Source organism: Erinaceus europaeus, chromosome 13, assembly GCF_950295315.1.
Source record: "Erinaceus europaeus chromosome 13, mEriEur2.1, whole genome shotgun sequence".
Lineage (NCBI taxonomy): Eukaryota > Metazoa > Chordata > Mammalia > Eulipotyphla > Erinaceidae > Erinaceus > Erinaceus europaeus.
In genome coordinates, this window is record NC_080174.1 from 63,859,251 (window position 1) to 63,930,873 (window position 71,623).

General features: G+C 44.1%; 2 protein-coding genes, 1 long non-coding RNA gene and 1 pseudogene across 3 annotated transcripts in view; 3 read left to right on the forward strand and 1 right to left on the reverse strand.

Annotated features, from left to right (window-relative positions):
- Positions 1-13,056: 13,056 nt before the first annotated feature.
- Positions 13,057-16,332, forward strand: LOC132542534 (uncharacterized). Its single transcript, XR_009553534.1, has 3 exons — positions 13,057-13,622; positions 15,862-15,932; positions 16,182-16,332. It is a non-coding gene; the product is annotated as an uncharacterized LOC132542534 (long non-coding RNA).
- Positions 16,333-16,836: 504 nt separating this feature from the next.
- Positions 16,837-46,677, forward strand: SLC2A1 (solute carrier family 2 member 1). Its single transcript, XM_016189574.2, has 10 exons — positions 16,837-17,062; positions 29,404-29,499; positions 42,064-42,224; positions 42,374-42,614; positions 43,100-43,262; positions 43,354-43,541; positions 43,791-43,895; positions 44,313-44,414; positions 45,017-45,220; positions 45,602-46,677. The coding sequence occupies exons 1-10, from the start codon at positions 17,045-17,047 to the stop codon at positions 45,800-45,802; spliced, it is 1,479 nt and encodes a 492-aa protein (XP_016045060.1). The 5' UTR covers positions 16,837-17,044; the 3' UTR covers positions 45,803-46,677.
- On the forward strand, positions 26,416-26,515 carry LOC132532592 (small nucleolar RNA U109; annotated as a pseudogene).
- A 23,864-nt stretch (positions 46,678-70,541) lies between the features above and the next one.
- ZNF691 (zinc finger protein 691) overlaps positions 70,542-71,623 on the reverse strand; it is a 7,685-nt gene continuing 6,603 nt past the window's right edge. Inside the window, exon 2 of the mRNA XM_007526097.3 lies at positions 70,542-71,623. This exon is cut by the window's right edge and continues 1,296 nt beyond it. The gene's annotated coding sequence lies outside the window, so the exon portion shown is untranslated.

Sequence of the window (71,623 nt, forward strand, 5' to 3'; positions counted from 1 at the left end):
TTTTTTTTAATTTAATTTATTATTGGGCAGAGACAGAAAGAAATTGAGAAGGGAAAAGAGAAGAGAGAGAGAGAGAGGTAGAGAGAGACCTGTAGCTCTACTTTACCACTTGTGAAGCTTCCCTCCTGCAGGTGGGGATGAGGAGCTTGAATCCAGGTCCTTGTGCACTGTGGTATGTGCACTTAACCAGGTACACTACCACCTGGCCCCGGGTCCTCGTATTCTTTTTTTTTTAATTTATTTCTTTATTGGGGAATTAATGTTTTACATTCAACAGTAAATACAATAGTTTGTACATGCATAACATTCCCCAGTTTCCCATTTAACAATACAACCCCCACTATGTCATTTATCATCCTTCATGGGTCCTCGTATTCTTAACCTTCACATACTAGCCCCAGCTGTCTCCCAAGAATCCTTTGAGGTAGATGATTATGGTGGTAGCAAAGACTCAGTGAAATCAAATACAGAGCAGGCTCTAAGCTTTTTTTTATATATGCTGCCCTTAAATCCTCACCACAACTAGGTGAGGTAGGTACTATTACATCACCAATCCATCTTACAGACTAGGAAACTGAGACCCAGAGAAGCTAACTCACTTGTCCCAGGTGACACTGGTAAGTGGGAAAGTCAGGATCTAATCCTGTAGAATCCAAACACCACAGTCTAACACTTCAGTCCTTTCATATGTGTGTATGTTTAGTTTAGTTTTGCTTTTTCTTCTCTCTCTTTTTTCTTTTCTTTCTTTTTTCTTTTCTTTCTTTCTATTTTTTTTAATGAGAGACACAGAAAGAAAAATATAAAGAGATCAGAGCACTGTGTAGCTCTGGCTTCTGGCGGTGCTGGGGATTAAACCTGGGACCTTGAAGTCTTTTGCAAAACCATTATGCTGTCTCCTCTGCCCTGTGCTTCAGTCCTTTCACAGATGAGGACTGGGGTGCAGGGAAATCATTTGACCCAATTCCCCATTTTCAGATGATATTGGGCATGTTCAGGGTGGTATGGCCGTAGATTCAATTCCCCGTTTTCACAGGTGCTATAGTCTCATTTATACCCAGAGTCCACACGCCCACATGACCCGTTTCAACCTCTCAAGTAATCATTAAGCCAAGCCCCATTCTTCTTCCACTCTAGGCTCCCTTCTTCTCCCTACCTCCCCCCCCCCAACCTGCTGTTTTCCCCTCCTGGCCTTGCCTATGCCTCTGACCTTACTTCCTGGCCATTCAGCTCCACCTCAAGTTCCATGGAAGTAATTAGATGGTTCCTCATTGAGGCCAGGCCCCCAGCTGGCAGACAACCATTGCTTGAGAGCTTCTGTTACCTACCTCCCCATCCACATTCCAATGGAGCAGGCAGAGACAGTGGAAGGGGTACCCCACACACACACACAGACTCCAGGCCTCAGTTTCTCTTTTTTTTTTATTTTTTTATTATCTTTATTTACTTATAGGATAGAGACAGCCAGAAATCGAGTGGGAAGGGGGAGATAGAGAGGAAGAGAGACAAAGAGACTGCTCCACCACCACTCATGAAGCTTTGCCCTGCAGGTAGGGACCAGGGACTTGAACCCACATCCCTGGGCACTGTAACAAGTGCACTTATCCAGGTGCGCCACCACCCAGCCCCTCAGGCCTCAGTTTCTCCATCTGCAAGACAGAAAGAGTAGTCCTGCTTTGAATGCCTTCAAAAACTAAGAGGAAATTCTGGTGTTCACAGGGTAAAAGTTATTTACTTATTTATGTATTTATTTATTTGAGACAGAGAGAAATTGAAAGGGAATAGGGAGATAAGGAGAGAAAGAAAGACACTGCAGCACTGCTTTACTGCTTGCAAAGCTTTTACCTTGCAGGTGGGGACTGGGGGTTTGAGCCCAGGTCCTTGCACATTATAATATATGTACTCAACTGAATGCACCACCACCTGGACCCTGGTGAAAGGTTTTTACATGGGGGTCAGGCAGTAGCGCCACAGGTTAAATGCATGTGGCACGAAGCACGAGGACAGGAGTAAGGATCCCGGTTCAAGCCCCCGACTTCCCACCTGCAAAGGAGTCACTTCACAGGCAGTGAAGCAGGTCTGCAGGTATCTATCTTTCTCTCCCCCTCTCTGTCTTCCCCTCCTCCATTTCTCTCTGTCCTATCCAACAATGACATCAATAACAACAACAATAATAATAACTACAACAATAAAACAACAAGGGCAATAAAAGGGGGGGAAAGCAAATAAAAAACTTAAAAAAGATTTTTACATTTATTTATGTATTTATTTATTTACTTATTTTTAAATACTTACTTATTGTATGGCCAGAGAGATTGAGAGGGGAGAGAGAGAGAGTCCTGCAGTACTGTTTTACAGCTTGTGAAGCTTCCCTCCCTCCCCTCACCCCCAGTAGATGGGGTCTAGAGATTTGAACCCGAGTCCTTGAAAACCATGATGTGTATGCTTTCCAGGGTGTACCACCGCCCCCACCCACCCCAATAAAATGTTTTTTTAATATTTATTCCCTTTTGTTGCCCTTGTTGTTTCATTGTTGTAGTTATTATTGATGTCGTTGTTGTTGGACCATCTGTGCTTAACCTGCTGCGCTACCACCCGACCTCCCAATAAAATGTTTTTAACGGCTGGTGGTCCTGCCTTGAGCACCTACTGCCTAGGTCCTAGAACTTTCTGCTCTCTCTCCTCCCTCCTAGATTCTAGATAAGCAGGAGTGATCCCTAATAAGCCTGAAACTCAGCTCTGCTACTCCGGCAGCTTGCCTAACTACTGGTGCACAACATCATAAGAAAGGATTGAGGGTTAGGGGCAAAGATAGTCTAATGGTTATGCAAGAAGACCCTCCTACCTGAGGTCCCAAGTTCAATCCCCTGCATCACCATAAGCCAGAACTGAGCAGTGCTCTGAAATATATATGATTTTTTAAAAGTAGGGATTGAATCAGCACCTTCCCATAGACCATTGTGAGATTTGAGTAAGCTACAACGCAAATTACATATAAAACGTATCTAGAAAAGGATGACAAGGGACCTAGTGGGGGGTGTATTGTTATATGGAAAACTGGGGAATGTTATGCATGTAGAAACTATTGTATTTACTGTCAAATGTAAAACATTAATTCCCCAATAAAAAAATTTTAATAAAAAGGTATCTAGAACCCTTTTCCCCTACCAGTAAAGGCCAGAATTAAGTGAAGAGCCCTGCCATTGCCTGTAGAAAGAGCAGATCAAAGTAGAAACACAGCTGTGAATTCAGGTGCCTTTTTGGAGAACTACAGGGGGAAACTTGATTCTCCAAGGAAGGTTCCACGCCCAGCCATCGCACCCACTGAGAATGACTCTAATTAATCCTTCAGCAGGGTGGCGGCAGTTTTTGTTTTTGTTTTAAACTGCACTGTCATTGCTGATATTCTTTAACTCATGGAAGTTGCAGAACTCTTTGACATGTTCTCTTCTTATCTGATCCTTTACAAAGCCTGTAGAACAAGTTTGCATGGGCTTTGGTTCCAAGACAACCTGCACACATGTCTAGCTCAGATACTTATTTGCTGCAAGATCTTGAGCAAGTTATTTCTCTCCCCTGGCCTTACTCTGCCTCATCTATAAAGGGGGCAGGACACTCCTAACATTGACAGGATCCTACAAAAGTTCCAAGCATGAGGCATAAGGGGACAACATAATAATCCTTAAAGGTAGAATATACCTATGTTCCAGATGAAGAAATGAAGGCTCATAAGAGGTTAACTGCCTTCTCAACAGCTAGTAAGAAGCAGGAACCCCCCACCCCCGCTTCCACACCAGAAGGTGCAAATAATTTATGCATGTTTGAGCCATGTGGAAATGACTCAGCTCAGGACCAGGGATCCACTTCATAGTCCCTCTCTACACACCTCTCTTACAAATCTCGTTAGCCATAACTAGCCAGGCCCAGGACCTCCAGAGTGAGTAGGAGGGGACAGACCAGAGTTAAGATGGTTGTAACAGGTGAGGTTACCTGCCCTGTGCTTATACCTGGAGGCTCCGGACAGGAAGGCAAAAGACGTGTCTCAACTGACCGCACAGCACCGGGAAAGCACAGTGACCTCTCCTCCACAGCCGATTTTATAGCGCTGTGCTCCTTTTTACAACTTGGGTCAGTGGACAGATGCACTGCATTATTTTGCCATCCTTCCTGCTGATTTATTGAGGCACTTCTAAGTGAAAGACAGGAGCTCTTTATAAGCCTCTGGCTCTGGGAAACTTTTAATGTTCTTTCTTTTGAAGACAATGATGAGATACAACTGACAAAGACTAATAAGACAAATGATACCTAATATTGGCCAAAAGGATTGTGAGAAGGGCCTAGCCTTTTATAGCTGGTAAAAGAATATGTACTATGTTTCAAAAGGACAAGGGGGCACAAGCTTTTAAAGGTCTCTGTCCTTTGATTCCCCTACCCCATCCCTCTCCGTAAGGATTCGTATTGTTCTGGGTTAGTATAAAGTTGGTCTTCACAAAGTTATTTATGACTGCACCCAAAGCCACCTAAATATTCATTAGTAGGAGACTGGTTAAATCAGTGACAGGCCATCAGTGAGCTCATCAAAAGTCACACTGGGAAGAATATATATTCACAGGGAAAATGCTTTATACATTGAAACAGAGCAAGTTAATGCTAGAATAATTCACATAGATACAAGCAGACCTAGTAAGCTTTTCCATATGGGAATGGTCCTCCGGAAAGTTTCCCTCATAGGACTCAGCTGCCACATAAGAAAGATCAGGCCATCATTCTGGTGTCATCAGGGAAAGATAGCACCATATGAAGAAAATGAGTAAGCCACGTATCCCAATGAACACAATGAATGAATGACCTCAGCTGCCAGCCGGGGTACAGAACTACCCAATCCACAAATGATCAGAAATAATGCATCACTGCTACCTAAAATCACTGAGTCAGGGGTGGTTGTTCCATTTTGTTTTCATTTCCCAGAATGCATATTGACCATCAAGATGAAGCATCTATGTCTGAGGAACCAGCCCCCTTACATGCTGATAGAAGGCAGAGCCTTGAATGACCCCAATTGTTATGCATTTATCAACCACTGTGAAGCTTTTCTTTCTCTCTCTCTCCCTCTCTCTCTCTCCCTCACTCTCCCTCTCTCTCTCTTGCTTTCTCTCTCTCTTTTCTGCCACCAAGGCTATTGCTGGGGCTCAGTGCCGGCACTATGAATCCACTGCTCCTGGCAGCCATTTTTCCCTTTTTTCCCCCCTTTCTAATTATTATTAGATAGGACAGAGAAAAACTAGAGGAGGGGGAGATAGAGAAAGAGAAAATTTGACACCTGCAGATCTGCTTCAAAACTCATGAAATATCCTCCCTGCAGGTGGGGAGCAGGGGCTTGAACCAGGGTCCTTACACTTGGTAATATGTGAGCTTAACCAGCATATGTATACTACTGCCCAGCCTCTCATTGTGAAGATGTCATCCAGAAGATTGCATACTAGGTTGTGTGTGTGTGTGTGTGTGTGTGTGTGTGTGTGTGTGTGTGTGTGTGTTTAATAGTTTATTATTTATTGAATAGAGACAGAGAAAAGTCAAGAAAGAAGGGGAAGGAAGATGGGGGGAAAGGAGAGTGAGAGACAACTGCAGCACTGCTTCATTGCTCATGAAGCTTCCCTCCTGGAGGTGGGAGCCTGGGGCTTGAACCTGGATTCTGTGTACTACAACACATCAGCTCTACCAAGTGCACCACCACCTAGCCCATAGTTTTTAATAAGTATTTATTGATAGAGTGAACAAATATCTTAGTTAACATATATTAAACCCTTGTCAAGTAAAAAATATACTGATTTATTATTATTCAACTGATACATATTCATTAAAAATTCAGATGTTATAAAAGAGCAGATAACAATTATCATGAATTTTACTATCCATAATTGTACTGAATATTTAGCATATATATATAGAAAAGAAGATATACTGTCATATTTTTACATTTGCAAATTTAAACACTGTGATAAATGTCCTACTTTATAACCTGTTTTTTGTTCAAAAATATCTTTCCAAGTCAAGGAATGTATATATCTACTCAGCAGCACCTTCAATAAATGCACATTTGCCTATCACTTCTACCCACCACCCCCCACGACCACACAGAAGCCCTACTAACCTTGTTGAGCTCTATGTCCCCATCGTCTTACTTACATCTTACATCCTATTCAAATGTGGGACAAACATCTGGCTTAAACTGGGCATATCTGCTTCTTTTACCTAGAAACTGAGTAGAGATCAGGAAACGGTGGAGTAAGACTCTGAGGGATGGGGAAATTCTGACATTATGCATTGATCATATTTTGCTCATCCATGAAGAGGAATAATCCAGCAGAGATGAAGGATAGAAGCAATCTTAGTGGTCACTGATTCCTGAGTCTGAGTCTCTGAGTCCATGACGCAGCTGACAGCATCCTGCCATCAGGTGTCTGAAATACCTTTTATCCTTTAATCATATTCTATTATTGGCTGGACTTGGCTTAAATATATAGAGATTCACAATTGAAAAAAAAAATTAATGATCATTACTCTAAGGAAACAGAAAAGAAAGGATTCTCAGGTATAAGGCCAGGCCTCTGGGGACCAATAAAATGAACAATCCAAGATAGAAGAATGATATCCAGCAGTGTCAATAAACAGAGGCTTCACCACAATATCAAGTATACATGGGGAAGGGGGTTACTGCCTGACTATAGAGCCCTCTCCTTGGTGCCACTACTCCCCCCTTCCAGATTTGGTGACAAAAATCATATGCAGGACTTTGTACTTGGGGCATAAATGTTCATGGATGCTAAAAGGTTCATGTGTGTCTTTGGGTAAGGCAGTGCCACCACATTAGGTTTCAGTTTTCTTATTTGTCAAGGTTTGAACCACACAATTCAAAGCTTTGCATTTGAAGAAGACTTAGAGCACAAGCAAGGATGGCAAAGGGTGTGTGTGTGTGTGTGTGTGTGTGTGTGTTTTGGGGAGGTGGGTAAGAGAAATTAAGAAGACTTAGAGCACAAACAAGGATGGCAAAGGTTGTGTGTGTGTGTGTGTTGGGGAGGTGGGTAAGAGAAGTTATATGCAAATGTACATTTATCAAAATGTTGTTGAGTGGAGATATGCATTCATTGACTTGGATAGTCAAAAGAGGTTTTAAAACAGTGTGCTTATCATATTGTTTAAACATACATATCTGCTACAGAACTATATTTCTACACATATACACTATATGTCAATCACAATTGGCTATAGCAAGTAAAATTCGAGATAATTTTAATTTTTTCTTTTGTAATATATGGATTTTCTCTAGTGAATGCATATCAGTTGAGTAATAGAACAATGCAAAGACTTCTCAGGTCTCTCATCTATAAATCTAAGACACGGTCCCAGTCTCCCAGGAAGGAGATGTATATAGCAAACATGAGAAGTGGTACTGGACTGTCCAAACACCTTCATATCCTTTGTCTCCTGTGATTCTCCCAAAAGTCCCAAAAGGCAGGGTTCACTAGGCCAATTTAAGGAATGTGGAAATGGAAAATGCAGAGATATTAAGCAACCTGCCTGAGGTTACAGAACCAGTAAATGAAAGAAATGGAACTTAAATCCAATTCTGGGCCAACTTTCCCACTGGGAGAATGATCAAATACCCTCTGAGTTTTATTATCATAGTTGTAAAGATGAGGAAATTTTTAAAATTTGTTTATAAACTTATTTATTAACATGAAAGACAAAAAGAGGAACTAATCAGAGTATCTCTCTGGCACATATTATACCAGGGATTAAACTCAGGATCTCATGCCTTTGAGTCAGAAACTGTAGGCACTGAGCCACCTCTAGGAAGGGAGATGAGAATTTACAAAAGATGCCCAGTATAGTCAAATTCACAAAGACAGAAAGTAGAATGATGGTTGTCAGGAATTGTACGAAGGACTAGAGAATTATAGTTTAACTAGGAAGGAATTTCAGTTTGAGACAATAAGAATGTTCTGCAGATGGATGATAGTGGTGATTGCACAACTGCATGACTGTGTTTGATGACACTGAACTGTATATTTACAATAGTAAAAAAAAATAAATGAAACTTTTTGTCACTTTAAAAACATTTATTTCATAAGAGAAACTGAGAGAGACCAGGGTATTTCTGTGATACATGCAGTGTTAGAGATGGAACCACAACCTCATGCATGCAAGTCTTAAGCTCTCTCTACTAAACCACCTCCCCAAAGGTGACCACATTCTTTTTAACACGGAAACTGAGGTCTAACAGAATAAAGGAAGTACAGACCAGTTTGAGAATTCTGGAACAGACTGGATTCAGTCCTCAGATTTACCACTTACTTGTTTTCCCTAGGACAAATTACCCTGGAAACTTTCCTCAGCTTCTTTCTTTATAAAATGGAATAGCAAAAGTACACCTAAGATTTGTCTTGAGGGTTAAAGGGGAAAGTTATATACTGATCACTTAGCCTTGGCACATAGCAAACTGTCAATAAGTAGAGTGTCTTAGAATGAGATGCCTCAGATCACAGAGGAAAAAGTCCTTGAAGACACTGGAAGTGCCTTGAAGGCAACGTATTGCAATTCCATCATTGCAAAATTGGAGACTGCAGCTTAAAAAAGACAGTGACTTAATCAAAGTCACCGATCAAGCCTGTCACACAACTTTCAGTGGGACCAGTCCACCCTTTTCTGAGTCCATAGATCTCTGACTCCAGTTAAGTAGTAGCCATGTTTTCCCTGAGTTAAGAACTGTCATGCAATTGGAGTACTGACATCTAGTCTCAACAATGAAGAGAGAACTGCTCCCCACTCTGAAGTGGCTCTCACTGTTCTTCTTTACAATGACTCAGCCAGCTCTTATGTGAGGCATGTGCTGTGACTGTCAGACAAGTAGCATCCAGGGTGGGGGAACCCACTGGATAAGGAAAGTGGACACAGCTGCACACCAGCTACTCAGTAAAGAGGTGGGCTACTTACTTTCTTTTGGACCCAAATTGCTGTATAATGGTATCTGGAAATCAAGAGGTCCAGGTTTTATACCTTCAACTTACCAGCAAATTCTTCCTTCAATGTGACCTCAAGCAAGCTTTACCCTCTGTGTGTCTCAATTTCCTCAACACCCAGCAGATATGTAAATAAATCTGGCAATGCCCTTAGCATAAGGTGTGCACAATAGGAAAAAAAAAAAAGTTGCATCATCATGAAGGGCACTGTTTTCTCACTTCACAGGAGAAATAAGATTCTTAAGAACAAAGAGCACAATTAGGCTGTTTCTTACAATCTGTCTTTGAACTTTTCAGGGTCTCCTTGTTCTTCCCCTATGTCTTGGGGTATCAGGCTAATTCCTCAAACTTAATTTTTATGGAGGGCCTACTGTGTGCTGGCCCGAAGATAAGCCATTGAACTTCTCCCAGTCTCACAAGGTCAAGACTATACTGAGCCCCATTTTACAAAGAGGAAACAGGCTCACAGAAGAAACTCATCAAACAATGGCATCACCAGCAAGATGGAACTGATACATAAAGCTAGACTTTCACACTACATCCTAGCACTTGCCCTCTCTGTGGGTATAAGGAAGAAAACTCCTGAGGTATAGGGCTGGGTTGTGGCTTAACCTGTAGAGTACACACACCTTTAAGCCCCTGTCCCCATCTGTAGGCAGGAAGTTTCATGAGTAGTAGAACAGTATTGCTTGTGTCTCTCCTTCCCCTCTCTGTTTCTCATATCTATAAAAGGAAAAAAAGGGGGGGAGGACATTATATGTCATTCATCAGACTTTCATGTTCTCATGCTGTGAATTAATTAATGAATATGAGACCAGAGTATTGCTCACCTCTTGCATGTCTGGTGCTGAGAATGAAAACTGGGGACTCAAGCATACAAATCATGCAAGCAAAAAATGGATGATCTCCCCAGCCTCTCACTTAATATTCTCAATGAATCTTTTAAGATAGTATGAATATTATTCCCATTTTACAGTTGGGGAAATTTAGGCTCAGAAAGATTAAGTTATATGCCCAAAGACATACAGTTAGCAGTTTTATCTTGCAAACCTGTGCTCTACGCACTAAAAAACGTTCTTCTTTGCTTCATCCATTTACTGAATATTTAGACTCTTCCCTATGCTAAGGAACTTGCTGGAAGGCAGGAATGCCTGCACCCCTGATATGAAAGAGGTGATTACCTGGGAAAATAATAAGGTTCATATATTTGTAATTAAGTGAGTAGAGCCACATCCATACACTGGTTGTGCTGGTACAAGCCAGATACCTGAACATACACTATTGATCAGAACTTTTGTTTATTTTTATATGCATGCTGCTAGAACTCACACTTACTACATGAATGATCTTGATCAAATTAATTCACTTCCCTGGATCTGTTTGCTTTTTTAGAAAATGAAGAGGAAAATACTCATCTGATAGAAGATACAGATTATTGGTATTGAGTTAACTGTAACATGCTTCTATTCATTCATCCAACAAAGGCGCACTGAGTCCCAGTGAGTGATGGATACTACTTTGGTGATGGCAGTGCTACAGGAAACAGATAGCCAAATTCCCTTAGAATTATGTAAATGTTTTTAAAAGATGTGTTTTATTCTTTTTTTTTTTTTTTTTTTTTTACCTCTGGGGTTATTGCTGCGGCTTGGTGTCTGCACTATGAATCCACTGCTCCTGGAGGCCATCTTTTTCCCTTTTGTTGCCCTTATTGTTTATAATTGTTGTTATTATTGTTGTTGTTACTGCTATCATTGTTGGATAGGACAGAGAGAAATGGAGAGAGGAGGGGAAGGCAGAGAGCAGGAGAGAAAGACAGACACCTGCAAACCTGCTTCACCACTGTAAAGTAACTCCCCTGCAGGTGGGGATCTGGGGGCTCAAACCAGGATCCTTGAGCCCATCCTTGCACTTCGCACTATGTGCGCTTAACCTGCTGCACTACTGCCTGCCCCCCAAAAGATTTGTTTATATAGAGAGAAATAGAATCTCCTCCAGTAGGTGCTGACAAGGACTTCCTTCTGATAGCCTGGCAGAAGGATATCAAGTCAGTCAAGATCAAGAAAAGGATATTGTGAAGTTCAAATTCTGGTGCAGCTGATACCATTATACATTTTGGTCATCATAGACAAAGAAGGCAGAGAAACTGAAACAATCCCTGCGCCCAGGTTTGTCAGTAAAAGGACTGAAATGAACCAGGAATGCTGACTTAAACTGTATTAAAATTATTTAAGAGGAAGAGAGAGACCAGAACAGTACTCTGGCTCATGTGGTCTCAGGGAGCAAACCAGGGACCTCATGCTTGAAGGTTCAGAGCTCTATTGCTGTGCCACCAACCTGGTTGCTAAGGATTTATTTTTTAGAGAGAGTCTGACCAAAGCACTAATCAGCTCTGGCAAATAGTGATGCTTGAGATCAGCCTGGGCCTTTAGGTATGTAAGTAATGTGCCTTATTGTGCTGAGTTATATCTTCAGTTTGGATTTGTTGTTAAAAATAATATTTTGTAGTTGAGAAATAATGTGTATATGGAAAATTGCAAAAATTGGAAGTGCACAGTTTGAAGAATGTTCACAAACTGAACACACCTGTATGACTAGGACCTAGCTTATAAAACATCCCCAGCAGGTTCAAGACTAAGGTGTGGCAAGGGAGGCACTTGCCTCTCAAAATTAAAAGGGATGCCAAAAAGTTCAGTTCTCAAAAGTAATGTTTTTAATGCAATATTTCTTTTTTTATTATTGCTGTTGTTATTTTGCCACCAGAGTTATCTCTGGGACTCAGTGCTTGCACAACGGATGAATTCACTGCTCAGTCCCAGCAGCTATTCTCTCTCTCTGCTTCTTTCTTCCTTCCTTTCTCTTCTTTCCCTTTCTTTCTCTTTTCTTTCTTTCTTCCTTCCTTTCTTTCTTTCTTCCTTGCCACCACGGTTATCTCTGGGACTCATTGCCTGAATGATGAATCCACTGTTCTCAGTAGCCTTTTTTTTTTCCCTTTCTTTTATTTTGATAGGACAGAAAAATTTGAGGTGGAAGCGGGAGATAGAAAAGGAGAGAGACACCCACAGCTTTACCACTTTTGGAGCTTCTTCCCTTTAGATGGGGGCTGGGTAGTGAACCAGGGTCTGTGCACATGGTAATGTGTGCACTCAACTGAGCACCCAGTCCCTTAACACAATCTTGTCTTTAAAACTAGAATTAATGCAAAGGAAAAAAAATCATTTAAAATAAGACAGGATTAACAGAGTTGTGGTGAATCATGTTAAAATTGAAGGAAAAAGAAACAGAAATGTTGAACCTGCCTCACCAGTCTCAGTCTAGTCTCAGCCCTGGTGATCCTCCTTAATAGATCCCTCCAGGGGTAACTTATCTCGACTTCTCTTCTCAGAGGTCAGTTTTGCCTGTTTTTGAGCTTTGTGTACACATGATCATGCTCTGTTGCATATGACAACCTTCACTCAACATCCTGACTTAGCCACATTGTTGCATGCCACACCAAGACGTTTAAACAAGAGTATGATGTGTTCTGCTGGACATTTTAAAGAGTCCAGTGTAGTGACAGGTGGAAAAGTAAGTGAGCAATTCTAAACTGTGATGGAGAAACTCTGGTGGGGAGTTTTAGGAGGAACTGAATGGACATTGGAATAAGGTAGAGAGGTTATGCCAGGCATAACTGCCAGGCAGTGGTGCATCTGGTTAAATGCACACATTACAATGCCCTAAAATCCGCATTCAGCCAAGAGTGCTCACTTGCAGGGGGGTAGCTTCATGAGCTGTGAAGCAGTTCTGTGGGTGCCTCTTTTACCCTCTATCTCCCCCTTCTCTCTCAATTTCTATCTCTATCCAAAAAAATAATAATAAAATATCTTTTAAAAAATAAAGTTTTTATTTTTTTTTAAAAGGTAGAAAAAGAACTTACAGAAGCTGCCTGACCTCTGGGGGTGAAGGCAAAGTGAGGTGGGGAAGATATGTCTACATTTAAAACATAGCTGAATACCAGGTGCCTGTGGAACACCCAGACAGCTCTCCTGGAGGCAGCTGACAGAGGACTGAGGAGTGGTACATGAATGGATTGAGACGGGAAAGTAACATATTCTCTGGAATCAGATGGTTTGAACAGGTGTATAAAGCAGACTGGGAATGGTAAACATTCAAAACTGTCCCACTTGGCCCATCAGGCTTTCTTGGAGTCCAGCACCATGTGTACCAACCGCCTGGGATGAAATCAGTTGCAAAAACAGCCTTGGATTAAGAACTCTCTCATACTGGTCCCTATCAACCTTCCTGTGCCCCACCCCCCTCTTGCATCAGCTGCAGCTGACTCAGGGAAGCCTATTCTAGCTGCCAGGGACGCTTGCCTTTAATGGAAGAAAAAAAAAAAAGTCTTTTCCTGGGCTGCATTACTCATGTCTGACTTCAGAGCGCTGCACACAGCACCACTGGGAGCCTACACTGTATGTGCTTTCAGACACGCACCAGGTAGTGTCTGCCTGACCACCTGACACCTTCCCACCAGTCCCAGAGCTCTTTGCCTTCAAGTGACTAGGACTGCACTGCTTAGAATCAAACCCAGAAAACTGAGTTCTTTCCAGAGTCAGAGGCAGCCCTCAGGTAATAAAGCTATCAGTGTAAATACAGTCTTGGGGGGGGGGGGCACTTGCCTCACTCTGGTCCTGAAGGGTAAGGCTCCACAACCTCCTCCTAATACAGGACAGTATGAGGGGAGGCTCAGATTTCCTCAGGTTCTCTCTCGGCTCAAAACCTCTCCATGCTGTTGCCTCCCCCCTCCCCCACTGCTCTCTAAACACAGCCCAAACTTCTATACTGGCATTTGGGGGCCTTTGTGATTGCACCTCTTCAGCTCAAAATCTTCCTATCCCCTTACCCGCAGCTTCATCTTCCCTCTCCCAACCCCCTCCACCACAGCCAGGGGAGTTACTTAGGCTGGTTGTAGTTTAAGCTATACCTCACTTTCACAACCCCTCCCTCCCAGGGAATTGCTCTCCTGCTTTTACCTTCCTTCCAAGTTCAGAAGAAACTTCCTTGGATTTTCCCTGGTGTTCCCCCCACACTTGAACTTATACCGTTTCCCAGAACTCAACAACCAAAATAATAAACTAGCCCACCTGAAAATCTAATTTTTCATCCAATGTCAATAGGTTCTGATGGCACTGTCTCCAAACAGTAGCCTCTGGGGGTCATAAAACTTTTACAGAGGGAGAATATCCAGAGATGGAATGTCAGGCAGGTAGTGAGTGTCTGTTTAGACAAGTACAGTGGGGTGGGGCAAAGGTAAGACTGTTTTTCTGGTCACTCTGTCTTCAAGTACCACCCTGATCAAAGGATAGGAACTGATTGAATTTCCGACATCATGAAATAATACAGTCTACTTGGATAAACTTATATATACATATAGATCTATTTTTCCTCAGGCCAACCCAGAAGAGAAGCATACCTATTTTACAGATGTGGGTTTTGAGGGCAGGAGGTGCAGAGAGGTATTTTACTTATTTATGTTTGTCAAGTAAATAGCAGGAGTTGAAATCTAGTCCCAAGTAGTCTGAGTATGGTGTACAATTCTTGCTTCCCTTCTGAATCCCTTCTCTGTCTGCAGCCTTTGCTCATGTCCTTCCTGATGTCGAGAATGGACTTCCTTTTTATCCACCAGGCAAACTTACAACAGCCCTGCTCAGCATAACCTCCCTCTTCCCTGAAGCTCTCTCCCCTCCCTCTTCTTTCCCTGTGGTACAGGTCCTACTTCTCTATTCATGCTTATTCCAGAATTTTTGACTTGTTGTGCATCTCTCCTCCTGCATCTGCTCCAATGTGGAGTTTCCCTGACATTAGTAACAGGGTCACTCGCATACCTGTGTTGGGAAAGTAGCTAGAAAAGAAATAGCCTGGAAAAGGTGGAAATGCCTGGTGGTGCATAGCCACTGGGAAAGAGCAAGCATAGGAATAGGCTGGATGTACTAAGAAAGGGAGCTACAGATACTTTGTGCAGGCAAGTGGCAAAGCCCAGAAGGTGCTTGAGGGAAAACTGGAAGAATTGGCAGGAAGCAGACTAGTTGCCCATTTGTTCATTCCTTCTTGCCTTCGCCACTATCTAAGCTACAGAAGTTATCCTCAAAGTACTCAATCAGGGAAGAGGCAGATAAAACAAGCAGCACACTAAAAAAGGCCAAAGAGCTCAGGATATAACATATGGTATGCAAAAGATGTTCATGCTGAGGTTTCAGAGGTCCAAGGTCCATTCCCGCCATCACCATGAGCCAGAGTTGAGCAGTGCTCTGGTGGTAGTGGTGGTGGTAGTGTAGTAGTAGTAGTAGCAGCAGCAGCAGCAGTAGCAGTAGTAATTAAGTAAAATAAAATCACCAAAGGATAAAGAAGCTATTCTCTTTTGGGGAACTCAAGTCCAATTTCCATGGGTGCTTTGTGGGAAGCACTCTGGCATACTAAGGGAGAGGGAATGTTTGTGGCATAAGTATAAAAAGAAATAGTGTAAAGAGTGAGACTGAGTTTGCACACTGGTGGCCCAGGGCCTGCATGGCTAGACTGTGTTTTGGTCCTTCTATGGCAAGATTAAACTATGAGCAGGAGAGTGGGGGGAAACAATCAGAATGAGTGAGATCAAGAATGGGTGAGACTACATGTGGGGGAGGTTATGCAGACAAACAGCAGGAGGATAAAGAGAGAAGGGGGCCCAAGTTTTCCAAACTAAGCATCTTGGAGACCCTACTCTCCCTTCTTTGGTTCCACTCTCAGCCAGGGTACTCCCCCTGGACACAACGTGGGCAACTAAGCCTCCTCCTTTTCAACAGCAAGTAACCTTTCCCTGGTTCCTCCACAGGTTTATGGACCCTTGGTTGAACCAGAGCTTTGGAGAGTGGGTGTGGAGTCCTTCCCTTCATTGTGTCTCAAGTAAGTTATGGTTCTAGAAAAAATAAGGTGAAAGCTGAGGGAGGTGAAAGTACTCCGTGAACTTACCTGGAATTATTACTGTCCTGACAGCACCGTGAAGGTGGTGGTGGTTGTACTAAATGCACTGTACCCAAAAGAAAATTGAGGCTCATCAGCCAGCACCTTGCCTAGACTCATGCTGGGGTTAGTACACCATGGAGCTAGTTCCAACCCAAGATCTCTTGTGTTGTTACAATTCATATTTTTCAGCTACATATCACAACACACTCCCATGGAGTAGAGGAAAGAAGACTTCACTGAGGAAGTGATCTGAAAACAGAAAGAAGAATTTCCAAGCAGAAGAATGTGGAGAGGGGGGAAGGGAGAAAAATCTCCTGGAGACCTCCCATGTTGTCGAACAAATATTTAAATAACGTGTAACAGACACTCTTGCGGACCCTGCTCTTAATACTTTACAAGTATTGATCCATTCACTTCCTCTCCATAAGAAACCTATGAGGTGGTACTATTATTACCCCTAGCTTACCCAAGTTATCCAGGCGCGAGTGAGGACTGCAGAGTCCTCGCTTTGAAGCGCGATAAGCCTTAGCCCTATGCCTTTTCTACTTTGCCTGACAGCCCGGGTACCACCAGCTCCACCATTTTTCCAGAAGTCACTCAAGCTCAGAGAGATGAGCACACTTGTTCAGAATCACGCAGCGAGAAGGCTCGGGGACCCGAGACACTGAGAGTTGGCGAAACGCGGGTCGGTCCCGCAGCAGCAGTAGCGGGGAAGTCTACAGCCCCTCTCTCCCGCCCCGGCCCCCGGCCCCCGGCCCCCTCCCCGGGGAGCCCCGCCCCGGACGTGCCCGATGCCCCGCCCCAGGGCCCCGCCCACCTACCCCCCACACACTAGAAGTGCGCCAACCAATGGTCTGAGTCCTATAAACGCTACAGTCCGGCTCTTGGGCAACTAGAGGTAGCTCCGGCTAACGTGGTTTGGGAGTGAGTGCGCCTGAGAGCAGGAGGCCGAACAGTCGTAGGCAGAGCCGCAGCCGCAGCCTCGGACCGGAGTCGGAGCCGGAGCGCGCCGCCCGCCAGTCCCCCGCCCGCTCACCCGGCGCAGAGCGGCCATGGAGGCCAGCAGCAAGGTGAGTCGTGGGCCTCACCGCCCGGAACAAAGGCGGGAACCCCTACCCTTTCCTCCTCCGCCGGGGCCCAGCCACAGTGTGCGCCTGGCGCCCGCGGCTTTCGTCTCAGAGCCTCCCAGGTCGCCGGCCTAGAGCGCAGCGTCCAGCGGAGACCCGGGAGACAGTGGACCCGGGATCCGGCAGGCGCGAGGGCGCCGCGTGCGGACTCGGCTCCCGCGCTCGGTCTTGGGCTTCCTTCCGGGGTCGCCAATCCGTCCATGCGGCCGGGCTGGGCCGGCAGACTCAGGGCCCCGGCGCCGCACGTCGCGCACGATTTCTCTCCGCTGCGCGCGGCGCCACCTCCTCCCGTTGCCCAAGCAGCAGCGCCCATTGGCTGAGCGAGCCGAGCCCCCAGCCCGGCCCCGGCCGGGCGCGCAGAGGAGACGGGCCCGCCCCCAGTCGGCAGGCGGCATCCGCTGCTCCCCTCCCGGCGCTGCCACACTGGGCGCACGGCCTGGTAGCAGGGACCGCTCGCTCCTGGGTGCCTCTTTCCAAAGTGAAGACGGAAATCCGGACTTGGGGCACTTCTTTCCGAGTGGTGCAGACCCCTGGAACTTTCCCCAAATCCCGAGGAGATGTTTTCCGAGGCGGCGCGTTTTCCTCCCTGTTCGGGCGGGGCTGGGTGCCGATCGGGAGTAGTGAGCACCCTAGGGGCCACCGAAGAGAGCCCAAGCGAGCCCCAGGAGGGAGTCAGGGGCCGGCGCCCGGGTGACCCCCCTCCTCCCCAGATTGGAGAGGAGCGGGAGGAGCGCTCTGCAGGACATGGGGCAAAGACTCTTGGGGTTGGGGAGTGGGGAGGCGAACCACTGCCTAAGCCAGATAGATGGGGTCCCTTTTCTGTAGATGGCCTTGCCCTGCAAGAGATCTTTGTGATTTTTCTCAGAACGGCTTCTCCATAAGTACGTACTGAGCCTCTTTCACGTGCGAGGCAATTGTTTTCTTCCCCCTTGTGTAGAATATTTTCACTGACTTGTTCTTTTGAAGTACTTGCTCTTGCTGTCTTGAATTTTCCCATCTCCTTGGTAGGAAAGGCACCAGAATGTCCGCCTTCTTACCTGGAATGTGAGGGTAGGACCAAACTTACCAGTACCCTTTCTGTGGATGGGTGGGTGAGATGGACCGTGGACCAAGCGGGTTTCTGAACGGGCATAGTGGTGGGAGGCTGTAACCTCTGTGGGGTGGAGGTGGGGATGGGTGGGTGGGAGAAAGGCGCCTTCACACATACTTGTTGATTCCAAATGTCTCACTTCTCTGAGTACCCTCGACTTGAAGGGGAGATGTCTGCAGGGGAAACCTTGAGCCAGGAACACATTTTCTGACAGTCCGGTGTGAGCCATTATGCTAGGAAATATTCGGAATGGAGAAAATCACCAGCCACTTAGGGCTCACCAAGTTCTTGACCAAAATGCTTTTCAGAGTTACTGAACTTCCATTTAGCTAGCTCTGCTGGCCCCTGATACTTGTGCTCTAAGTAAAAAGTCCCTGAAGTAATATAGATACTAAGGGACTGAGCTAGATTTAATTCCAAGCTAATAAGAAAGGATTTCTAGTCTCTACCATCCCCTTTCACCACAGCCTTTCTTTTCTTTTAAGATTTATTTCATGAGCTACATAGAGCACAGCACAATGGCATATATAGTCCTTGCTGGGGATCAAACTCAGAACCTCATATTTGCAAGCCCGAAGTTATAGCACTGTGTCACCTTCTGGGCCATACCCGTAGCCTTTCTTCAGTTTTAGGCGGAGAGGGGAGAGTTTAGCAGACTTCAGGGGCAGCACTTACACTGGCTGGTTCTGTATTTATTTATTTACTTACTTATTTTTATCCAAGCACTGCTCAGCTCTGGCTTATGGTGGTGTAGGGACTGAACCTGGAACTTTGGAGCCTCAGGCATGAGAGTTTCTTTGCATAACCATTATGCTATCTACCCCTGCCCACACACTGGCTGGTTCTAAATGCTTAGCAGATGGGTGTTTTTCCTGCAATACTTTCCAAACTTTTTTAATCTGTTCCTCTCATCAGTAGATAATTTTGGAGATTTATCAAGTAGTTTGTGTTTTATAAATTTATACCCATGCATTGTTATGTCTGCACATTGTTACTATATTATGTGCCTTTATGAAATAGATTTTTTTTTTATTTATTCATGAAGAATGATAGGGAGAGAGAGAAAGAACCAGATATCACTCTGGTACATGTGTTGCCGGGGATTGAACTCCAGACCTCACACTTGAGAGTTAACACTTTATCCACCGTGCCACCTCCCAAACCACTGAAATAGATTTTTTTTTCTTTATTAATTACATGTGGTGAAAGAGAGAATTTCAGATGAAACAGAGAGAGAAGTCAGAGCATCATTCTGGTGTATAGTGCTGAGGACTGACCCAGGAATCTCAGGCATGTGCATCGGACAATGCTTTACCAGTTTTTTTTGTTTGTTTTTTTTTACCAGATTTACTTTACCAGATATTTCCCTAGTCATCAAAAGAGAAGTTTTTGACTTTTTCCCCCCTCGCTAGGCCTCACTGCTCTGGGCTGACTTTTTTTTTTTTTCTTCAGATAAAAAGAGAGGGAAAGACTAAAGCATCATACACATGGTAAAGCTAGCTGAAATAGAATTCTTAAAAAAAAACAAAGATACAGATAGCAGTTGTGGTAGTGGGAGTGAGGGGCATCTAAGCATCTGGGAACCCATCCTGTACATTTTGAGAGAAAGCCTTTCTTTTCAGAGACTGTTGATTTGATCGGCAAGTACTTTTTTTTTTGCAGGATGTTCCATTGAAGCTTGGGGCGATTTCTCTCACTTACCCAGAGGTCTCAAAACCATGGGTTCATCTCCTAGGAACTGGGAATTGAATTACAGAGGTCTCAAAACCCAAGTTCATCTCCTAGGAACTGGGAATTGAATTACTGGCTTCCTTGTGTTCTTTTGTATTGCTAATCATTATGATTTTGAGTAGAAGTAAGTAGGAGACAGGTAGAGCCTCCTCGCCTTCCACCACCTGTGGGTTCACTCACTGCCCACCCCTCCAACAGGAAAGGTAGCCAGGTGGAGAAATCAGAAATCTAAGGTTCTTTAGACCCTCTGTGGACTAAGAGAACTATAGGATGTTTTGTTGTTGTCATTTATTACCTTTTTTCTTTATACTTATTTTTTTATTGCCACCAAAGTTATTGATTTTTTTTTAATAGGAAGAGAGAATTTGAGACGGAGTTGGGAGAGAGAGAAAAAAAGAAAGAACTGCAGCCCTGCTTCGCTGCTCATGAAACTTTCCCCCTGCAGGTGCAAATGGGGGGGGACATTGAACCTGGTTCCTGGATGTTTGTACGTTCAACCAGGTGTGCCACCGCTAAGCCCCTAGTATACTTTTTTTTTTAAGTCCCAAAGATGAGGTTTTGAACTCATTTGCCTCATCATAAATCTTCCATCAGTGTCCCTTTTCTTTGGACTCACACAATGTGTTGCACTTCACTGCACTGCTCAGCAGCCTCTGCCCAGAAGTCTAACGTTTTGGCAATGTTAGCTTTTGGGGAATCCCAGTCTGGCCAGGTATGAGTGTCACTCAGTAAGGTAAATGATTAAAGGTCCTGCTGGCTGATTCTCCTCTGACTGGAGTTGTCAAACCAACTGGGAAGTTGGTTTGCAGAGATAGTAGCACAGTCCATGTAGCACACGGACTGTGCCCATCCAGCCTCTCCCGCGAGAAAATGCAAGCAAGTCATGAGAGCATCTTGGTTCCGGTGACAAATGGCTTTCACAGTGTCACACTTAGCCTCCCATTGTAAACTATGTTTCCTGAATTTCTAAGATGACATAGGAAGATGAAGGAAAGTCAGAGAAGGAAGGGATTTAAGCACTCCATTGCACACATGGGGAAACTGAGGCTACAGAAGGAAAGTGACTTGTCTAAGTTTAGACTGTCATAAGAAATGTGAGGTGTTCCGCATTTAAAAAATAAAAAAGCTTTCTTTTGCGTACCTCTGCCCTTTGTGCCACCTGCCACTCACCTCATATAGGCAGTAGTTCTTAGGTCTTTCCTAGCCATTTCTGGGCACAGTAGGAGTCTAACAGTTGGATTACACATAACAAGAAAACTGAAACCCTTCTATGAATGGAAACAAAATACATCCTCAAACCTATGATCCTAGAGAAGTGACTTTCCTCAGTCTTGGTTTCTTTCCCCCTAAAAAAGAGGTTTGCTTCCTCCATTGGTTGTGGTGGAACTGCACAGTACTCTAAGTCAGGGTGGTGGCTATTTTAAGTGGAAAGACCCTTTTTGCAACCATTTCAGATATACAGACAGTATAAACAGCTCCATGAGGATCCTGTCTCATGCTGGGCCACTCAGAGACCCCACCCTACTTGCCCTAGAGCTGGGTCAGCCCCCAATCTCCCTGTAATCAGCTTGTGACTTGTGAGAGCTCAGCTTTACCCAGTGCCTCCTGGTCACGGGGTATCAGGGCCTGGAGCTCAGCTCTGGTTCCAAGGGTGCAGACATCCAGCTGTCCCCTCCCCCTAGGCTGACAGAGCCAGGGAGGCCTGAAACAAAGAGGGAAGTGTGTAGCATTGGCTTGGGACCTGCAAGCTCACTCCTTCCCCCACCTCACTCCTGGGCATAAGAGGTGACAAAGCCACTCAGTCCAATAACTGGCATCTGAGGATGGTGGAGGCTGAGAAGGCTGCTCAGCTCAGAGAGAGTGGGTCCAGGCCAGCAGGCTCAGGCCTGACCACAAAAACAAACCTCCAATTGTTACCTCTCTTCATGGGAGGGGTGGAATGGAGCCCAAGACTGCCATCCAGCCACCAGGCCCTGAACGAAGGTGGTAGCTAATGCATAAACAGTTGGAGTTCTGCTGGAACTGTGTGACACTCCCAGGCCCTGGGCTTCCTGCAGAATTAGGGCAGTGTTCACCTCACTAAGACCTCAACACTACCCCCTTCTTGACTCTTGCCTTCCCAGAGCCCTTGCACCTTAGAATGGGAGAAAGCTCCTGCCAGACTCCTAGCGTATAGTCTTTGGCTACTGACACCTCTGCTGGACAGGTCATCTGCCCAGATTACCCAGCCCAGAGCTCATTTCCCTATCTTGGCATTTAGGAGTGGGGGAGAAAAGGTTCTATCAGAAGCAGCTCTTAACTACATTTTGACCTCAGGAGAACCACACCTGTTAAGAGTTTATTTCCTCAACTGTCAGGGCTAATGCATACTTCTCTGGACCAAGTCCTGTTTTGTTTTGGTTTTGTTTGTTTGCTTGTTTGTTTTGTTTTTATTGCAGAAGTATTGGCTAACTGTAGAGAGGCACATACAAAGTAACGGTTTAGTGTTTAACCTCTTTTGTGTGCTTGTGTATATATGTGTTTCTGTGTCACCAGACACACTTTGAGCATAGCTCTGTATAGCCCTGCAGACCCATCTTGGCCAGCTCCCACTCCTCAGAGGCAAACACTTGCCATTTTCTCTTTGCACATACAAACAAATGTCATTGTATAGGTTCATTATCCCTTCCTTTTTACACAAAATGGGCATTCTGTAATTGCTCTGAACATCACTTTTCCCATAGAAGCCTAACCCAGTGCATATTTCATGTGAAGCGCATACAGATGTGTTGCATTCTTTCCAACAGCTGCATAATATTCCATGACAGGCATACCTCACCATGATTAAGAAATAGTGCCCCCCCCCCCACTCCATCACTTTTCTTTCTTCATACTGTTCACCTGCTGATGTATTTTAGGAATTTATTTCAGTCCTTTGCATTCAACCAAACTATCAAATTCCATAAAGACAGGGGTTTGGTTTCTTGCTGAGTCCTTGATGACTATAATAGTTTCATTAATAGACATTCTTTTTCCTTAGTAATAAAATTTATTATTCTTAGATAACCTTTGCTATGAATTCAGGGCCTTATGGAAGAAGGGGCTTTTTTCAAGGTCATATAAATCAGGAATTTAAATTTGTTTGCCAAGAATGATGAGGACCTTTGTATATTCTCACAGCTTTATCAAATTAATTTTATCATAGCTGAACTAGTGCCCATTTCACCACTGAGTGATTACCTCTTCAGGGTTGTCAGCTTGTCCAGATGTCCAGGTCTTGACCTAGGGCCCATGCACACAACTCAGGGAGACAGCTGTCTACATTTAACACCCCATTTAGGATAACCATCTAAGGAGAATTGTGTGGTTTTGTGTGGAAGACCTGAGTTTTGAGAATCCTATGCAGTCTATGTTTGGGGTTTGCACTTAGCAGTTCCAGCAACCTGGGACTTTTTTTTTTTAATAGTGTGTGTGTGTGTGTGTGTGTGTGTGTGTGTGTGTATTTGCAACAGAGATAGAATAAAACACTGCTTCATTATTATATGTGCCAGGAATAGAACCCAGGGCAGAACACATTCAAATTCTGTATTCTGTCTACACTTCCCTGTCACCTCCTTGTCAGAAGGACTTAGGGTTTGAAACAGATTGGCAGACTTATAAAAGAAATGTCAAATAATAAGTAGTTATCGTTGGCTACATGGACCATACAGTCACTGTCTGCCACAGCCACTCTACTTTAACAGGGTACAGCAAGGGCAGCCATAAACAAATGAATGTGTCTGTGTTCCCATGAAACTTAATGGTCGCTGGGATTTTAATTTAATAATAATTTTCACAGCCAGAAAAAAAAGATTGACATTGTGTTCATATATCAAAAATATACCATGACCACCTCCCCCCATCAGCCAAAATTGTACAACCCCTTCTTAGCCAACAGGTTGGATTTGGCCCACAGACTAGTTTGCCAGCCTTGGCTTAAAGCAAAATCCATCCAAGTGACCAAAAGGTTTCTGACTTGGGCCTAGACTGTCCTGATTCAGACTGGGCAAGACCCAGAGAGTTGCTGGGATGGAATTTGACCTACATAGAAGGCACCAGAGAAACCTTGTTTCCTTCAGGAACCAGTACCCGGAAGCAGGGGGAGAGGACCTGAGCAAGCAGATCATAGAACCTGACATCAGAGAACCCCAGTTTGAAGCTTCTCAGAAGCCTAGGGCCTCTGGCTTCTTCCTTTCAGGGCCATTTCCCCATCTGTGAAGTGGGTGTGATCTCTCCCCCAAAGTGTGCTCCATGGTGATTGAATTAGGATGTGTGAGCAGCTGCTGGCAAGGTGCCCAGGGCCTCACCAAGCCTCTGGTGCTGATAAGTGCAGCTCCTTCCTCATATCTCTGCTTTAAAGATTGATGAGCACCTTCTGCCAGGGCCACAGGGATGGGGAGGCAGGGAGGGAAGGCTCAGACACACACAAGGTCTGACATCATGCGGAATGACTTAGAGAAGAATAAACACTAGAGAGGCTTCAGAAGTTAACCCAATCACTCTTCATTTTTTGAAAAGATTTGACAGGATGGAAGAGGTCAGAGGGTAAACTGTCAATCAAGGAATCCAAAGAACTCAAGCCTCAACCCTGGCTTTTGTTAGGTGAACCTCCTGGGCTCCTGACCTATGACCTCAGGCTCTGCATTTATCTACAAGTATATTAACAGTAATTCTGCAGTCTCTGGAGCTCTCCTCCACCCCCCAGATTTTTGTTCAAATGAAATCTTAGATACATACCCAAAATGAATTAAAAGGAATTATCATAGACCCTGCATATCCCCTCCCCATCAGTCCACTTCCTTAGAATGAAAGACCAAGCAGTTCCAAAAGCTCCAGATCTGACACTGTAGAACACGACAAAGAAAAGAATCCTCCTCTTACAGGGAATGCCGTGTCTCTTATGGCAGTCACTTTATGCCCTCCCTTTGCCAATATTGACCAAGGGCCTGCTCTAGGCCAAGCCCAGGGCTAAAGCACTCTTCTGAGAAAGGACGTACAAGCATAAGGTGAAAGGCCACACTGCTTGTCAATAATGTAACATGGCCTGTCATCTGGCATTCCATATAGAAGAGGTTCCAAAGCCAATACTTCATAGTGGCTTCCTGGGAGAGGGAGAGCTCTCCATGGGCTTGTGCAGCCTCCAGAATTGAGACAGGGATGACAAGAAGTTGGGGTGTTAGGTCTTCTTGGGCTGGGGGCCTAATCCTGGGCATTTGCTGAACTGAGAGGCCTGTGACCCTTCTGGGAAAGTCAAGATGTGAACTCGGGATTGTCCAATCTCAGAGGTCCAATCTGTACCCCTGTATATCACCTGTTTCCACTTCTCAGAGACATTGATAAGTGCCCAAGTTAAGTTTACTAGAATGAACACTATGCTGGCAAAAAAGAATGACAAAACTCATTAAAAGCCTAATTGAAAAGGATTTTGTTGTCTTGCTTTACAAATGTCTTGTACTGTGCCCTACCCTGGGCACTCTGGCTTCAGAGACTAAGACCCAGATCCCCCTTTAAGGAGTTTCTAATCTGGAGGAATATTCCCAACTGCTTGGAGCAAAAAGTGGAGATTGCAGAGCCACCTTCCTGATCACTAAGGAAGGAACTCTTGTTCTAGGTGAGGTAGTTGGGACACTGAGGCAGAGCCATGTCTCCTAGTTCCAAGGTGATGTGAAGCGACTTGCTGTCATTCAACTTGTGTCTTCTGGTTCCAGCAGTGTTTGAGCTAGGTGTGATGGGTGCAGTGGGAATGGGGACTGTGGATGTTGACTGACCCTGGTGCCGCATACCTACCAAGGAGCAGGGCCATAGTCACAGCTGGCATCAAGCCACACAAAAACCCACCCCCTGTTTAATCTAGTCATATTAGGGGGGTTTTTTGTTTTGTTTTGTTTTTTTCCTCCCTCCTTCATGTACTGCACTGCCTACCTGGAGTGCAATCTGGCCACTGCTTTTCTTCCCTGACAAACTCTCTGGCCCAACTCTGATGTCACCCCTGGGAGCCCAATTTTGACTGCCCCCACTTCTCCCTGCTTCCTTTCTCCTCCCTCTCCCAGGCAGAATTAGAAATGTCTCCCTCCAAGACTCCCTTGGGGCCTTGTCTCACTCCCTGTTGAAGCTAACGCTGACTAGGCCTGCCCTTCTCTCTCCTGGACCCTCAGAGGCCTCTTAGGCATGATGTCATAACTGATTTCATCCAGGGCCTGGAGCACAGTTACTGTTTAAGTGGGTCCTAATGAGGCAGCCTGGTAGGTAGGCTGTGGCTATAGCCCAGGATGTAAGTAGGCTGGCTTTCTAAAACTAGGTTTGACCTTGACCAGCAGAGGAGTTTGTCCTTGGCTCCCTGAAGCCCCCACTCCTGGAGGCTACAGCTGTTCATCCGGGACCCTGTGGGTGACTCAGTCCCACAGACCCAGGAAACCTCAGAGGCAGACTGGAAACAGAACTGACAAAAGCAGTCTTTTTGTATGTGAAAATTTCTGTTCCTCCTCATTCCTGGGAGCAGGAATGTATTCATAATATGTTACATTAAAAAGGGGGGACAGGCAGTGGTACATACATTACAGTGCACAAGGACCCAGGTTCAAGTCCCTGGTCCTCAGGGGGAATGCTTGACGATGATGGAACAATACTACAGGTATCTCTCTCCCTCTCTATCTCCTCATCCCCTCTCAATTTTACTTTCTCTAACCAAAATAAATAAACAAAATATGCTCCCTTGCCAAAAAAAAAAAAAAAAAGTTCATAGGGTTGCCAACCTATGAACTTTCTCAACTATGAGCTTTTCTCAGTAGAGGCTGAGTAGTAATATATTTTTTATACATGAATGAAAGAGAAGGAAGGATGGAATGAAAAGTCTGCTTTACAGCCTTCTAGCCATCTAGATCCCCAAGAGATGTTTTCTTTTTTGTACATCTTTTTTTAAGTAAGTAGATATATAAATTCTCCTCAGACCACTGCCTTTTTTTTTTTCTAATCCTTTACAAACAAGATCACATAGAACACGCACTGCTCTGAAGTTTACTTTTTACTTAATCTAATTTGAAGAATTTTACTTAATGTAACTTGGAGAACCCAAATTACTACATAAAGAGCTTTCCTTTTAATGTATTCCATTATGTAATCATGCCATATTTTATTAAATCATAGGTTTACATTGATAGTTACTTTTTTTTTAAACCAGAGCACTGCTCAGCTCTGGCTTATGGTAGTGCAGGGGATTGAACCTGGGACTTGAGAGCCTCAGGCATGAGAGTCTCTTTGCGTAACCATTTTATTATCTACCCCTGCCCTTCTTTTCTTTCTTTACCAGAGCACTGTTCAGCTCCCTATTTTCTGGTAGTACTGGGGATTAAACCTGGGGCCTTGAAGCCTCAGGCATGAAAGTCTTTTGTATAACCATTATGCTATCTCCCCAGATAGTTAGTTTTATATCCTAATATGTAATATATTGTTAGTTTTATATCCCCATTGTTAGTTTTATATCCTAACATATATATATATATATATATATATATATATATATATATATATATATATTCAGGTGTACCATAAATACCTTAATCTGGACAACCCAATAGTCAACCTGAGCTAATTCCTGAGATTTGTCAGACAGAAGATCACCACATCGCAGGATTTAGCAGCTTCTATTGAGCCACCTCTGCCCTCCATCCCTCCTTAGTCTCTGCAACCACCCTGTGAGTTAGGTGTGGTCAGGGCCCACCAGAGCTGGTCTTTGAATTGTTCACCACCCACTCAATCAATAACCCTGAAGGTTCTAAAGGGCTCTGAATAGACCCTAAGGGGTCTGAAGACTCCATGAGGAGCTGAGAAGGGAGACAGACATGCTAGGCAGGGTGTGTTTTTGCTGAGCCATGGAGGACAGGACTTAGAGAGTACTGCTCCCTATGAGGAAAGCCCCAGCATCTAGCATGGATGTCCAGAATTTGACTGAGCAGAGGACAGAGAGAACAGGGATGGCAGGGCCCAGCACTCACTAACCCTGTAAAGAATGCTGAGGTCTCCTTCCTCTTTCTCTGCCTCTGATGTGAGAATCTTCACTTTCACAATCGTCAGCCTGACAACTTCTAGAAAATAGAAAGACCCTACTAGGAAAGTATCTGGTTAACAATTAAACCTAGTGTTATCTCTGAGAACCTTCAAATTAGGACTACTTCTGGATTCTCTGAGGAAACTGAGGCTCACTGCAAAGCCATGGCTCCGCTCTGACCACAGTGCTGCAGTAGTCTGCAACCTTCTCCTCCATTGCCCAGTCATTGGTGGTGCAAACAGTGAATGTAGTCATTGCTTTGGGCTCCTTCAGCTCTGTTCTCTCATAATCCAGTAAGGACCTGCTTAATGTCACATTTCTTAGCTTCTTTATCTTTAAAGCCAGAAGAGCCCCCGCTCTTTCTCTAGCAGGGTACCTTGATCACTCTCCTGCCCGTTTCCTTCATGCCCTTCCCTTCTGGGTCTCCTTTTCTTCTCTACCCTTTGCCCATTGGAAAGACCTTGATCCAGCACTCTTGACTCGCCTTGTGTCATGTACTTTTCCAAAGCACATTCCTAACTGGTACGTCATCCGTGTTCAAATAACCCTGGGAAGCTTGTAGTCTGGAGGTGGTTGCCACGAGGAACCTGGTGGGAGTCAGAAACCCTGAGCTTCAGCCCCTCTGGCCTGTAGACCTCTGAGTGAGCTGAAACTTGTGTCTCCTCCTTGGTTCCCTCCCTGTGAATGGTGGGATGAGGAGATGGGGTCACATTTCTCTAATGCTTGCAAGTGTGACTGTTCCCAATTTGCAAACAGGCTAAAGGAGATTCCAGGGAATAGTGCAGAAGGGACCGTGACTTATCACACTGGAATTCAGAGGAGGTGGGCTGGGATTAGAAGCAAGCACCCAATTTCAGAGTGCCTCCTGCCATCTATATTGCTCCGCCCACCTAATTTGTCCCCCTTGCACAGGTTTGTTTCTAGGCCTCCCTGTTGGTGTCTGGAGCCACTCAAGCCCCAGCTACAGCTCCCAGGGGAACAAGACTCCAAAGAATGCAAATTTCTGCCCCCTGTTAGTCACAAGCTGCCACCAGAGTGAGAAGAAATGAGTCTGGTCAGTCCAAGTGTTCAGAAATCAGCAGGTAGGGCTGGGGAAACAGTATAAGAGTGATACAAGAATCTCATGCCTAGGGCTCTGAAGTACCAAGTTTAATCCCCAGCACCACTATCAGCCAGAGCTGATCAGAGAATCAGGTTAAAATAAAATAAAGACAAATAGAAGTCAGCAGGACTGGGACAGGCTCCTGAGGCCAGGATGTGGCCAGGTTTCCTGGGAGAAAGATTGGTGTGGTGCCAGTAATCACGCAAGCTAGCTACACAAAGGAACCTGTCAGCCCAGGCCCTGCCCTTTAGTAACCTGGGCCAGACATGCCTGTAACTGTGTATGTGTTCTCTCTGCAGAAGCTGACAGGTCGCCTCTTGCTGGCAGTAGGAGGAGCAGTGCTTGGCTCCCTTCAGTTTGGCTACAACACTGGGGTCATCAACGCTCCCCAGAAGGTAAGTGCCATCCTTCCTTGGTTTATCAATACCAGCCTGCCTATGCCTCACACACCTACCTATACATGTATAACAGAGTCATTTATGTCAACTCACCAGTCAGTTTTGTGGCTCTGAGAGGAGAGGGTCAGGAAGTCTTTACTTTGACCCTGAACACTAGAGACTACAGTATCCTGGAAATTCAGGACCCATAGAATCAACCACAGGGTCTCTACAGGTGTTTGTTTTTAATTTTTTATTAGTGATTTAATAATGATTAACAAGTTTGTAAGATAACAGGGGTACAATTCCAGACAGTTCCCAACATCAGAGTTCTGTGTCCCATCCCCTCTGTTGGAACTCCCCTATTCTTTATCCCTCTCTGGGAGTATGGACCAAAATTCTTTATGGGGTGCAAAAGGTAGAAGATCTGGCTTCTATAATTGCCTCTCTGCTGGATATGGGTATTGCAGGTCAGTCCATACTTCTAGCTTGCTGCTTTTCTTTTTTTAATTAATTAATTATTTATTATTGGATAATAAATAAAAAAAGAAAGAAATTGAGAGGGGAGGAAGAGATGGAGAGGGAAAGAGACAGAGAGACACCTGCAGTCCTGCTTCACCACTTGTGACGCTTTCCCCTGGTAGGTGGGGACCAGGGGCTTGAACCTGGCTCCTTGCACACTGTAATATGAGTACATAGCCAGGTACGCCACCACCTATCCCCTCCCTAGCTTGTTTCTATCTTTTCTTAGTGGGGTAAGGCTCTGAAGAAGTCAGGTTCTGGGACACATTGGTGAGATTGTCTGCCTAGGGAGGTCAGGATGGCATCATGGTAGCGTCTGAAACTTGGTGGCTGAATCTACAGGTGTTCTTGACCAACTTCCCACCTAGCACAGATGTGTAATAATCAGGGTGACAAATGGGTAGAACAACACACTGCAGTTATGTGGCACTCTGGGGTAACGGAAGTTGTTCTAGTGTGTATCTTGCTCACTGCTGTAGGTAGTGGTCACCACTCCCATCCTGCCAGTGGGGAGGAGTGCTCAGAGAGAAGAAACCTACTAGTCTAGGATAGATCTGGTCACCATCTCCACTCTGCCTTAGAGCCCCCTCTTAACAAGTCTCCCCTGTACCTGTGCTCACACCCACACAGCACACATCTTTTTAAGGCTTCCTGTTCTCCCTTAAAACTACCTCCTCTCAGGGGCCAGCAGGTGGCTCACCCTGTAGAACACACATTACCATGTGTGGACCTGGGTTCAAGCCTTGGGCCACCACGTGGGAGCACCTACAGAGGGGAAGCTTCATGAACAGTGGAGCAGTTCTATAATCCCTCTCTCTCTCTCTCTCTCTCTCTCTCTCTGTCTCTCTCCCTCCCTTCCTCTCTCTTTCTCTCTCTCTCTCTCTCTCTTTGTTTAGGGGGGTATTGGTGGGGCATCTTGCCTCCTCTCCTGGAAGTCCTGTGCCAGTCAAAGAAAGCAGAAGTGGTATCTTAGCATGGGGAACTACAGGGGTGAAGTACTGTGCTTACTTCATTCCCTGCACGGCATATCCCAGATCTGTCTTTGCTCGTTCATCTAAATGTCGAACTAGGAGGGACCCCAGCCATCACATCCTGCCAGCCCACCTGGTTTAGCATGAGAAAGAAACTGGTTTATGCCAGGCCTTTTACATGTGATCATGAGGTTAGGTAGTGATTTCCATTTTATAGACCTGAAAATAAGGCCCCAGGAATATAAAATGCCCCAGAGGAATAAATGGCTGTCAGACAGTTGTGTCCACAGCCTCAGGCTACCTTCCCAACTAGCCAGTCAGCCACCTTGTGAGTTAAATAAATTCATACCTTCCTGGGCAGGAAAGTGGACCCTTCTCCTATGAGACTACAAGCATTGTTCCTAGATGAGTGAGGTTAGAAAGTGAGTGTGCATGGTCCAGGAGGTGGTGCAGTGGATAAAGCATCGGACTCTCAAGTATAAGGTCCTGAGTTCAATCCCCGGCAACACATGTACCAGGGTGATGCTTGGTTCTTTCTCTCTCTTCCTATGTTTCACATAAATAAATAAATAAAATCTTTTTTTAAAAAAAGTGAGTGTGGCTAACTTCCAAAGACGGGGGCCATGTATGGGCGAGCTGGGCAGTACCTGGAATCAGAGATGGGCCTCTTCCAAACAGGCAGAGGGTGACTAATAGCCACACCTGAAGCTGGGTAGACTCCTGCTGAGTCACAATAGGCTGCAGTGGAGTTACAGGACTTTTCAAAGTTCCTCTGAGAAGGCCACTGGACCTGTGTTTAGAACAGCACCAGACCCTGCTTTTCATAAGTGCCCTGAATAGTTGATGTCAAAATATGTGCTTTGGAGCTAGCTCCCTTAGGGAATCACACAGATAGATGGAAAAGTCTGCACAGTCTTTGAAAGTCTATGTGATTGCACCTGGGGTGCCCTGGTCACTCCCAGATTCTATTCTAATTGGTCTGGAATATAGTCTGAGTATCGGTATTTTGAAGCTCTCCAACAAATTCAGCCCAAGTTGAATGCTGCTGAATAAGCATTACCTAGACTGTGATTACATAATGATTAATGATAGAACTAAGACCAGGGGAGAAGGTGGTGCTTTCCAGAAACAGAATGGATTTGGGATGAGTAGAGGGCTGGCGAAGGTGGGAACAAAACACTCAGAGGAGAGAAAGTATGTCACTAGGAGAGGAGAAGGATGCCTGTGGAGACAGGCATGGCCTGCCCACAAAAGGCGTTATGGACACTATTCAACAATAATAACTACAACAATAAAAACAACAAGAGCAACAAAAAGGGCCAGATTTGCATTTTAGGGAAATGATTCAGGTGCCTGATGCCATGGGATGGATCTGAAAACATGAAACTAGAGACAGGAAAGCTAGTGTAAAAGTTGTTTGCATTAGGGGTGGCAAAAATAAATAAATAAAGGCTTCAGGTTCTAGCTCGTGTACTGTGAGCCTGGAGGAGGAGCAGCAGCAGCAATTCTGAAAGGAATTGTGTAGCATTGATGGCACATATAGGGAGTGAGGTTTGGTGTGACACAGTGAAACACACGCAGGAAGGATAAGTACTTGAGTCCACTGGGCACCTGTTTCTTTGTAGTGTAGTCTGTTGGAGATAAGTGACACCATGGTCATCGGTGTCTAAGTAGCAGAAGAGAAAGCTCTCCTAAAGAGACTGGAGAATTTCAGTCTTGACCCTGAAAAGAAAAATCAAGGTCAACCCCCAGAGGACATCCCAACAGATGGAAGGGAAAGGATCCTAGATGGGAAGAGAAGAGTTGGCACTTTTAAAACTAGAGAGAGGGCATCACAGGACAGAGAATGTGAGCACTCGAGTTCTGTTTGCTCACAGCCATGTCTTTAGCTTTAAGAATAGAGCTGTGCGTGTCCATATAACAGGCACTAGGTAAATAGCAGGTGGGTGAACAAAGTGAAAGAATGGTGTCAGGTATACCATAGAGCCCAAACTGGACAGATCTGCCCTGCTAGAAGGCAAACCCAATGGAGACTCCTTGGTGGCAGAGGTTGAGTGAGCAAAGTCCTGTGGGTATAGACCTTCCAGGCAGAAAAGGGGAAATAGTATGAACTGCCCTTCTGCCGCTGGCTAGAAACCTGCCTAACTAGGGCAACAGAAGCTAGGGGTTGCTTCTGGCCAGTGGGGATAAGTTGCAGATAAGTCCAGAGTGAAATTCTCTAATTCTTAGGCTTCCTGTCTAACCAAAACAGGTGAAAGGTGAGAACTGCCATCTGGAGTAGAGGTGGGGATACTGGGGAAGCTGGCCAGGTGTCTAGAAGACCAGTGCTGTACAGCTCAAAGGGCCCAGCTGAGCTCATAAGCATTTAAAGGCACACATATAGGCACCTGTCCAAAAGTCACCCCGGAAACCAGCCTCTTGAGGACCCAAGCAAAGACCTGAATGGTGGTGGGCAAACACTGAGATCCAGCCATGTTTCCTGGGGTGCATGCTCACACTTGACAAGCAATTCTCACAGGCCTGGCTGGAAGTGCCCCAACCAGGAGCAGACAGAGAGCCATAGAGCTTACCTGGGAAGAGAGGGTGGAAGGACACAAGAATTAGAGAAGGAAGTGCTCTGGAAGCTGACTACCATGCCTTCAGTCTGCTTAAGAGTTTTCTAGGAATGCATGATGAGGTGCTGGCCTCAACAGTGACGAAGAACAGAGAGAGCTGTGAACATAACAGGCACCTCCTGGCCCTACCTTACAAAGTCTCTATCCCCAAGAAACTCCTTGGGAAAGCTGGAGGGTGATTAGTGGAAAAGTTACCCTGGGAGCAGAAGAAGGAATTGCTCATGTTGTGGCAAGGGGGCTGAATGTGCGCAGTTGTCTGTCTGTCCATCCTAGAAGGGGCAGGCAGCCTAAGCAGTACATGCAGCTTGTGCCACAGTGTATCACCATGAAGCGTTCTACTGGTGCATAGTTGCCAGCTACCTACATGGAGTGTGCCAGATTATCTGCTTACAGGAATCTTAGGAAAAAAGTCTTCTCTTTAGGGGGAGACTTTGCCTCGCTAAAGGTGAAGATGCCAGTACTGTCAGTTACCAAAAGAAGCTTAGTCTCAGGAGTCGGGCAGTAGCACAGCGAGTTAAGCGCACGTGGTACAAAGCGCAAGGACTGGCATAAGGATCGAGCCCCTGCTCCCCACCTGCAGGGGAATCACTTCACAGATGGTGAAACAGGTCTGCAGGTGTCTATCTTTCTCTCCCCCTCTGTCTTCCCCTCCTCTCTCCATTTCTCTCTGTCCTATCCAACAACGACGACATCAACAATAATAACTACAACAATAAAAACAACAAGAGCAACAAAAAGGAAATAAATAAATATTTTTTAAAAATGGTGACCACCAATTTTTTAAAAAATAATAAAATTAAATTTAAAAAAAAAAAGCTTAGTCTCCTCCATAAAACAGGCCCCAAAGGGCTTCCTTCTGGAAGGGGTTAATTAATCATGAAATGATCTTAAATATTTACAAAGCACCTCCCCATAAATTAGCTCTTCATAGTAGCCCCACGGAGGAAGGGCAGGTAGGGCTGTGGTTAACCTTTCCCTCCAATGAAGGAGGAGAAACTGGGCAGGAGGTGGACTCTAGACCTAACACCTCCTCTCCCGCCCTTCCTGTGTAAGTGGTAATGACATCCCTGTGACATCAACCAGGCCTCCCTCCCTTAGGGAGAAGGGAGGAAGCAATTCCAGCCACAGAGAGATGAAATGAATAAGGGCATCCTGATCATCACACTGGGTGGGTCTGAGACTTGCCTTTCCCCTCCCCAGACGGCTGAGTTGTCAACAGAAATGAACTAAAGGCCAACTCCCCAGCCAAGTAACAGTGTCAGGCCTGTCCAAGAATGAGTCTTCCTCAAAAACCAGGCCATTTGGGGCTGGAAGGGGACTGATGGTTTGTTAACTCAGCTCTCCTTATTTGACAAAGGAGGAACTTAGGCTAGGAAGGAGGTATGTCCAACGTGGACTCTGCTTGAGGTGGGAAAGTACTGGAGGTAGGAGCCATCTCCTAGCCCAAACCCTATGTCCCTTGGGGTGAGCTGGATTCCAGACTCTGGGCAGCCTCTCCTCATCTTTGCCAGAATCCCAAGAGTTCTGGGTCTTCTTTTCTCTTCACCCATCTCCAACACAAGCCCTCCTCATGTACAATGTACTTACTTTGTGTCAAGCTTGTTCTCAGCGCTTTAGAAAAAGTAATATAGGCCAGGCAGTGGCAGAACTGGTAAAATACACCAGTTACCATGCATGGGGATCAGGGTTCAAGTCCTAGGTCTTTACCTTCAAGGGGGAAGCTTCATAAGCAGTGAAACAGGCTACAGTTGTATCACACCCCCACACCTGCCTTATTTCTCTCTGCTCCTATCATATTTATTTTAAAGTAATACAGTTGAAATTCCACTAAATAGGCACTTTAATCCCCATCTTATAAGAAATGGGAGCACAGAGATGTTAAGCAATTAAACTAAGGACACACAGCTAGTAAGTGGCACAGCTGGGATTTAAATCTAGGAATCCCAATTTCAGTCTGTATTCCTGACAACTATATAGAAAATGAATGGTAGTTATACTCTAGCCTGACAGGCACTGAAATGCCCTTTTATATATCTACAGCTACTCTTGAGTTAGTCCTTCCTGCTCCTACTTCCTGGCTGAGTCAGGCTCAGTCATGCATAGATATCTAGGCTTCCCACACAGAGTTGCATAATCTCTTCTTACACCACTATACCTTGTCACTACTACACTATCATTTAAGCCCCTCAGATTCATGACTTTATATATATATATATATATATATATATATATATATATATATATATATTTGCTTATTTTTTCTTTTGGTGAGAGCACTGCCCAGCTCTGACTTATGGTGGTGCTGAGAGTTTAAACCTGGGACTTCAGAGCCTTAGGCATGAAAGTCTTTTGCATAACCAGTATGCTGTCTCTCCAGCTCTACCCTCCCCCCCCTTTTTTTTTCAGACAGAAAAAGCTTCAACATAGTAGGGGTCAGGCTTGACCCTGGGTCTTGCACATCTGAGCTATTTTGCCAGCCTCCCTGATTTATCAAATAGCAAAAACAACTACTATCTATTTATTTATTTACCACGAGGGCTATCACTGGGGCTCAGTGATACTCAAGGAATCCACCACTTCCAGAGGCCTTTCCCCCCCCCTTTTTTGTTTCTTAATTTTTGTTAGGACAGAGAGAAGTTGAAAGGGAAGAGGGAGAAGGAAAGAGAAAGAAAGACACCTGCTCATTGCTTCATCACTTACGAAGTTTCCACGTGCAGGTGTATATGCACCACCACGAGGTCCCCCAATCATGATTTCTAACCCCCAGCCCTGAGATGGGCACCAGTGACAGAAATGAATCAGACTTTAGCTGACTTTTAGTCTGGAGGATGCAAAGTACCCAGACAATATGCGGGAGTCACTGTGTCTGGCAGGGCAAGGACTCAGGAGTGATAACATGGGGAAAGGGGGTAATTCATCCTGAGGGATGGGAAGACATGAAAAGCTAGGGGTACAGGGGCTGCCACAAGAGAGACAGACCCCTCTGTCTGTAGGGGCACCCCAGAAAGCCAGGGTGAAGACCTGACCTGGTATGAGAGATAAGTCATGACATAACATTTACAGAGAAGCAGCCTGGGTGGTCCCAGCTTCTGCCTGCTTTGGGACTCAGCTTCTCTCCATCTGCTGCTTGGACTCCTGTCTCGGGCCTCCTGGGGCCTTACTGGGTGGGGCTATCTGTCCAGCCCCACCTGGAGCATCTGGTTCTGAGCTCCCAACTGGCCCTTGGGTGTGACTGAGAGATGTTATGGAAAAATAAGCTGGGGGTGGTGTAAGGGGGCAGCGGGGAGCCCCAGCTGGTGAAGATGGGGAAGGGAAGACAGGGAATAGGAAATACAGGGATCAAGGCCAGGCTGAGAGACTGAAGTGACCCTTGTGTCCTTTTCACTGAATCTCAAAGCTTGACTAGCTATTTAACCCCTTTATTTCCACACTGACATCTAAGAGAGAAGAGGAGGGTTGAAAGGAATCTCTCAATCCCTCTCAGCATGCTCCAGAAGACCCAGGCTCCACAAGGTAAAGGAAGTAAGAGTAGGGCTTTTTTTTTTTTTTTTGAAGGGTTAGAAGAAGCAAGAGATCACTCACTTTACCATGCATTAGAACTCTAGTTCAAACCCCTCAACCTCCACATAGAAGAACCATATAAAGGGAAAGCTTCATGAGTGGTGGTGGTGGAAAAGTGATATGGTTTCTCTCCCTCTCTGTCTCTTGCCTTCTATGGGGTGGGGGGAGTTGTTTTTTTTTTTTTTTTTTTTTTTTTTGCTACCAGTGTTATCACTGGGGCTTGGTACCTGCCTGCATGACTTTACTGTTCTTGGTGGCCACTTTCCCCTCTTTTTCTTTCTCTTTGAGAGAAAGAAAGAGACACCCACAACACTCATGAAGCTTCCCTGCAGCAGGTGGGGACCCGTGGACTTAAATGAGGGTCCTATGGCAATGTTTGTGCCACTACCTGGCCCCAACCCTAATAATTTCTATCTAGCTTTTTACATAAATGCTTACAATCCTTGCTCCAGACCTTGACTTGTATGCTCCCTGTTGAAAGGGAGCTCACTATCTGTAATCTCTCCTGCCTGAAGCCTAGGAACCTTGGCAAACCTGCTGCATCCCCCTGCCTAGGGCAGTCAGGCTGGGTGTGGAACCTGGGTCCATCAGGTGATTTTCTTATACCCTAGAAAAATGTTTTGTTTTCCAGCAACTTAAAAGTGGAAAGCTGTCCTTTATGTTCCTTGAAGATGACTTCTGTTCTTGAGAGGATGGTTACTCATCAACAGCTTGTTTGTTCCATGTGCCAGTCTAGAGCCTCGCTGCAGATGCCTTCTGGGCACAGGAAGTCAGAATTTCCTCTAGAGACAGACATGTGGTCCTTCTCCACAGTGGCCATGGGGGTGGAGGGAAGGGGCAGGGGGAGATTCCCAAAGAATCAGAACTGACGCAAGCCTCTCTCCAACTCCCAGGAGAACTACTAGGGTACAGAGTCATTTTTCCCTGCTGGATAGTAGCCAGTATGAGATCTCAGCTACCAGGACCTGACTTGCAGTGTTGCTGAGTAGGCTTTTGCTCCCTAGGCTCAGTGAAGGAGTGATTAGACAGAGATCTCTGATAGCCTCTCAGGTCCTGATGTTCTCCCCTCATAGTGACAAGGCACACTGGGTGGAGAGGGCTAGGCTGGGCAGGGAGTAGGCATGTAGAACAGACATCTGAGCCTGAAGCATATGGCATGTGTGAGGCTATGGCAGCCACATTGGGGAGTAACTGGTGGGGGGCGTGGACTCTGACTGTGGTGGGGGGGGATCAGGAACAGAATCTAGGGGAGATAGGGAGAGCAGATGCAGCATAGGTAGAGAGCAGGACATATGAAGAGGCCAAATTGACAGAACCTGGTGACTGAATGGTTAGGGTTCAGGGGCAGACTTCGTGACTAGCAAGGGTGTGAGAGGAGAGCCTTCAGAAAAGGCCTGTGTTAGGCCTTGCCTCAGACCTGAACCATGGCTAAGGAGACATCCTATAACTTTGCTACAGAGACTGGGTCCATAGGTTCTATTAGAGGAATCCTAAGTCAGCTTTTTTTTTTCCCTTGGGGGGTGTCCAGCCACTGCTCAAATGGATGCTAAGGGCAATGAGTGGGTAAAAGGGGTAAGCCCAGAACTTCTCCTCATGAAGAGTTCTTCTGATTCTATAGGGACCCCAGCAGGAAGAGACCCCTGCATAACATCTCCATAGGTCAAGAGGTGGGAGTCCATACTCCCAGAAGGTGAGAAATGTTAGGGGGAGATGACTAGAGGGATCTGAAACCCAATTCCATTAAGACCCAGAGAAGAGGAACAAAGGAAAGATATTTGGAAGTAGCAACAGATGCAGGTGTGACTTAAAATGGAAGAGATGGCAGTACCATAGAAAAAAATTGGGGATAGACAGACAGACACAGATAGTCATAGAAATAATAGTCAACCCATATCTATTACCTTGGGAGAATCTGCAGTTTCCAGTGGAGAGAATGGGGACATGGAACTCTAATGGTGGGAACGGAGTGGAATTGTACCCCTGTTGTTTTGAAAATCACTAATAATAATAAGTTAATTTTTTAAAAAAGAGGTAAGAACCCTCTACACTGCGTCAGCTCAGCCAGGAATGTCCTTAGGTGTTGGGGAGGATAAGCCTGGGACCTTCATAAGGAGTCAGGTGCTGACCGCTCTCCCATCTTGAGCCCTCAAGTAAAGTAAATTGGTCTGAGAAGCAGAGGGGCTCTGAGCCATCAAGGCAGCTCTGGATGCAATATGGTTCCTTGACCTTGAATTGCCACAGGCAAGAGATTCAGTTGGGAGGGGGCTGCAGTAACACCTCACTGCGTGGTCTTGCCAACAGCCTCCATATCTCAAGACAGAACACGCTTTAAGACCTGTACTAGCAAGAGAAACCTCAGATCCTCTTGCATATTTCCTTTCTCTTGATGTACTGTTCGAGCAAATTCTGCTCACTGACTTCTTGACAAAACTAATAAGGCAAGAGTTGGTCACAGGACATCACAGGAGATGGGAAGGGGAGGAGACAGAACTGCAGGATGTGAAATGTGAAAAGGCAATTGGGGAGTCAGCATAATGGTTACTACGCAAATTACTTTCGTGCCTGAGGCTCTGAGCTCCCCAGATGCAATCACCAGCACTACCTTAAGCCAAAGCTCAGCAGTGATCTGGTTAAAGAAAACAAAAAATTGTGAAAAGCCATTTAGGACACATATACTTCTGCTGCCCTTGAAGAGAGCCCCAAGGATGGCTCCCTGGATCCTCAGGGCAGCAGAGTGAGAGTAGCAGGAGGGAGGGAGAGAGGCATCCACCCAGTTGATGGGTCAGTAAAGTTGCCTTTATTCAGGACAGCCTGTGCTCTGCAGAGTCTGATAAGAAGCAGAGCTGTTCCCAACCATTGCTGCTCTGGGTTTTGTTTTGTCCCTTGAAGAACACAATCACTTTGTGTTTTGTTCTGCCTTCTCTGTTTATAGAAATCATAGTTTCTAGGAGGACCTAGGTCCCCCCTCCCCCACTCTCTTGTACTTACTATAAGAGAGGGGCACTGAGGCACCTCTGCTCCATCACTTAAGAGGTTCTATATGGTTTGATCTGTCCTGTTTTCACGTGGGCTGGCAAGGCATGCACCAAGTCACTGACCCACATCTGAGGCTCTCCAAGACAGGGACCTAAGGGTGTGATCCCCTTAGGTCCCTGCCTTCAGGAAGGATAGTCTCCCAGGAAATCTTTAAGCTGGATATCTGACAGTTTCAGGTGGTGAAACAGGATGTGCCCTTGGAGAAAGGAGGTGTAAGTTAGTGGGGGGGGGGGGGGGGGGCAGGGATACGGGCTGAGTAGAACCTTGATTTTGAATGGCAGGATCAAGCTTGGTCTACCTCCAGGTCAGTACAGGAATGTGAACAGGTGGTTTTAGGGTTCCTCACCTCAGCAATGCTGCCTAATGCTGTGTAAGCATTCTAAGTCTGTCCATTCATTCCCTGCAGCACTATGAAATGTGGTGTGCTAATGTCTACACTGGAAATGAAATCACTTGCCCTTCGTTACCCTGGAGTGAAGTGGTAGAACTGGTTGTGTCAGGTTTCATAGCACAGGTTCCTAACCCCACTATTCTCTTGGCTTCCCTAAGAAAGATGAGTAGATCATTAGGCTGTCTCCCCTTTTATCCTGTCCTAAACCCTGGAGCTATCTAGGCTTCTGTCAGGTGTCTCCAGACCAGGGAAAGGTCACAACAGGGCAGGAAGAAACTTGAATAGGGGCCAAGGACCCATTGAAGCTGTAGGTCCAGGTGTAACATACCCAGTGCACATTCCGAGAACTGTAAGCCTGTTTTTCCCCTTGGTCAACTGTATCCCTAATAAGTGCTGAAGAGCACGTGAGAGCACTCACACCCCTCTCCAGAGGGAGCCCAGCCCTTTGTGTCACCTAGAGAAACTCAGGTCCCTGGGACTTGGGAGTGTTAAGGAGGGTTGAGCAATGCCATGGAGGCTGAATGAGAGACTGTGAGGTCCTGTGTAGACAGCTTGCAGCCACATGTGTGGAGTGGGAATGGGGTGGGAAGGCTCACTTGGAGCTGAGTTTGAACTGAGTAGAAAGGAGGAAAATGCAGGTCTTTGGCTGGCACCACGGATATTTAGGTGGTGTGAGCACATACATTAGTGTCTGTGTGGGGGATGTGGTGTGTGCACACAGGAAACTGTTTATGGGCACACTGGACCTCTGCCTAGCTGCACTTGTGGCTTGAGGATCAGAACCAGTCCTACCCGCCTTCTGCATATTTGGAATCCAGCCAGGTCCTCCCCTGGGTGGGGGCAGGGCTAGCAGAAGTGCTTGGACAGGTACCTCCAGTTCCTGGAACTACTTCCTTGTCCAGCTAGGCAACTGGGAGAAGGGAAGAGGCCAGGATCCTTTAAGGTAGCCAGGCCATGAGAGAGTGGGAATAGCAACAAGAGTCTCACACAGGTCCCATGTGCTGCTCACACCAGGTGCTGAGTGCAGGCCAGTGAGCCAGCCCTGCCCTGCCTGGCAGGGGTGGTTGGAAGTGGTATTGGGGGAGAGCCCGGGTACCTTTGAAAAGGGGCCAGTAGGAAGAGGCCTTATCTCTGAACCTGTCTCTGCTCTCTGCCCAAATGCCCACTATTGATTGCCTTCCAGCTCCCCCAACAGATTCTGTTAAGCTTGTGAAACAACCAGGCACTGGCAGCTACACCTCAGGGGAAGAGCCATAGTTGACACTGTTCCCCAGAGGGAGCCCAGCCCCTCGTTTTTCCCCTGGGGAAACAGATCCACAAAAGAGAAGGAGCCAAGCTCAACAATGTATAACAAGTGGCCTGCCTGGGTGTTGGGGCCCTTTCCAGCACCCCATGGTGAAATGGCCACCTCTGGAGGGACATGCAAGGGGGAAAGTGGCAGCTACTGGCTTCGGGCTCATCTACCATACACCTTCTCCTCCCACAGGTGATTGAGGAGTTCTACAACCAGACGTGGGTCCACCGCTATGGGGAGAGCATCTCGTCCACCACCCTCACCACCCTCTGGTCCCTCTCTGTGGCCATCTTCTCCGTTGGGGGCATGATTGGCTCCTTCTCTGTGGGCCTGTTTGTTAACCGCTTTGGCAGGTAAGCAGAGTGAGGGTCTCAGCCATCCTAGGGGTGGAGGTGGGAGGACAGGGGCCCCCATGGGAGACTTCCCTGCCTGCTCCAGGGTAACACCTATGACTCGGGGTCTCGGGTTCACACACCTCTCTGACCTTTGAATGCACCCCCAGGCGTAATTCGATGCTGATGATAAACCTGCTGTCCTTTATATCTGCTATACTTATGGGCTTCTCCAAACTGGGCAAGTCCTTCGAGATGCTGATTCTGGGCCGCTTCATCATTGGTGTGTACTGTGGCCTGACCACGGGCTTTGTGCCCATGTATGTGGGAGAGGTGTCCCCCACTGCCCTTCGTGGGGCCCTGGGCACCCTGCATCAACTGGGCATCGTCGTCGGCATCCTCATTGCCCAGGTAAGCCAAGCAGGTCTGTCCCACCCCTTTAGTGGCTCTTGGGTGTGTGTCCAGACGTCTATCCCAGCCTCAAACTTCCCTGCAGAGCGCAGCCTCGAGGTACACATCATAGGCCCAAGTAAACACACAACCATTCATTTTTCCCAGAGCTGGCCAGGTGGACAATGAATCAGATGGTATTTCCCTTCTCATCTCAGCCTACTTGACCTAGTGTCCCTTTGTCTCATCCTGGGGATCCTCCCAGTTCTTTCAGCCTTTATATCCACCACCTTCTCCAAAAGTCTATCCCTTTCCTCTCCCTGAAAGTGTCCTGTGTCAGAGTAGCAGCCCCCATGCCCTGGTTCAGACATGACTGCCCACCAACGCTAAGGTAACATTTCTCCATGGGACAGAGGAGGAAACAGGTTTACAGAGGTTGAGCCTCACATTGGTAGCAAAGCCTCCAGAGCCAGGGCACCCACTTCCTCTGTCACTGCCTCCCCTAGGTGTTTGGCCTGGACTCCCTCATGGGCAATCAGGAGCTATGGCCCCTGCTACTGAGCATCATCTTTGTGCCAGCCCTGATGCAGTGCATCCTGCTGCCCTTCTGCCCCGAGAGCCCCCGCTTCCTACTCATTAACCGCAATGAAGAGAACCGGGCCAAGAGTGGTACGAGCAGGGCCCCACCCCCACCCCACCCCCTGGCCCTGGACGTCTTCCCCAGCTGAGCCACCTCCACCTTTCCTCTGGTGTCCCCCAGTGTTGAAGAAGCTGCGTGGGACGGCAGATGTGACCCAAGACCTTCAGGAGATGAAGGAGGAGAGTCGGCAGATGATGCGGGAAAAGAAGGTCACCATCCTAGAGCTGTTCCGCTCGCCTGCCTACCGCCAGCCCATCCTCATCGCCATGGTGCTGCAGCTGTCCCAGCAGCTGTCTGGCATCAACGCTGTGAGTGCCCCCTCTCCCCTGTCCCATGCCAGCAGACAAACCCCAAAGTTGAGTTCATGCTATGGACACACCTTCAACTTAAAACATGTTCCTCAAAAGGAGACACATTCCTTTAGCAAACTCCTTAAGGCACAGATACAGTGTCCCCTTCAGTCTTTAATCTCCTGGTATCCCATGCTCACCAGGGTCAAGGCTGGGGGTGGGCAGCTGTGCTTAGCTGAGCCCCAACCTCTTACTTCTCTGCTGTAGGTTTTCTATTACTCTACAAGCATCTTTGAGAAGGCAGGAGTGGAACAGCCTGTGTATGCCACTATCGGCTCCGGCGTTGTCAACACAGCCTTCACTGTTGTGTCGGTGAGTTTCTGCCCCTGCCTACAATCCATCAGTGATCAGGGGCCAGCTTGGGATCTCAGGGCTTCATGACTGAATGACAGCATTTCATCTGCTCCATAACTGTGATCTCATTTCATCCTCAACGACTGGCCCTGCTCATTCCGTCAGACAGCTGATGACACTGATGTTCAGAGAAATGCAATGACTCTTTCAAGGTCACAGTCAGGCTTGCTAAGCTGTCTGGCTCAGGGTCCAGCTCTTCCCCTTCAGTCTCTGTGTGACCCCTACAACTGAGTCCTAGTGGGGAGGTGGTACTGTCTTCCCTTTGGTTCTACAGTACCACATGGCTTTGCCAGCTCTTGGCGGGTCTCTGAGTAGCAGGAGCTGATCAGATGGGCAGCAGTTGTGAGTGGCAGTGACACTTTCTTCTGTCCACAGTTGTTCGTGGTGGAACGAGCTGGCCGGCGGACCCTGCACCTCATCGGCCTGGCTGGCATGGCGGGCTGTGCCGTGCTCATGACCATCGCTTTGGCCCTGCTAGTGAGTTACCACACTCTGAAGTGGGTGGGAAGCTCACACAGGTTTCAGATTCCCAAGTGCCTATCTTGGCCCCAGATTTGCCAATGGCACCCAGAAGTTGGGGTGGGAGTAGGGGCTACTCTCTCCTCATTCTGTACCCCTCCACTCTCTTCCCAGGCTTGGGCCTGACCTAGCTCCATGGGTTCTTCTCTTTCCATTTACTTCCTGTCTTGACCTGGCTCATTCCTTCTTGTTGCTTTCTCACCACAGCATCTCTAGCCCCAGACTTCCAACTTCTCCCCAGCTCTTCCCAATAATAACTTTCCAATCCCATCTACAGCCTCTGTTCATACCAGTTCACACAACTCATATGTATGATCATCCCCAGGAGGTAAACTAAAACTCATAATCACCCTGCAGGACTTACCATTTTGTTCCAATGAGGAGACAAGATACAGAGTACCTGTCCTGAGGCAAATCTAAGCCCATTGCCAGGGCTCCTGCCTTCTAGTCCTTCAATCCCAGAGCTCTTGTCCTACCCTGTCCTGTACCTGCAGTTTCTGTCTCCTTGAGGAGCCATCACAGCCCAGCCTAACTCTTCCCATCCCTCTCGTCCTCCACAGAATCAATTGCGTTGGATGTCTTACCTGAGCATCGTGGCCATCTTTGGCTTTGTGGCCTTCTTTGAAGTGGGTCCTGGCCCCATCCCATGGTTCATTGTGGCTGAGCTCTTCAGCCAGGGGCCTCGCCCAGCTGCCATTGCTGTCGCTGGCTTCTCCAACTGGACCTCAAATTTCATTGTGGGCATGTGCTTCCAATATGTGGCGGTGAGTACCCCATGGTCTCTACATATGTCTTGCTTGTATCTACATGCTTTGTGAATTGCTCCTCCAGCTGGTTTCATCTCTTCCATATGCTTAGAGGGGGAACTGAGGATCAGATGCCCAGGTTACCACGCTAAGAAACCCAGCCTCAACTTGAGTTCTTTCCTGAACTTTAAGTTGTGTCGTAGTCTGCTCTTTAGTGGCAACCTACTCCCTAGAGCCTATTAAATTCCATAGCATAGACAAGTCTCATTTAATCTTCCCAGAACTTCTGGATTTTAGGTGGGTCCCATTTTTCAGATCAGAGGTAAAGTGACTTATCTAAGTTCCTATATCCAAGATGCAGGTTAGAATGCCAACAATGTGTGTCTGTATGTTTTTCAGGAACTGTGTGGCCCATATGTCTTCATCATTTTCACTGTGCTCCTGGTTCTGTTCTTCATCTTCACCTACTTCAAAGTTCCTGAGACCAAAGGACGAACCTTCGATGAGATTGCTTCTGGCTTCCGGCAGGGTGGAGCCAGCCAAACTGACAAGACACCAGAGGAGCTGTTTCATCCCCTGGGGGCTGATTCCCAAGTGTGAAGTGCCTTCACCACCACTACTAGCCCGGCTTGTTCCCAGCAGTGCCAAGAACCTCTTGGAGTACAGGCAGCTGGATGAAACTTCCAAACTGACCAATTTCAGTGGACCCGGGCCTAGGGCTTCTTTCTTCAGGCACCAGTGATGTCCAGAAAAATATTCAGGACTCTGAGATCTTAAAAACAAGACTGTTGCTCAGGTCTATTTAGATAAGCAACAGGTTTTATAATTTTTGTATTACGATTTTATTATTATTTTTTTATCAGCCACAGTCTCTTGTACCCACAACCCAACAGTGCATCCTGAATGGCTTAGTGCCTGAGAGGGTGACCAAGCCCTGCCTAGACATTTGCCTTCTACACCAAGCTAATCTATAGGACTGGACCTATGACATGGATACACTAATCAAACTGCAAAGTATGAGGCTTCTACCCTAAGAGGTGTCTGTGGCCACTCCATTTTCTTAGCCTGGATCTTCCCATCCTAGGAGCCAGGCATCATTAGGATTCTCCCAGTTTCCTGTCCCCCTGCCCAACCAATCAAATTAACCTTTCCTTGCCTGATACCTGTTGGCAGCACTGGAGTGCAGAGAGGAGAGGGAAGAGTCCAGTTGACTAGGCTGCCAAGTTTTAATCTCCTTTGCACTGATGGCCAGATGATCACCATAAATGGAGGGCCACAAGAGGCTGAGAACTCACTGCTCAAGAAGGCATGGACACTCCTACCCTGCCATGTATAGATGGAAGATATTTATATTTTTTTGGTTGTCAATATTACATACAGACACTAAGTTATAGTTTATCTGGACAAACTTGTAAATACACAACCTTACTCTCTATGTAACTTTCCCAAACATATAAATGGCTGGTTTTTAGAAACATGGTTTTGAAATGCTTGTGGACCAAGAGTATGGAGATTTAGATAAGAGTGGAAAAGAAGCAACTGCTGTAGAAACTATACTTTGGGGCTTGAAATTTAGTTCTAGGCACCTCTGATTAGTGTACTATTGATTCTATGATATATGAGGTTCAAAAAATGTGAACCATATGCTAATCTTTGTGCTCAGTCCTTGATATGTATCATCTGCAATTTCAGGTAGTTACCATATGAGCTAGAAAGAGGAAAACAAAAGAAACCTGTAGCACTGCTCCACTGCTCATAAAACTTCCTCCCCCATCCCCAAAGTTAGAGGCCAGGGGCTTGAACCTTGCTCCTTGCACATTATAATGTGCGCTTAATTGAACTTGAGCTTAAAATTTCATTTAACACTACAAAACCTCTACCTCATATTCCACTCTTCCCATACCACCTACATATGAACAAAATCACATTCACTGCCTGATCCTACTAAACTGTGATGGTGCCTTCACCAGTCATTCATTTGGAAATATCCTGTCTGGTTGCAGTTCATATGCCATTGCCTCTCTAAAATCTGCTCAACCCACCCCTAAATTTCGAGAGCACTTCACTAGCTCCTTTACTGTACTACTATACTATACCCTTGCTCCCTTTATCACAAGTTCTGATTTCTTAAACACTAGGAGCTTGAATGACAAATCTGAGGGGGGACTACCTCTCAAAACTTTCATAACTGCACATAGGCAACACTCAAGATGCACCATGGTCCCCCAAATCTACTACATCCGGGGAGGTCTCTGCTGTCTAAAGAAAAGGCCTGGAAGGACTGGAATATGCCTCCATGGCTGGAGTCATCCATCTGCCCCCTCCACCATGTAACATCTGGAGTTGTGAGAAAGAGAAAAAAGTACTTAGTGAAGGGGGTGTGCATTATCAAGTACAAAGAACTTTAGTGTTACCCATCTCACAGGTGATGGCAGTGAAGTTCAGAGTAGGGTTGTACCGTGCTTGAACTTGAGTTCAGCACAGTTGGACACTGAAGGGCCAAAGTCAGGTTAGAGGTTAAGAGATTGTGAGTAGAAGATTGTGGGTAAGCTTCATGCGTGTCTCCCGAGAGACAATGCAAAGAACCGAGTTAGCGACCCAGTGTGCAAGACACACACTCCAGGCTTTTGCTTTGGTCAGCCGTCCTCACAGGATGAAAGGAAAACAGCCCAAAGCAACGCACTAGCGGGTAGAACTAGCCATGGGAAGATGCAAGTCTGATGGTGCTTAGAGCTGCCCAGGGACCCGAAGTGGGGCAGAACCGGGCTGCACCCCAGCCCAGGGCTCCCCCTAGTTCTGAAAGGGCCTATGGACCTATGCCCGGCCCTCTCCAAGGACTGGGTTCACGCTAACGCGATGAGCTCGGCCATTTCCCTAGCTGCCTGGCGCCAGGAACCCAAAGACCGCATCGACCACGGTCCACAAAGCTCAGAGAAGCACAGCTTCCTGCCCCTTAAGGCCTTTTCTCTATTGAACTCACCCCAGGCGGGTGCCGCTCTGGGGCAGGAGCAACCATTCCCCACCCCACCACCACCGAAGACTGGCACCCGCATCGCCAGAGCCAATCCCCCTCCCCACCGCAGCGCAGTCTTACATTTGTGCGGGAGAGGCGGGACTATGGGGTCTCCACCAATCAGCCCTCCTCCTGGGCTGCTGAGGGGCGTGCTCCAGGCCTTCACCAATCAAAACCCAGATACTCTGGGTGGCGGTCGTAGTGCGGGATCTTCGAGACGTCAGTCATCTGGGAGCCGCTTCTGGCTCCAGGAGGAAGGGCCGATGAGTGGTTTCCCCTCGGCGTCCTAGAAACTAGCAGCCTGGAGACCGCACGTTAGGCATCAGGTGACTACTACGGTCTCTAAGGAGAGGATGTAAATTAGTAACCGGGCTGCTCCCTGGATACTCCTACCTTTCCACTGCTTAGTTATAAAGTTCACTGTCCTTTTTGTGAGACCCTTTGTTGAAAATACTAGACTTAACCTCCTATTTCCCTAGAAGCCTTGGCGATCAGATTTCCCTGCTGGACACCGCGGTGTCTTGTATTTCCTCCATCAAAACATTCTCTACACTTATTAGGCATTGATTGCCCACCAAACCGGAGAGGCAACTGCAAAATCATTCCTTTGTCTTGTTTCCCCCCAAGGGCTCTAGTCTGGCTTGTGAATAAACTAGAACGTTTAAGATTTAAAAAGCTCCACACTGAGCTCTTCTAAGTGCAGAAAATCGAGCGATTCGAATTGAGCATTTAATAGGGAAAGTGGATTATTTGTTCTCATCTACCAAAATTACGTTTTAATGCCCTCCTTTCTGGTCCTGTGGCATTTCTTAAGTCTTCTACAAATCCTATCTTTATTGCCCGTTGTAATTTCTGGCCCTACTGTGGGCCACTCAGCATCTCTCCTGATTCACGCACCTCCACCCAGCTTCCTGTCTCTTCCCCCACCCACCCCCGCCCCCGCGTTCTCCATTTTGGTGAGCTTACTAGAATGCAAACTGAGTCATGTCTCTCTTAAAAATCTCCCGAGTCCCATTTTCTCCCGGCTAATGCCCAGCTTTGCTAACCTGGATATTTAATACTTTTCACTAACAGTTTCTAGCTTACACATCCAGCGTTCTCACCACTGACTCCACCCATATCCTCTAGACATTGATGACCCTGTTCCCAGACACGACACACATTCCTTCCCCTATAAGCCTTTGGGATTTCCTCCATACAGACTACCCTTATTTTTATCCGATATTCAAAGCCCAAGGAGTTGAATAGGGAAGTTGTTAGTTGGGGGACCTGGCTCATCTGTTCCTTGGGACATTGCTACCAACTAGTGGCTGCCATCAGGATGGGTTTTAACCTTATCCTCTCCGGGGTTCAGAAAAAATAGATTACTTGGGAAGAACCCTTCACTGGGACCATTACAACAAATCCATTTGCTAATCCTGTTTCCAAACACAGGAATGATCTTCCTAAAGCAGTGTCTGACCACATTACTCTTGATTTAAATCGCCCTCCCCTCTGCTCATGATAAAGCCTAGATTCTTTAATGTAACAGTCAAGAGCTTCTGTTTCTCTGGTCTTGCTTATTGCTAGACTCCCAAATGTGTTCCTTCAAACAACCTAAGATCCAGTCAAGCAGATACAGTCAGGATTCCTTTGGCAGCTCCTCACCTGTCTTTCTCTAAATCTGTTTTTTGTTTAAGTTCTTTCTTCTTTCTCCTGCTGTCTTTGGTCTCTCAATAAGTGCACATTCACTATCACTTTCTCTGTGAAGTGTTTGGTTATTCTTTCAACTTACCTCACTGAGCACTGACTCTTGGAATACCTTGGGAAGAACCCAGTTTCTAGAGTCAGACAGGGATTATTACATATTCCTCCTCTGCTGCTTGACTGAATAACCTTGGGTTTATCACTTCACCCATCTGGTCTCTGGTTTCCCTATTGTGACAATAAGATGAAATAAGATAGTGTTTGAACAATGCAGGTATCACCTGGAATTACTTTATAATCCCCTCCTCCACCTCTTTCAGTAACTCTGTACTCACTCTCAAATTTTCTGTGAATTTCCAGCATCTTTCATTATTAAGTTCATCTCAGACTCTGAAGGTCAGTATCTCCAGTTTCCTGTCATGGAGTGCAGATCTTTTGTTTAAAGTTATTCATTCGGCACCTACTTGGGCACCAAGCATTATTCCAGTACTGGAGATACAGCAGCAAATAAAGATTTGCCTCTATGGAACTTACATTCTACTGACATACCCAATAAACAACCAACAAATGTTTATTGCACAGTTTTAGGTTGACATCAGATTTTTCTTTCATCTTAAGTTCACATACTTGCAGGGCACTTAATTTCTGAGAGTCGAAGAGTATTTTCACTTAAGAACATTATTTGCCTCTTCTAAATATTTCAGTAAGTTTACCACTTGATGATGTAATACCTCTACCCAATTTAAAAAGCATGTGAGCAGGGAGTCGGGCTGTAGAACAGAGGGTTAAGCACAGGTGGCGCAAAGTACAAGGACCGACATAAGGATCCCGGTTCGAGCCCCGGCTCCCCACCTGCAGGGGAGTTGCTTCACAGGCGGTGAAGCAGGTCTGCAGGTGTCTATCTTTCTCTCCTTCCTCCTCTCTGTCTTCCCCTCCTCTCTCCATTTCTCTCTGTCCTATCCAACAACAACAACAACAATAATAGCTACAACAATAAAACAACAAGGGCAACAAAGGGAATAAATAAATAAAATAAATATAAAAAAAAAAGCATGTGAGCAAATTCTAATAGCAAGAATGTTTATATTGTTTCTTTATTGCCTTGAATTCATATTTCTATTTCACCTCTCAAACTTTATAGAGCTTGCCCTATGTAATGATTTTATGCTTAAAAGTCTTACTGAACACCTAATTGTTTTCAAATAAAAGTGTATTACACATTAACATTTTTAATTCTCCTGTTGAGATATTGTTATAATTATATTACTATATAATTGACTAGAATAAACATTAACTTAGATAAATTATGACTAAACAAAAAGTGAAGTTCTATCAGAAGCATTACTCATAAGGAATCAGGTGGGGCTTTTATGTTTTTAAACTATTTTCCATATCAATGGATATGTAAGATTTATTGCTAGGCTTACAAAATGTATTAATAATTGTGTTAACTTTTATTTACAGTAAAGGCACAAATATGTAATCAAAATACAAGACTAATATGGTTTTTAAAAGGAAGAGAAAAGAAAAAAAAGAAATTAGTAAGCAAAGATGAGATGGACAAGTGGCAGCAAGCAGATTTTTATCCCAGGGAAAATACTGATATGCAAAAATGTAAGGTTAAAAGTTAGGAACAACATATATATATATATATATATATATATATATATATATATATATATATATATATTAGGAAAGACATTTTATTAACGTCAGTAAGTGCTCAAGAAAATACAAAATACAGGGGCCAGGTGGTGGTGCACCTGGTTGAGCACACACATTGCAGTGCACAAGGACCTGGGTTCAACCTGCAGGGCGAAAGTTTTGCAAGTGGTGAAGTAGTGTTGTAGGTGTCTCTCTGCCTCTCTCATTCTCTTATCACCTTGTTCTCTCTTGATTTCTGGCTGTTTTTATCAAACAAAATGAAGATAATAAAAAATTATTTAAAAAAGGAAAATACAAAATACAAATTTAATGTATGTTGTAATGTAATGATATGTTGAAAGTAAGCTTAGAATTTTTCACTGACCAAAAGTTGGGGGATTAGAGTAAGTGAGAGTTCTCACCAGGATCCCTTTTTTTATACAGAGTGGTAAGAAATGTGAAGAGGGGGTTGGGCAGTAGCATTGGGTTAAGCACACATGGCTAAAAGCACAAGGACCAGTTTAAGGATCCCAGTTGGAGCCCCCAGCTCCCCTGCAGGGGAGTCCCTTCACAGGTGGTAAAGCAGGTCCCCAGGTGTCTTTCTCTCCCCCTCTCTGTCTTCCCCTCCTCTCTCCATTTCTCTCTGTTCTCAAGGTGTTTGTTTGTTTTACCAGACCACTGCTCATCTTTGGTTTATGGTGGTGATAGTGATTGAACCTGAATCTCAGAGCCTCAGACATGAATTATTTTGCATTAAAATTATGTTATCACCCCTGACTGCCCAGGTATATCTTTTTTTAAATAAAATTTTGATTTAAATTATTTTAGTATTTTATAAGCTCTTGGTTTTTATACATTTGATGCTCAGTGTTTACATTTCATGTCTTGAGTGTCCTGTCATTGGTCAATGAAATTCCTTTAGCGGTCCTTTTAACATGCCCTAGTGTCTTTGATAATGTCCTGGCTTTAGGGTATGGAGAGATGTCACAAATATAACTCTAATCACAGATCTAAATACTATAAGGATTTAAAAATATTTAAAACATTAACAAGCACTCCTTCAATAGTGGAAAAGTTTATACCCTTACTTTTTCTCCCTAAACTGCTTCATTTCTTCCACAGAACTTTCTTCATGCTCAAAAGTTTTTTTTTCCCTTATGTTGCCCTTGGGTTTTTTGTTTGTTTGTTTATTTGTATTTATATTTTTAAATTCTTTATTGGGGAATTACTGTTTTACATTCAACAGTAAATACAATAGTTTGTACATGCATAACATTTCTCAGTTTTCCTTATAACAATACAAACTTCACTAGGTCCTCTGTTATCCTTCTTGGATCTGTATTCTCCCCACCCACCCACCACAGAGTCTTTTACTTTGGTGCAAGATGCCAATTCCAGATCAGGTTCTACTTGTGTTTTCTTTTCTGATCTTGTTTTTCAACTTCTGCCTGACACTGAGATCATCCCATATTCATCCTTCTGTTTCTGACTTATTTCACTTAACATGAATTTTTCAAGGTCCATCCAAGATCGGCTGAAAATGGTGAAGTCATCATTTTTTACAGCTGAGTAGTATTCCATTGTGTATATATACCACAACTTGCTCAGCCACTCATCTGTTATTGGACAACTGGGTTGCTTCCAGGTTTTGGCTATTACAAATTGTGGTGGCAAGAACATATGTGTACACAGATCTTTTTGGATGGGTGTGTTGTGTTCCTTAGGATATATCCCCAGGAGAGGAATTGTAGGATCATAGAGTAGGCCCATTTCTAGCCTTCCAAGAGTTCTCCAGATTGTTCTCCACAGAGGTTGGACCAATTGACATTCCCACCAACAGTGTAGGAGGGTTCCTTTGACCCCACACCCTCTCCAGCATTTGCTGCTATTACCTTTGCATATGTATGACATTCTCTCAGGAGTGAAGTGATATCTCACTGTTGTCTTTATTTGCATTTCTCTGACGATCAGATACTTGGAGCATTTTTTTCATGTTTCTCGGCCTTTTGGATCTCTTCTGTGATGAATATTCTGCCCATGTCCTCCCCCCATTTTTGGATGGGGTTATTTGTTGTCTTGTTGTTGAGATTTGCAAGTTCTTTATATATACTGGTTATTAGCCTCTTGTCTGATGTATGGCATGTAAAGATCTTCTCCCATTCTGTGAGGGGTCTCTTGGTTTGGGTAGTACTTTCTTTAGCTGTGCAGAAGCTTCTTAATTTGATGTAGTCCCATAGGTTTATGCTTGCTAAGGTCTACTTTGTAATTGGGTTCATTTCATTGAAGATGTCTTTAAAATTTATGCGGAAAAGAGTTCTGCCAATATTTTCCTCTAAGTATCTGATAGTTTGTGGTCGAACATCCAAGTCCTTGATCCACTTGGAATTTACTTTTGTGTTTGGTGAAATACAGTGGTTCAGTTTCACTATTCTGCATGTTTCAACCCATTGTTTCCAACACCATTTTGTTGAAGAGACTCTGCTTTCCCCATTTAATAGTCTGACCCCCTTTGTCAAAGATTAGATGTCCATAGGTATGAGGGCTTGCTTCTGGGCTCTCAATTCTATTCCACTGGTCAGTGTATCTATTCATGTTCCAGTACCAAGCAGTTTTGATGACAATGGCCCTATAATACAATTTGATATCTGGGAGTGTGATGCCTCCAGTTCTGTTCTTTTTTCTCAAGATTGTTTTGGCAATTCTGGGTCTTTTCTAGTTCCAGATAAACATTTGTAGCATTTGTTCGATTCTCCTAAAAAATGTGCTTGGGATCTTGATGGGGATAGCATTAAATTTGTAGATGGCTCTGGGTAGTATATTCATTTTGATGATGTTAATTCTACCAACCTATGAACATGGAATATCTTTCCACTTCTTTGTGTCTTTTTCAATTTCCTTGAGTAGGGACTGATAATTCTCAGTATAGAAATCTTTCACTTCTTTGGTTAGATTTATTCCTAGATATTTTATTGTTTTTGTTGCTATAGTAAAAGGAATTGATTTCTGGATTTTAATTTCTTCTAACTTAGTATTTGCATAGAGGAATGCCACTGACTTTTGAATGTTAATTTTGTAGCCTGACACCTTACTATATTGCCTGATGATTTCCAAAAGCTTCTTGCTGGATTCCTTAGGTTTTTCTATGTATACTATCATGTCATCTGCAAATAGGGAGAGTTTGACTTCTTCTCTTCCAATCTGTATCCCTTTAATTCCTTGCTCCTGCCTGATTGCTATGGCAAGAACTTCCAACACTATGTTGAATAGTTGTGGTGATAGTGGGCAGCCCTGTCTAGGACCTGATCTGAGGGGAAATGCTTCCAGTTTTCACCATTGAGTATGATGTTGGCTGTAGGTTTGCTATATATAAACTCCACTGTCTTCAGGAATTTTCCATCTATTTCCATTTTTTGTAGTGTTTTGATCATAAAGGGATGTTGTATTTTGTCAAAGGCTTTCTCTGCATCTATTGATATGACCATGTAGTTTTTGGTCTTGCTTTTGTTGATGTGGTGGATCATGTTGATTGATTTATGTATATTAAACCAACCTTGCATGCCTGGGATAAACCCCACTTGGTCATGATGAACAATCTTTTTAATATACTGCAGTATCCAGTTGGCTAGAATTTTGTTCTATATTTTAGCATCTATGCTCATCAGAGATATTGGTCTGTAGTTTTCTTTTTTGGTTGTGTCCCTGTCTGCTTTTGGTATGAGAGTTATATTGGTTTCATAGAAGGTAGAAGGGAGTATTCCAGTGTCTTAATCTTCTGGAAGACTTTTAAAAGTAGAGGTATTTGTTCTTCTTTGAAGGTTTTGTAGAATTCATTTGTAAAACCATCTGGTCCAGGAATTTTATTTTGGGGAAGATTTTTGATAACTGTTTCAATTTCATAAGCTGTGATGAGCCTGTTCATGTTATCTCCTTCCTCTTTACTTAGTTTTGGAAGTTGGTAGCTATCTGGGAAATCGTCCATTTCTTCCAGGCTCTCGAGCTTGGTGGCATATAGTTGTTCGTAGAAGCCTCGCATGATATGTTGAATTTCTGCGGTGTCTGTTGTGATATCTCCTCTTTCATTTACTATCTGATTTATTTGGCTCTTCTCCCTTTTCTGTTTTGTGAGTCTGGTTAAAGGTTTGTAGATTTTATTCACCCTTTTGAGGAACCAACATTTACTTTCACTGATCTTTTGCATGGTTTTCTTATTCTCAATGTTTATTGATTTCTGACCTAACTTTAATGATTTTTGTCCTTCTGGCTGCTTTAGGGTTCCTTTGTTCTTCTTCTTCTATTTCTTTAAGATGTGCAATCGGCTGTTTATTTGTGCTTTTTCTTGTTTCCTAATGTATGTTTGTATGGCTATGAACTTCCCGCTCAGTACTGCCTTAGCTGTGTCCCAAATATTTTGATAGCTTGTGTCTTTGTTTTCATTGAACTCTAGAAACATTTTGATTTCTTCCTTGATTTCCTCTTTGACCCAGAAGTTGTTAAGGAGTGTACTGTTGAGCTTCCACATTTTGGGACTATTGCTAATCTTTTGTTGATTGTTAAGTGTTAGTTTAATTCCACTGTGGTCTGAGAAGATGCTTGGGATGATTTCAATGCTCTTGAATTTGCTGATGCTCTTTGTGGCCTAACATATGGTCTATCCTTGAGAAGGACCCATGAGGACTTGAGTAGAATGTGTATTCCAGTTTCTTGGGATGAATGACTCTGAAAATGTCCAATAGTTCTAGTTTATCTATCTCTTCATTTAGCTTCCTCATGTCTTTATTGATTTTCTGCCTTGATGATCTGTCAAGTTGAGAGAGTGGGGTGTTGAAGTCCCCTACTATGATTGTGTTGCTGCTAATATATTGCTGTAGCTCTTTCAGTAAATGTTTGATGTATTTAGATGGCTTCTCATTGGGTGCATAGATGTTAATGATTGTTAAGTTCTCTTGATTGACTGATCCTCTGAGCATTAAGTAGTGTCCATTCCTATCTTTTTTAATCTTATCTATTTTAAAGTCTATCATGTAAGATATGAGAATAGCTGCTCCTGCCCTTTTTTTGTGGGCCATTGGCTTGTATGATAGTTTTCCATCCTTTCACTTTAAGTCTGTGTTTGTCTTGTTGAGTTAGGTAGGTTTCCTGTAGACAGCATATTGTTGGGTTGTGTTTTCTGATCCATCTTCCTACTCTGTGTCTTTTAAAAGGTGAATTCAAGCCATTGACATTTATTGATAGCAAAGATTGAAGATATTTTAATGCCATTCTTGTAGATTGTTCTGATATATGGCCTATTTATGGTGGTCTGATTGTTTATAGGAGACCTTTCAGAACTTCTTTCAGGGCAGGCTTGGTGATAGTTGATTCCTTCAACTGTTGCTTGTCTGAGAAGGTTTTGATGCCTCCATCTAGTCTGAATGACAGCCTAGCAGGATACAGTAGTCTTGGCTGAAAGTCTTTTTCATTGAGTACTCGATAGATATCTTGCCATTCTCTTCTGGCCTGTAGTGTTTGTGTGGGGAAGTCTGTTGCTAATCTTAAGGGTTTTCCTCTGTAGGTGGCTCTTTGTTTTTCTCTTGCATCCTTCAGGATCCTTTCTTTATACTTATTCCTTTCCATTCTAAATAGGATGTGTCGTGGTGTCTTTAAGTCTGGGTTAATTCTGTTTGGGACCCTTTGGGCTTCTTGAATCTTTATGTCTTTGATGTTGTCTAGACTAGAAAAGTTCTTAGCTATTATGTCCTGAAAAATGCTTTCTTCCCCTACCTCTCTTTCTTCCTCTAGTAAGCCAAATATAGAACATACATTATTTCTTTTGAAGTCATCGCATAGGTCTTTATTGTTGTTGTCAGTATATCTTAATCTCTTTTTGAGATCTCTTACTTCTTTTTTAGTTGTCTCTAATTCATCCTCGATCTTATTAATTCTGTCTTCAGCCTCATTTATTTTATTCTCTCTCCCCTCTACTGTTTTCTGTAATTCATCTACTTTGTTACCCTGTTCTGATACTGTTTTATCTTGTTCAGCTAGTTGTGTTCTTAGCTCAGCTATTTCAGCTTTCAGTGCTCTAATAATATTGAGATAATTAGTGTTTTCTTCCAGAGTGTCATTTGTTGTTTCTTTATTTCTGATGACAATTCTATTAAACTCTTTACTCACTCCTGTGACTATTTCCTTAACAAACATTTGTATGTTGGCCTCACTACTTTGTGGTTCAACTTTGGGGGGCTTTTAGCTGGACTCTTGTCCTGGTTCATTTCTCCAATATTTCTTCTTGTTAGTTTAACCATTCTATATAGTATGTTATGAGGTCCCTCTCTCCGTACTTTTCAAATTACTGATCACTCTTGCCTGGATTGACTTGTGTCTAAGTAATGTACTTAACAAGTTCATGGTTGTGGAATTTGACAGTTGTTTCTATATTATTTCAATCCCTGAGTTGGAGCACAGTGGCTGTTAATGCCTCTTTTGTTCTTTTTCTTCCCTGTAAGCTATGGGAGCCTGAGGGCTTTTAAACTATAAGTAGGTGGGGGTCAGGCGGTAGGTAGCCCAGTGGGTTAAGTGCAAGTACTGGTGTAAGGATCCAGTAAGAGCCCCAGGCTCCCCACCTCCAGGGGAGTTGCTTCACAGGCAATGAAGCAGGTCTGCAGGTGTCTATCTCTCTCTGCCCCTGTCTGTCTCCACTCCTCTCTCCATTACTCTCTCTCCTATCCAACAGCAATAACAATGACAATAATAACCACAACAAAGATAAAACAACAAGGGCAACAAAAGAAAATAAAAGCCTCCAGGAGCAGTGGATTCATGGTGCAGGCACTGAGCCCCAGCAATAACCATGGAGGCTAAATAAATAAATAAAATAAACTATAAGTAGGCTTCTTAGTTTAACCACTCACTCCTGACCAAGAGATAAAGTAGGGTGGGTGGAGATAGCACAGTGGTTATGCAAAGAGACTCACATCCCAAATATTCAAAGCTCTGGGCACAATTCAGCTTCTCTGCTAAGCCGGGCAGCACTACTGGGTCCTGTGATTTTCTAAGGAAGTCCCATTTATAGTCTGTAGGTTCTGAGGCAATTATTCACCATGTTTTCATCAGGAGAAAATGTGGAAAGGCTCCCACTATACAGCCACACTCCTAGGCACCAAGGTGTAGCTCTTCTCCTGAGTTTCCTGGTCAATTCTCTGTTCCAAGATGTCAGCACAGGGCCTCCCCCTTGCTGCTCCAGCCTCTGAGGGCAGTAGCAGTGGAGAACTCACAGTTGCATTTGGTGAGTCTTAGGGGAGTCCTCTCCTCCCTTCAGCTGTCTTTTTGTTGGTAAAGCAGATTGGAGGTAGTGCCTCAACTGGTAAACTATGGGACTGTTACCAGCCGCTCAATCTCTCCTTAGGCTCCCCTCTATCCATGAGTCACACGTATTTGCACTCATCAGTGTTTTGGTGGGTTCCTGAATGTGTTCTAGTCCTGCCTTGTTATGGTCCCAGGTGATCTCCTTTATTATTCCTCTTTTTTTTTTTTTTTTTATTTTAAACAGAGCACTACTCAGTTTTGGTTTATGGTGATGTGGAGGATTGAACCTGGGACCTCAGAACCTTGGACATGAGAGTCTGTTTGCATAACCATTATGCTATCTCCCCACCTTGTAATCTTACAATCTTACATGTCACTATTTGTCACACACAAAAAAGGGCTTGTTAAAGAAAGAGAGATTCTGACTGAGAATAGTATGATAACTAAGCAAAAACCCTTTCATCCCTGAGGCACCAAATGTCCCAGGCTCAATCCCCAGTACCACCATAAACCAGAGTCAAGCAGTGCTCTGGTAAAAAATTGAATGAATGGATGGATGGATGGATGGATGGATGAATGAATGAATGATGAATATTATATTTGCCGATCTTCTGCATTTATCTCTAGAAGCAGGATTACTGGATCATAAAGTAATTCTGTTTTTCAAGGAATAGACATAATGTTTTTTATAGTGGCCACACCATTTTACTTTTTCACCAACAGTACACAGAGCTCCAGTTTCTCAACATCCTTGCCAGTCCTTGTTATTTTCTGTTGTTTTTTTTGTTTGTTTGTTTTATAGTAACAATCCTAATGAATGTTAGGAAATATCTCATTATGGTTTTGACTTTTACTTTCATTATTACTAGTAATATTGAGGGGGGGTGTTTGTGTTTTACCAGAGAATTGCTCAGCTTTGGCTTAGGGGGGTGAGGGAGGGGGTTGTTGAACCTGGAACTTTGGAGCCTCAGGCATGAAAGTCTCTTTGCCTAACCATTATGCTCTCTATCCTTACCCTGAGCATCTTTTTATAATGTAATTTAGTACTTGTATATCTTCCCTTGGAGAAATTTCTATTTATAATCTTTCCTCCATTTCTAACTCAGGCTATTTGAGTTTTGTTGTTGAGTTGTAGGAGGTTTATTCTAGATATTAGCCATTTATCAGATATGGAATCTGCAAATATTTTCTTCATTCAGTAGGTTTCTTTCATTCAGTTTATGGTTTCCTTTACTGTGCAGTTTTTAAAAAACAATTCAACATAGTCTTATTTATCTATTTTTGTTTTTCTTACCTATGGTTATGGTGTAAGATACAGGAAATCACTACCAAATCAAACATCATGAAAATTTTCCCTTATGCTGTCTCCTAGTCTTAGAAGAAACTTCTAGATTTATAGTTTTAGAACCTAGAATTAATTTATTTATTCCATTTTAACTTAATTTTTGTAAATGGCATAAGATAAGGTATAGCTTCATTCTTTTGCACAGGAATACCCAATTTTTCCAACAGAATTTTGTTGAGTCTATCCTTCCCCTATTATGTAGTCTTAGCATATTTTTGGGAGGCTACTTGATCTAATATGTTAAAGTCTATTTCCAGACTATCTAGTCTGACCCACTGTCTATATAGCATAGCTTTATGCCAATATACTGCTTTGACAACAGTAGCGTTGGAAATGGGGCGCCAAGCGGCAGTGCAGTGAGTTAAACGCACATGGCAGGAAGCACAAGGACCAGTGTAAGGATCCAGGTTCGAGCACCCCCCCACACACTCTCCACCTGCAAAGGGGGTCCCTTCATAAGCGGTGAAGCAGGTCTGCAAGTATCTACCTTTCTCTCCCCCTCTTTGTCTTCCCCTCCTCTCTCAATTTCTCTCTGCCCTATCTAACAACAACAATAATAGCAACAATAACAGCAGAGGCTATAAAATGGAAAAAATGGCCTCCAGGAGCAGTGGATTCATGGTGCAGGCACCAAGCCCCAGCAATATCCCTGGAGGCAAAAAAAAAAAAAAAGTGGGAAATGTGAAGCCTCCAACCGTGGTTTTTTTTTTTTTCCTCAAGAAAACTTTAGTTATTTGGGACCCTTAGAGGTCCCATATAAAGTTTACGGATATATATATATAATAGGAGTTGAGAGAAAAAGAACCAGATAATGTGTTACCAGGAATTGAACTCAAGACCTCATGCTTGACAGTCCAGTACTTTATCCACTGCACAACCTCCCAGACCACGGTTTTTGTTGTTGTTTTGTTTTGTTTTTTGTTTTTTTTCTATATCTGAAAACAACAACAAAATTAAAAAGAAGATGTTGAATTTGTATAGGGATGGAATTGAATCTATAGATAGTCGTGTGTAGTGTGAACATTTTAACAATACTGACTCTACTCTGTGAACATGATCTATCTCCCTACTTTCAGCTTTTTCTATGCTCAGTTTTTAGTGGCGTTAACTACATTCTGAACTCAAGAGAATCACCAATCTGTGACCTTCGGGCATAAACTATCTCATAACCCCATAATAGACCCATGAGCTAAACAGTCAACTAAATGCCAGGATTCTTGGTGCGGGTGGGGCTTGAGAGGGGTTTGCACAGTTGAGAGAGAGGCAGCCCCATTGTTTTAGTTTTACTTCAACCCAGAAGGATAACTGGAGTCATCTTTCAACACAGGGATAAGGAATGTCAATAGAAACAGACAGAAGCAATGTCTGAATCTGTAGCAACCCTGCCCAAAGTAAGACTTTTCACTTAAGTGAACTAGTAGGTTATCTTTCTTCAAGTTGAAATTGACTATTCAGCTATAAAACTAGCCTATAATGCATATAAGTAGGCATACCTTAAGACCCCGAAAAACACTTTATTTCATTGCTGGGAGGTTCAGTCCAGCCAATAGAGCACAGGACTTGCATGACTGAGAACCCAGGCTCAATTTCTGGCACTGCCTATGCCAAAGTGGGGCCCTGCCCTCCACTCCCCTCTTGTTCTCTCAGTTGTCTGCACTCCAGTAGGTGGCACAGTAGTAAAGCACTGGACTTCTAAATATAAGGTCCTACATGCATTTGCCAGAGGGGTGCTCTTATCACATACATAAATACATACGTTTGTTTTTAAAATTTAGTTTTCCTCCTCTGTTTCTCTTTGACTTTCACCTCAGTACCACACTCAATTCTGACAACATTTCTGACACCAGATCAGTTGGGGGTCCCTGTAGCATCACCAGCTTTGTGTCCTAGAATTTGACTCAGTCAAGACCCTCTACTTGAAGAGAGTACTAGATCCCAGATTAAATGTTGAGTTTCACAAGCCTATATCTCCACCTCTGATGCCAGTCATAAGTAGTAGGTCTTCAGGTTATACAACTTCTGTCCAACTTGTTTACAGATTGGTGGGGTCCATGATTTTCTTCCCATTGGATTCAATTCTTTCCTACAGCAGCTCACAGAACACAGAGAAACACTTAAATTTGCTAGTTTACTAAAGGATATTACAAAGACTAATAATCATGTGGGCAAATATATAGGACAAAGTCTCTGAGGGTCCTGAGTACAGATTTTTTGTTTCTTGTTATTTGTTTGTTGACACCAGAATTATCACTGGGGCTTAACAACTCCACTGTTTATGAAGGCAATCCTCCCACACCCCCAAAGACAGAGAGAAATGGGGGGCGGGGTGAGGGAGAGAAAGAGACACCTAGATGGAAGAGATAGCATATGGTTATGTAAAAAAAGACTCTCTTCACATCCATCCAAAAAGATCTGTGTACACATATGTTCTTGGCAGCACAATTTGTAATAAAAACCTGGAATAAAAAAATTTGTAATAAAAAACCTGGAAGCAACCCAGTTGTCCAACAACAGATGAGTGGCTGATCAAGTCGTGGTATATATACACAATGGAATACTACTCAGCTGTAAAAAATGGTGACTTCACTGTTTTCAGCTGATCTTGGATGGACCTTGAAAAATTCATGTTAAGTGAAATAAGTCAGAAACGGAAGGATGAATATGGGATGATCTCAGTGTCAGGCAGAAGTTGAAAAACAAGATCAGAATAAAAATTAAAAAAAAAAACCACAAGTAGAACCTGAAATGGAATTGGTGTATCGCAACAAAGTAAAAGACTCTGGGGTGATGGGTGGGGAGAATACAGGTCCAAGAAGGATGACAGAGGACCTAGTGGGGGTTGTATTGTTATATGGGAAACTGGGGAATATTATGCATGTACAAACTATTGTATTTACTGTTGAATGTAAAACATTAATTCCCCAATAAAGAAATTTTAAAAAATAAATAAAATCTATAAATTTTTTAAAAAGACTCTCTTGCCAGAGCCTCTAAAGTCCCAGATCCAATACCCCATACCACCATAAGCCCAAGCTGTGTAGTGGTAAGAGAGAGAGACAGAGAAAGAGAGAGACAGAGAAGAGACAGAGACTCCTGCAGTACTGCTCCACTACTCATGAAGCTTCTCCCATTGCCTAGACCAGGAAGAATAGAAGCAACCAGTGGCACAGCTATATACAAGATGTTGGGTATTATACAGCAAATCCTAACAAAGGGACTTCTCAAAGTTAACCCAATTACCAAATAATGTGATGATAACAATAACTATCCGTTGTCTTCTTAAACCCTAAGACAGTAGGAACCTCACCTTTCCACTGTAGAGCCTATATTTCCCCCAGTCCTGGAACCTTAGGATAGGGCCCACTTTCCTGCAGGCTTCTCTCAATTCATTTCAAATAATATTGCATCCACTGATCACAACCTACCGCCCAACTCGCATTATGATTTTTTTTTAAAAAAGACTGTATTTGGGAGTCGGGCGGTGGTGCAGCGGGTTAGGAACAGGTGACACAAAGCACAAGGACCAGCATAAGGATCCCGGTTCGAGCCTCCTGCTCCCCACCTACATGGGAGTCGCTTCACAGGCGGTGAAGCAGGTCTGCAGGTGTCCATCTTTCTCTCCCCCTCTGTCTTCCCCTCCTCTCTCCATCTCTCTCTGTCCTGTCCAACAACGAAGACATCAATAACAACAACAATAATAACCACAACAATAAAACAAGGGCAACAAAAGGGAATAAATAAATAAATAAATAAATATTTTTTAAAATATTGTATTTATTTATTTATTAACAAAAGACAGGAAGAGAGAGAAAGGACCAGAGCACCACTCTGGTACATGAGATGCCAGGAATTAAACTCAGTTCCCAAGTCTAATATTCTATGCACTGCACCACTGCCAGGTCTCTATGATTTTTTTAAAAAAATTTTACCTTTATGGCATCAAGCATGCTTCCTCCTTCATTTGTAATTTTTGATATTTGAGTCCTTTTTTTCTGTCTAGTTGAGTTTGCCAATTTTGGTTATCTTAAAAAAAATCTTAATTTTGTTGACCTTTCTATTTTTTTTCTACTCTCCATTTTATTTATTTCTGTCCTAATTTTTATTATTCCCTTTTTTTCTTTTTTCTTTTTTCTTTTTTTGTTGTAGTTATTATTGTTGTTGGCTAGAACAGAGAGAAATGGAGAGAGGAAGGGAAGACAGAGAAGAGGAGAGAAAGACACCTGCAGACCTGCTTCACTGCCTGTAAAGTAACAACTCCCCTGCAGGTGGGGAGCCAGAGGCTTGAACCAGGTCCTTACGCCAGTCCTTGCGCTTTGTGCCACCTGCCCTTAACCCACTGCACTACTGCCTGACTCCCTATTTCCTTTTGCTTATGATATTGGGTTTAGTTTGTTCTTTTTATATTTCTTCAAGGCATAAAGTTCGGTTGTTGATTTGAGATCTCCCCTGCTCCTCCCCCTCCTCCTCTTCATCTTCCTCCTTCTTGTTAAGATTTGTTTATTAATGATAAAAATAGAGGGAGAAAAAACTGGAGCCTCATTCTGCAACATACATTATCAGGGATTGAATACAGGACATCACACTTGAGTGCCCAACACTTTATCCACTGTGCCACCTCCCAGGCTGCTCTTTTTTCCTTTTTTAATGTAGGCATGTATTCAGTTTCTCTTCTGTCTATCACTGTTTTTCTGCATCCCATACATTTTGATATGTTGTGTTTTATTTTCATTTATCCCAAATTCTTTTTGATTTCTTCTTTTACCCACTGGTTGTTTTAAGTATGTGTTCTTTAGTCTCACATATTTGTAAATTTTCCAACATTTTCTGTTACAGATTTTTTTTTTTTTTGCTTCATTCCATTGGTATGATTTCAATCTCCCTAACTTCATTAAGATGTGTTTTTGGTTTTGCCTAGTATATGATCTGCCCTGGGGAATTTTTCATGTACACATGAGGAGAATATGTATTTTTTAAAAAGTTTGTTTGGGCAGAAGAAATAGATATAGGAAGGGGAAATAGAAAGAGAGCTGCAGAGCTCCTTCACTATTTGTGATGTTTGCCCCATCAGGTGGGGACTGGGGATTTGAACCCTGGTTCTTGCACATGGCGACATGTGTGCTCAAGTGGGTGCGCCACTACCCAACCCCAAAAATATGTATTTTATTGATGTTGGGTGGATTGTTCTGTGTCTTTTAGGTTCATTGTTTTATTATCTTGTTCAAGCTCTCTATTAAGCAGATGATCTTCTTTTTGACTGTTGTATCTATTATTAAAGTAGGATCCTGGTTCGAGCCCCTGGCTCCCCACCTGCAGGGGAGGTCTCTTCACAAGCGGTGAAGGTGGTCTGCCGGCGTCTATCTTTCTCTCCCTCTCTGTCTTCCCCTCCTCTCTTCATTTCTCTCTGTCCTATCCAACAACAGTAAAAGCAAAACAACAATGGGGGTGAAATGGCATCCAGGAGCAGTGGATTCTTAGTGCAGGCACTGAGCCCTAGCGATAAACCAGGAGGCAAAAAAAAAGTAGGGTATTGAAATATTCTACTATTATTGTGTTAATGTCCACTTTTCACTTCACTCCTAACAATGTTTGCTCCATAAATTTTGTTGTTCTAATATTAAGTGAATTTTTATTTCAATTGTTATATTTTTTATCATTAGAATCTGTTTTTCTCTCTTTTTAATAGTTTCTGTGTCTTTGTTGGTATTCTTATTTTGTTTATGCATCATTTTCCTGAATGTTTTTAAGAGTTGCTTCAATCAGGGGGGAAGACCTTTAGAATCAACTCGTTTGGAGATCTTTTTTTTTTTTTTGCTGGATGTGACTTCTCTGAGTTGGTGAAACAAATTTCTCAGAGAGCAGTCTGCTGTTTTTTTCAGGAACTTGTAATCTCTTGCTCCCTCTGGTGTTGATCTGTCATACTGCAGGTACTCTGGCACAGTTCCAATAGTCCCCCATTTTTATCCAACATCAGGTGAGACAGAAACCAATTTCTAGGGCAGTGTTCTGAGCATCCACAAAGTTAGACACTTTCTCCATTCTCTTCTCACCCCTTCCCCCAGTAATCTGCCCTTATAGGATAGCTTTTTTTTTTTTTTTTTAAGATTTTATTTATTTATTTATTTATGAGAAAGATAGGGGAGAGAGAAAGAACCAGACATCACTCTGGTATATGTGCTGCCAGGGATTGAACTCAGGACCTCATGCTTGAGAGTCTAGTGCCTTAGCCACTGCGCCACCTCTTGGACCACCCTTATAGGATAGCTTGAGTTGAGCAGTGCTGTCTTGTGGGTTCCTGGATTTCTCTTAAAGGTTTTTAACATTCACTTATCTTAATGAGAGAGGGGTGGTTTTTAACATTCACTTATCTTAATGAGAGAGGGGTGGTTTTTAACATTCACTTATATTAATGAGAGAGGGGCAGACCAGAGTACTTATCAGCTGAGGTGACCAGAGATTGAACCTGAGACCTCTTACATGCAAATCCTCTGCACAACTACTGTGTCATCCCTCAGGTCCCACAAAAATTTCTCTAAATTATTGATTTGATATCCTTTGAAATATTTAGGAATAGTATTGCTAGTGCATATGAGATTTCCATTTTTCAGTTAAAATTTTTAAGTAAAATCATTTTGGGTGCATACTATTAAGTCAGTGTCTGTTGTGGAGTAAAGGGTAAGATTGTCTATTCTACCTTAGTGACATCATTGACTCTCAATCTTCTTTACGTTTTAATTATTTATTTGGGTAGGACAGAGAAAATTGAGATGTAAGAGACAGAGACACCTGTAGCACTGCTTCATGAAGCTTCTCCCTTCTGCCAACAGTAGGGAATAGAGGCGTGAATCCAGGTCCTTGCACATGGTAACACATGCACATAACCAGGTGTGCCACTGCAGGCCCTTTCATTGCTTCTTTTCTCTCTTTTCTTTTTGCCTTAAGGGTTATTGCTGAGCTCGATGCCTGCACTAGGAATCCACTGCTCCTGGAAGCCATTTTTCCCATTTTGTTGCCCTTGTTGTTTGTTTGTTGTTATTATTGCTGTGGTTATTGCTGTTGTTGGATAGGACAGAGAGAAATTGAGAGAGGAGGGAAGACAGAGAGGGAGAAAGACAGACACCTGCAGACCTGCTTCACCTGCAGGTGGGGAGCTGGGGGTTCGAACCGGGATCCCTGTGCCATGTGTGCTTAACCCTCTGCACTACCGCCTGACCCCCCTCTTTTATTTCTTATAACATGATATTTCATCTACTCTGAAATAGTATTAATTATTGGACATGTAACAATTTAAAAAATGTAAAATAGGGGGAATGACCAACATCAACAATAAAACATAAGTGGTAATATGTATCATAGTATATTTATGGCAGGAACACACTCCAAGTTGGCATATTGCACCAAAGTAAAAGACTCTGGGGTGGGTGGGGAGAATACAGGTCCAAAAAGGATGACAGAGGACCTAGTGGGGGTTGTATTGTTATATGGGAAACTGGGAAATGTCATGCATGTACAAACTATTGTATTTACTATCGAATGTAAAGCATTAATTGCCCAATAAAGAAATTTAAAAAACAAATAAATAAATTTTTAAAAAGAAACACACTCCAAGTATGAGGGTAAAAACTAAGGGTGCTCTAAGAGACCCAACAAAGCAGCATTTTGTCATACAACAAAGTATGCTTCTCTAACAGTTGTAAGGTGAGCATCGAGGTGAAGGAGGGTAGTGACATTTCATACTAAATTCAAAAACTCAATTCTGTGGCACAGTGGACAAAGCACTGGATTCTCAACCATGAGGTCCTGAGTTCAATACCTAGCAGCACATGTACCAGAAAGATGTCTGGTTCTTTCTCTCCTTTCTCATATTTTTTTAAAAAAAAAAAAACCTCAGTTTCCTTTTAATCTTGTTCTGCTGTCATCCACTAACATGCTTTATTTGGGGCTTGCTTATATTAAAAATTTAATTACGTATCACCTATGAGTAGACTATGGTAAGTCTAGGACATTGTGTAGTCTGAGACCAAAAAAGTTGGGTTCCTACAGATATCTCTGGTAAAAAGAGGAAAGAAAATAAAAGTTTATCTGCTTTCCTGAGGTGTAGGCCTAGAAATGTCCATACTTACCATTTCTAGTCAATTTTCATTAGCACAATCTTAAGTGACATGACTATACATAGCTGCAAAGGAACCTGGGAAGTGGAGAGGTCTCTGTTCTGCTGAGCTCCTTGTCTATATATACAAACTAGGAGTAGAGGCTGAGGAAAGCTAAGTTTTTTTTTAGTTTTTTTTTATATTCATTTTCCCTTTTGTCGCCCTTGCTTTTTATTGTTGTAGTTATTACTGTTGTTATTGATGTCATCATTGTTAGATAGGTCAGAGAAATGGAGAAAGGAGGGGAAGACAGAGAGGGGGAGAGAAACACAGACACCTGTAGACCTGCTTCACCTTCACCGCTTGTGAAGTGACTCCCCTGCAGGTGGGGAGCCGAGGCTCGAACTGGGATCCTTACGCGGGTCCTTGCACTTCACGCCATGTTTCCAGGGAGTTTCCAGGTAATCCCAGAGAAAGGGGGTAAGGATAGTGATATGTAGAAAGAAGCTAGGACATGTGACTCCTCCCCAACACTCTTTCTCTATAAGACTCTAAACTTATAAACGTATTGGTGTGACAAAATTCCCTGGGAAAGGAATTCCTTGGGAAAACTCAAGAAAGTGTTTAGTTCTGTGACAGTTAGTGGGGTTAAAGTGATCTGTTGAACAGTCCCAAAATTTTTAATCCTAGTATCCAACACCCTTCATGTTCAAGTCCTCATCAATCCTACCAGCTTTACTTCCTCCCGCAGGACACTAAACTACATAAAATGTTTCATTGTTCCCTAAAATACTAAGCCTTTCCTGCCACCTGATATAGCTTTCCTCTTCACCCAGTAAACATCTTGTACTTCAAGACCAAATGCAATCATCTCTCAGCCTTCTCTTGCCCTCAGAGAGCTAAGTATTCCCACTCATGTTCCCCTAGTATTGTGTTCAGAGGGAAGTTTCTCCTGTTTCTTGCACAAATTGTATCTTCTGGATCCCAATGTCCAGTACAAGCTAATTAAGGTCCTCCCCTGGGCCCTTATAGCACCCTCAGTACAACCACAGGACACTCAATCATTCTAGACTGTAACTCTGAAATTAAGTACCAGTCTCCTGCACTGAATTGTCAGTATTCCAAGGTGCAGAGACAGAAGGAAGAAGGAAGAAGGAAGAAAGGATAGGGAAGAGAAAGGGAATAAAGGAGGAAATAAAGGAAGTCTGGCAGGATGAAGATCTCTCCAGATTGAGAGGGGAAGAACAAATTTAGTTTGGTAAAGGATACAATGAACAGCTTAGTTTGTATCAGGTGATTTAACTTCTCAGAATATTTTTTTCTTTCTTCTTTTTTTTTTAATATCGCCACCACGGTTATCATTGGGGCTTAGTGTTGGCACTACAAATCCTCTGCTCCCAGCAGCCATTTTTTCCTTTTTTTTTTTCCTCTAATTTTTGTTTGATAAGACAAAGAGAAATTGAGAGAAGATAGGGAGACAGAGAGGTGAGAAAGACACCTGAAGACATGCTTCACCGCTCATGAAGTGAAATCCCCTGCAGATGGGAAGTGGGGGCCCACACCTGTGCACTTAGTAAAATCCATCTGTGAGGGTCAGGTTTGAACTTCCACCTGCAGATGGGAACATCATACAAAGAGGATATTTCACAAGCAGTGAAGAAGTACTGTGGAGTCTCCTTTTCTCTGTCTCTCACTATCTAAAAAGAAAGAAGGGGGAAAGAAGGAGAGGAAAAGTCCACTTCGAGCAGTAGTCCTCCAGGCACAAAGCTGCAGTGAAGCCCTCACAGCAAAAATAAATAAATTCAGCAAGATGTTTGTAGGGCTCCTGGAAGGTCCATTCCTAGATGGGTGGCAGAGTCCTACATAATGGATGAGGTGTCAGAGTCACATTTCTGATCATCACCTACAAATGAAAGTGGTCCCTCAACTAGTGGTGGATGCTGTGTAGAACTGTACTGTTGGGAGTCGGGCAGTAACGCAGCGGGTTAAGCGTAGGTGGCACAAAGCACAGGGACCGGCATAAGGATTCCGGTTCTAGCCCCCCGGCTCCCCACCTGCAGGTGAGGTCACTTCATGGGCGGTGAAGCAGGTCTGCAGGTGTCTATCTTTCTCTCCCCCTCTCTGTCTTCCTCTTGACATTTCTCTCTGTCCTATCCAACAATGATGACATTAATAAAAACAACAAGAGCAACAAAAAGGAAATAAATAATTATTAAAAAAAAGAACTGTACTGTTATCTTGCAATCTTATAAACCACTACTCATCACAAATTAAAGATAAAAAAAATTTTTTTTTTAAAAAAAGGATCCCTCACTAGCAAGAGCAGGATCCCAGATTGGCAAGAGGTAGAGATGAGTTGTTTTTTTTAATTTAATTTTTTTATTAGAGGAAATCTGGGTGAACACTTAAACTTCTCTATAGGCAATCTGCCATGTGGAGCCAGACCTAAACCAGAGGGCAGGGAGCCAGGCATGATCTTTGACAAGCTGTCTAAGCTTTGGGAACTAAAATGTTACTACTAAGAGCAAAACTTTTATTCAAGTCCCAAAGGTTATTCGTCATGTCCTACCTATTCTGTCACTGTGTTCCTAGGCACAGAGTGAGTGCTAATCAATAATCTAAAGTTGGAAAAGTTGTCATGAATGGCATTGCTTTACAATAAGGGTCACAATAAGAGGTTTCAATTGGTCTCACCTCCTGGAAGTCAACTGAGCTCAGGTCAGCACTCTGAGGCGATACATCCTTCAGAAACTGACAAGAAACTGACACGTCCTTCAGAAACTGATGAACAGTGACAAGAGCTTCAGATCAAAGTCAGGAGGTGAACCATGCACCATCTACCCACTTTGTGATTTCACAGCAAATAGCTTCACCTTCCCTCACTTCTGCTTTCTAATTTTATTCCCTTAAGGGTTGCTGTGATGACTGAATGAGATAAGGAATGTAAATATTGCCAGTAGAATCTAGGGCATATAGTAGATGCAGCTAATGATATTTCCCTTCCTTTTCTCTTTCTCCTTAAATGCTTCAGACTCAGATTTTCTTTACGTTGAAGAGCTGCTATCCATTCTTCCTCAGAATTCAACTCCCTTCCTGAGTGGCTGTAGTAGGACCAGCTCCCCACTTCTTCTGAGGTCCCCAAATAAGTACACAGGTCCTTTTCATTGACAGGTTTTACTGCTAATCACTCTTGAGGAAACAGATGCAGACTGGGATGGGTGTTAAAAACATGAGGGCAAGCAAAGGGCCCTGGATCATGCCTGAAGGCTTCCCTCTCATTCCTAAGGTAGAAACCTCAGATCCCTTCCCCAGACCATGGAGGCTCCTCCACTGGAAAAGCTACTCCTCCCAGATCAAAGCTA

Bases quoted from the DNA above. Each gene is read 5' to 3' on its own strand.
- SLC2A1 (XM_016189574.2), top strand. The intron at 29,500-42,063 runs GTAAGTGCCATC...CTCCTCCCACAG, and splicing joins TCATCAACGCTCCCCAGAAG to GTGATTGAGGAGTTCTACAA. The intron at 42,615-43,099 runs GTAAGCCAAGCA...TGCCTCCCCTAG, and splicing joins TCGGCATCCTCATTGCCCAG to GTGTTTGGCCTGGACTCCCT.